This window comes from Lemur catta, chromosome 6 (assembly GCF_020740605.2).
Source record: "Lemur catta isolate mLemCat1 chromosome 6, mLemCat1.pri, whole genome shotgun sequence".
Classification (NCBI taxonomy): domain Eukaryota; kingdom Metazoa; phylum Chordata; class Mammalia; order Primates; family Lemuridae; genus Lemur; species Lemur catta.
The window spans coordinates 109,266,041-109,338,129 of NC_059133.1; positions in this window are offsets into that span (position 1 = coordinate 109,266,041).

Here is a 72,089-nt window from a genome sequence, read left to right on the forward strand (position 1 = left end):
GGATAGGGGTTGTTGTTATGGTAAGTTTTATGCATTAATGTTAGGTTAAGGGGTTAGGGTTAGGGTGATGGTTCAGTTTAAGTTTTAAGGTGAGCAATAGGTTTAGGGTTAGGTGTTACATTTAGAGTTAGGATTATGAGCTAGGGGTAGTGTTTATGCTTAGGGCACGGGCCCTGTCTACACTAGGTTGCTGAGTTAGAGGGCTGGGATTGTCGCCGGGAACCCCTTCTATCGTACGCTGAGTATGGGCCCATAGGTTTCATGAAGTACACAGTGGCAGGGCCTCCTTTCATGCATGACATGGGAGGATTGTAGGCTTGCTTAACTCTCAGAATGGAAGAACTGTGAGAAATGGGGTATCGTTTGGGTTAGGGGTTTGGGGTTAGGGAATAGGGTTAGTGTTAGTGTTAGGAGTTAGGGGATAAGGATTAAGGTTAGTGTTAGGGTTAGTGGGCTAGGTGTTAGGGTTAGGGTTAATGGTTAGGGTTATTTTTAGGATTAAGGGATAGCGTTAGGGTTAGGGGTTAGAGTTAGAGTTAGTGTTAAGTGTTCAGGTTAGGGTTAGTGTTAAAGTTAAGAATTATGGTTAGAGTTAGGGGTTAGGGTCAGGATCAGGGTTCAGTGTTAGTGTTAGAGTAAGTGGTTAGGGTTAGGGTTAGGTGTTAGGGTTAGGTTTAGGGTTATGTCTAGGCTTTATGGTAAGTGTTAGGGTTTAATTTTTACGCTTATGGTTCAGATGTATGGTTAGAATTATGGGATAGGGGTTTTTGTCAGTGTAAGTGTTATGCATTAACATTCATTTAAGGGGTTACAGTTAGGGTTATGGCTAGGTTTACATGTTACAGTGAGGAACAGATTTATGGTTAGGTGTTATGTTTAGGTTTAGGGATACGGCTTAGGGGTAGTGTTTATGCTTAGGACACGGGCTCTGTCTGCACTAAGGGGGCACGTTAGGAGGCTGTAATTGTCGCCGGGAACCCACTCTATCCTACGCTGGGTATGGGTCCCTCAGTTTAATGGAGGACACATTGGCAGAGCCTTCTTTCACGGATGGCATGGGGGGATTGTAGGCTTTCTTAACTCAGAGAAAGAAAAAAGGCTGAGAATTAGATTTAGGGTTAGGATTATGGTTGGCGTTAGGGATTAAGATTAGTGTTGGGGTGAATGCTTAGTATTAGGGGTTACAGTTACGACTAGGGTTAAGTTTTGGGTTCATGGTTACTGTTACTGATACGGGTTAGGGTTAGGGTTAGTGGTTAGGTTTAGGGTCAGGGATAGGTCTAGGCATTAGGGTAAGTGTTAGGGTTAGGGTTAAGGGTTATGGATTGGGTTATGTGTTAAGGTTAGTGTTAAGGATTAGGGTTAGGCTTAGGTTTTAGGATTATGGTTTAGGGTTAGCTTTAGGCTTGTTTGTAGGGTTAAGGTTAGGGTTAGTGGTTTAGGGTTGAAGTTAGGCTTTAGGTGTTACGGTTATGGCTAGGAGGTAGGGTTAGGGTTATGGGATAGGGGATGTTGATAGGGTAAGGGTCATGCATTAAGGTTAGGTTAAGGGGTAGGTTTAGGGTTATGGTTAGGTTTATGTGTTAAGGTGTGCAATAGGGTTAGGGTTAGGTGTTAAGTTTAGGGTTAGGGTTATGGGTTAAATGTAGTGTCTATGCTTAGGGCACGGGCCCTGTCTGCACTAGGGGCATGGGTTAAGGTGCTGGGATTGTCGCCAGGAACCCACTCTATCGTATGTTTGGTATGGGCCTTTGGGTTTCATGTAGGACACAGTGGCAGAGCATCCTTTCACGCATGGCACGGGAGGACTGTAGGCTTTCTGAACTCTAAGAATAGAAGAAGTTTGAGAATTAGATTTAGGTTTAGGATTATGGTTAGGCTTAGGGATTAATGTTAGTGTTAGCATGAGGGTGTATGTTTAGGGGTTAGGGTTAGGGTTAGGGTGGTTGTTTGGTTAGGGTTAGGGTTAGAGATGTTATAAGTGGTAGGATTAGGCTTAGGGTTATAATTAAGGTTAGTGTTAGGGTTGGTGTTTTGCAGTTAGTGTTATGATTTAGGTCCTACCATTATGGTTACAGGTAAGGGTTAGAGTTAGGGGTTAGAGGTCGGGTTCAGTGTTAGGGTTAAGGTTAGTAACAGGGTAAGGGTTACAAGTTATTGTTAGGGTAAAGGTTGGGCTTAGGGATTAGGGTTAACGCATGGGTCCTATCTGCTCTATGTGGGGTCGGGAATAGGGAGCATCACCGAGACCCCACTCCATTGTACCCAGGGCATGGGACCTTGCCTCTCACCTGGGATACTGGGACGGAGCCTCATCTCACACATGGCTCGGGTTGGTTGTAGACTTGCTTATCTCTGTGAATGGAAGTAGTGTGAGAATTACATTTAGGATAATGGTAAGGGGTTAGGAATATGGTTTGGGTTAGGGATTAGGAGTACGTTTAGGGCTCAGTGTTAGGCTCAAGGGTTAGGGTTAAGGTAAGGGTTTAGAGTTAGTGTTGGGGGTTAGGCATAGGGGTTATGTTTAGGGTTAAGTGTTAAGGATAATGTTAAGGCTTAGATTTAGTGGTTAGTTTAAGGGCACAGGACCTGTCTATCTATGGTGAGAGGGGGGCAGGCAGGGTCACTGCAACACCACTCCATCGTACCCTGGACCTAAAGCCCTGACTGTCATGCAGCCCTCAGGTGGATCCTCATCTCATGCATGGCATGCCTGGATTGTAGGTTTGCTTAACTTTGAGAATGGAAGAAGTGTGAGAATTAGACTTAGGATTAGGTTTAAGGTTAGTGTTAAGTGTAGGGTTAGGGTTAGGGTTTAGGGTTTCGGTAGGGGTAGGTTCAAGGTTTAGGGTTAGCATTAGGTGTTAGGGGTAGTGGATTCAGGTTAGGACATAAGCCCTATCTGATCTATCAGAGGTGGGGAAATGGGAAGATCGCCAGGGCCCCACTCCATTGTATCCAGGGCATGGACCCCTGAGTTTCATGTAGGACACAGGGGCAGAGCCTCCTCTCACACATGGCATGGGTGGATTGTAGGCTTCCTTAACTTTTCAAACTGAAGAAGTCTGAGAATTACATTTGGGGTTAGGGTAAGGGGTTAGGATTAAGGTTAGCATTAGATGTTAGGGACTAGAATTAGATTTAGGGGTTACAGTTAGAAGTTACAACTAGGGATAGGGTTACTGTTAGGGTTAGAGATTAGGACTATGTTTAGTAGTTAGGTTTAGGTTTACAGTGGGGGGTTATTGTTAGGGTTAGGGATTAAGCTTACTTTTAGGAGTTCGCCTCCTGGGTTACGGTTTGGGCTAGGGATTCAGGTTAGTGTTAGCTTAGGTTTAATGATTTGGTTAATGATTAGGGTTAGGATTTAGGGTTAGGTTTAGGGTATTCTGCAGAGTTAAGGTTCAGGTTACCGGTTTAGGGGTAGGGTTAGGCTTTAGGTGTTATGGTTATGTCTAGGAAGTAGGGTTAAAGTTATGGGATAGGGATTTTTGTTAGGGTAAGGGTTAGGGATTAAAGTTAAGGTGTTAGAATTAGGGTTACGGTTAGGTTTACGTGTTAAGGTGAGCAATAGGGTTAGGGTTAGGTGTTATGTTTAGAGTTAGGGTTATGGGTTAGGGGTAGTGTTTATGCTTACAGCACAGGCCCTGTCTACAGTAGGTTGTTGGGTTAGGGGGCTGGGATTGTGGCTGGGAAGCACTTCTATCATATGCTGAGTATGGGCCCGTGGGTTTCACGCAGGATACAGTGGCAGAGCCTCCTTTCACGCATGGCATGGGAGGACTGTTGGCTTGCTTAACTCTGAGAATGGAAGAAGTGTGAGAATTCGATTTAGGGTTAAGGTTAAGGTTAGGGTTAAGGGTAGGGTAAGGGTTAGGGTTTAAGGTTTGGGTTAGGGTTAGGGTCAGGGGTTATAGTTAGCATTAGTTGTTAGGGTTATCATTAGGGTTAGGGTTAGGTGTTATATTTAGGGTTAGAGTCAGCGGTTAGGGTTCCGGATTTGGGTTAGGACATGGGCCCTATCTGATCTATCAGGGATGGGGAAAAGGGAAGATACCTGGGGCCCCACTCCATCATACCCAGGGCATGGGCCCCTGCCTTTCATGTAGGACACAGGGGCAGAGCCTACTCTCATGCATGGCATGGGTGGATTGTAGGCTTCCTTAACTTTGCAAACTGAAGAAGTCTGAGAATTACATTTGGGGTTAGGGTAAGTGGTTAGGATGAAGGTTAGCTTTAGGTGTTAGGAACTGGGATTAGGTTTAGGGGTTACGATTAGAGGTTAGAATTAGGGTTAGATTTACTGTTATCGTTAGAGATTCGGATTATGTTTAGTCTTTAGGTTTATGTTTAGGGTGAGGGGTTATGTTTAGGTTTCAGCATTAGAGTTACTGTTAGGAGTTAGGTTCCTGGGTTACTGTTAGGGATAGCTGTTTGGGTTAGTATTAGCTTAGGTTTAATTATTAGTGTCAAGGCACATGCCCTGTCTAATTTATGGGGCACCAGGGGTGTGGAGTGTGGTTGCGTCCCCACTCCATCATACACTAGGCCTTGGCTCTTACTGTCACGCAGGACTCAGGCACAGCCTCCTCTCACGCATGGCATGGATAGATTGTAGGCTTGCTTAACTCCTAGAATGGAAGAAGTGTGAGAATTATATTTTGGGTTAGGATTAGGGTTATGGTTTAGGTTTAGGTTTAGGGTAAAGTGTTAGGGTTAAGGATATCATTAGGGTTAGGGGCTAACCTTTAGTGGTAGGGCTAGGTTTTATGGTTAGGGTCGTTGTTTGATTAGGGTTATGGCCAGGTTCATTGTAAGGGGTAGGGTTAGGGTTAAGGTTGTGGTTAGGGTAAGGGTTAAGGATAGGGTCCTGGGGTTACTGTTAGTGGTTAAGTATTATGGTTTTGGTTATGGGTTCATGTTAGAGTTAGAGGTTGTGGTTAGGGTTAGGGTTAGGGATGAGGGTTAGTTTGAGAGGTTAGGGTTAAGCTCCCAGTTTTTAGTTGATAGGTTTCACATTAGGGTTAAGGTTAGGGGTTAGAGTTAGGCATTAGGGTTAAGATATGGGCCCTATCTGCTCTATTCAGGGTTGGGACTGGGAGCATTGCCGAGTTCCCATTCCATTGTACCCAGGTCATGGGACCCTGGCTCTCATGTGGGACACAGGGGTGGAGCGTCATCTGACACATGGCATGGGTTGGTTGTAGGCTTGCTTATTTCTGCGAATGGAAGAAGTGTGAGAATTACATTTAGGGTTCTGATAATGGGTTAGGATTTTGGTTAGGGATAGGGTCTGTGGTTAGTGTTAAGGTTAGGGTTCAGAGTTAGTGTTGGTGGTTAGGGTCAGGTGTTCGGTTTAGGTTTAGGGGTTAGGGATAGTGTTATGACTTACATTTAGTGGTTAGTTTAAGGGCACAGGACCAGTCTAATCTATGGTGAAAGGGCTGTGGAGAGGGTCGCCATGACAGCACACCATTGTACCCTTGCCTTGGGCCCAGACCTCAGGGCTGGTGGATCCTCATCTCATGCATGGCATGACTGGATTTTAAGGTTGCTTAACTCTGAGATTGGAAGAAGGGTGAGAATTAGGGTTAGGGTTAAGGTTAGGTGTTGGGGTTGGGGTTGAGGTTGGGATTGGGGTTAGGCTTCGGGTTAGGGGTTATGGTTAGTGTTAGGGGTTAGGGTTAGGGTCAGGAGTTAGTGTTAGTGTTAGGGTTAGGGTTCACTGCTAGGGGTAGGGGTTATGGTTAGTGGTAGGGTTAAGGTTAGGGTTATGGTTTAGGGTTAGTGTTAGGGTCGTTGTTAGGGTTAGGGTTGTTAGGGTTAGGGATATGGTTAGGGTTTTCAATAGTGTTAGGCTTAGGGTGAGAGTTTTTCAGTTAGTGTTAGGGTTTAGGTGTTACGGTTATATATAGGGGTTATTGTTAGTGTTAAGGGGTAGGGTTTCTGATTAAAGTTATGGTTATTTTTAGGATTAGGATTAGGATTTGATGTTAGCATTAGGGTTAGGATTAGGTGGTATGGGTAGGATTAGAGTGATGGGTTTGAGCTAGGGTTTAGGGTTAAGGAATGGATGCTATGTGCTCTAAGGGGGGGTCAGGAACTGGAAGCATTTCCAGGACCCAACTCCATCTTATGGAGGGCAGGGTTCCCTGCCTTTCACGTGGGACACAAGGGTGCAGCTTCTTCTCACGCTTGGCATGGGTGTATTGTAGGCTTGCTTAACTCTGATAATTGAAGAAGTATGAGATTTAGATTTAGGGTTAGGGTTAGGGTTAGGGGTTAGTATTTGGGTTAGGAATAGAGTTAGGGGATAGGGTTAGTGTTAGGAATTAGGATTAGTTTTAGGAGTTAGGGTTAGGGTGAGCAATTACTGTTAAGATTAGTGCTTAGGTTTAGTGTTAGGGATTAGGGTCAACGGTTTGGTGAGGATTAGGTTTAGGGTTAGTGCTTAGGGTTAATGGTTAGGTTTAGGCTTGGGCCCTGTCTACTCTATGAGGGCTCGGGGACAGAGAGCATCACAGGGACCCCACTCCATCGTACCCTGTGCATGAGGCCTTGACTCTCACACAGGAGATGGGTGGAGCTTCTTGTCACAAATAGCATGACTGGATGTAGTCTTGCTTAACTCTGAGAGTGGAAGAAGTATGACAGCTTCTGTCAAACACAATTAAGAAAGAGTCATTTCATAGAAAGAGGGTATCACTTAGCCAGAGAGGAGTCATGAACAGGAGTGCTTACATTCACAGAGAGAAAGCCACTATAAAGGGGTGGATTGTAGAATTGACCTAATGCCTAACACTAACTGTAACCCCTGATTTGAACCTTAACCCCAATCCCAACCTACACCTGAACCCCAATCCCCAATCCTAACCCTAATCCTAACCCCAAGCCTAAACCTAACCCCAACCACAACCCTAACTTTAACCCTGACCCTTAACCTTAAACCCAACCCTAACCCTAACGTTAAACCTAACCCTAACCCCTAACACTAATCCTAACCATAACCCTACCTCCTAGCCATAAACCTGACACCTAAATCCTAACCCTAATCCTAAACCACTAACTCTAACCATAACCCTACAAACAACCCTAACCCTAACCCCTAACCCTAACCCTAACCCTTAACCCTACACCTAAACCCTACCCTAACCCTCACCCTAACACTAACCCTAACACAAAACCCTAACCCTAACACTAGCCCAAAACCCTACCCCTAACCATAACCCCTAAACCTGACCCTAATCCTAACCATAACCTTAAATGTAAACCTAGCCCTAGCCCTAGCCGTAACTCTATCCCTAACACTAACACTCCACTATCCCTAACACTAACCCTGACACTATGCCTAACCCTAACCATACTCTAACCACCCTAAACCCTAACACTAACACTAACATTAACCCTAACCATAACCTTAACCCTAAAGGCCCTAACACCTAACCCTAACACTAACCCTAACTCCAAATCCTAACCCTAAGCCTAACCCTAACACTAACCAGAAGCACTAACCCTAAGCCTAACGCTAACCTTAACCCTAAACACTAACACTAACCCTACCACTAATCCCTAACACTTACTCTAATTCTAACCTTAACCCTAAATGTAAACCTAACCCTAACCCCTAATTGAAACCCTAAACCACAATCCTAATTCTAAACCTAATGCTAAATCTAACACTAAACCCTAATCTTAACCCTAACTGGAATCCTTAACCCTAATGCGTAACCCTAACCCCAAACCGTAACTCTAACCATAACACTAACCCTACTGTCGAAACCAAACTGTAACTCTAATGATCAGACTACCAATAACTCTAACGCCTAATCCCTAACCGTCACCCTAAGGCTAACTCTAACTGTAACCCTAACCCCTAACCATAACCCTAACCCCTATCCCTAACACTAATTCTATACCTAAGCCTAAACCTAAACCTAACCCTAATCCTTAACCCTAAGCATAACCCCTATCTCTAACCCTAACCCTAACACTAACCCTTAACCCTAACCCTAACACTAGCCCCTACCCCTAACCTGAACCCTAACCCTAACCCTTAACCGTAATCTTAACCATAAACCTCACCCTAACCCCTAACCCTAACACTAACCCCTAACCTTAAACCTTATCCTGTCCCTTACCCCTAAACCTAACACTAAATCCCTAACTCTAACACTAACACCAAATCCTAACCCCTAATCCCTAACCTTAACAATAATCCTAACTCCTAAATCCAAACCTCAAATCCTAACCATAACAGTTAAAAATAAGACTAAACATTAAACCTTACACTAAATTTAGACCTAGCTCTAAACCCTAACCCTAACCTTAATTCTAACCCTAACCCGTAACCTAAGCCTAACCCTATCCCCTAACACAAACCCCTAATCCTAACCATAACCCTAAGCCCTAACCCTAAACCTAATCCCTAACCTTAACACTAACCCTCACCCTAAACCTTAACACTTCTCCTAATCCTGACCTCTAACCCTAACCCTAAGCTTAACCTTAACTATGAACCCTAACTCTAACACTAGCCCTAAATCTAACCCTAGCTCTGAACCTAGCCATAGCCCTAGAGCTAGCCCTAGACCTAACCATAGCCCTAGCCCTAGCCCTGACTGTAAACCTAATCCTAAACCTCACCCTAGCCCTAGCCCTAGTCCTAGCCCTATCCTTAACCATAGCCCTAACCCTAACCCTAACACTATCCCTAACCCTGACCCTAACACTAAAAACCCTAAGCCTTTACATTAACCCTAACACTAACCATAACTATAACTCTAACCCTACCAGCCATAACCACTAACCCTAACCCCAAACCATAACATTAACAATAACCTTAACCCTAACACCTAACCCTAACAGTAACGTTAACCCCAACCCTAACACTAACCCTAACCCCTAAGCCTAACCGTAACCCAAACCCTACCCACTAACTAAAACCATAATTCTAAAACTAACACTAAATGTAAACAACCCTGACCCCTAACTGTAACCCTAACTGCTAATCCTAAGCCTGACACGAATGCTAACCCTAAACGTAAAACCTAAACCTATCACTAACTGTAACCCTAACACTTAACCCTAACCCTAACTCTAACCCCTAAACCTAACACTAACCCTGACCCCTAACAGTAATTCCAACACCTAAACCTAACCCTAACCAATAAACCTAACCCTAGCCCCTAACCCTAATTCTAACACCTAACCCTAGCCCTAACCCTAAACCTAACTCCAAACGCTAACCCTAACCATAAAACCAACCCTAAAAACGCTAACCCCTAATCTCTAACCCTAACCCTAACCCGAACACTAACCCCTAACCCTAACCCTAACCCTAACACCTATCCCTAACCCTACTTCTAACCCTAACCCTAACATAAAACTAACCCTTACCCTTAACCTTAACCCTTACCCATAACCCTAACCCTAACCCTAACCCTAATACCTAAATCTAAACATAACCCTATCCCTTAACCCTAAGCCTAAAACTAAACTCCTAACCCTAACACCAACACCAAACAGTAACCCCAAATATCTAATCCTAACACAATTCCTAATCCCGAACCACAAACCGCTAACCCTAACCCTAACAGTTAACCCTAAGACTAACCGTTAAATCTTACCCTAGACATTAACCTTAAATGCTACCCTAACGATCAACCCTAAACCTAACTTGAACACTAATCCTAACCCTAACTCTAACACTAAACCTAAACCTAACACCTAAACTTAACCCTAAACCTAACCCTATCCCTAACCATAACACTAACCAGAACACTAACCCTAACACTAACCCTAACCCTAACCCTAAACTAAAACTACCATAACCCGAAATCTTAAACTAACCCTAACCCTGAATCCTAACCCTAACACTAACCCTAGCCCTATCCCTAAACCCAAACCTTAAACCTAACCCTAAACCCTAACCCTAACCGTAACTGTAACCTCTAACCCTAAAACTAATCCCTAACACTAACCCTAAAACTATCCATAACTTCTAAGCCTAACCGTTACCCTAACTCTAACCCCTGACACTGACCCTAACACTAACCCCTAAACCTAATCCTAACCCTAACCCTAACGTCTAACCGTAACCCTAACCCTACTTCTAACACTACACTTAGACTTAAACTTAGCCCTAGCGATAGCCCTAGCCATAGCCCTAATCATAACCTGGGACCTAGCCTTAACACTAACCCTAACCCTAAACCTAACCCTAGTTCAAGCCCTAGCCCTAGCCCTAGCGCTAACCCTAGGATGAACACTATCCCTAACCCTAACCATAACCCTAACAACCCTAACCTACACCTAACCCTAACAGCTCTAAACCCTAACTCTAACAGTAACCTAACCCCAAGCCCTAACCCTAACACTACCCCTAACCCTAACTGCTAATCCTAACCGTAATGCTAACCCTAACCCTAACCCCTAACCCTAACCCTAATTTTAACTGTAACCCTAAACATAAACCTAACCCTAACCCCTAATACAAACTCTAATCCCTAATCCTAATCCTAACCCTAAAGCTAAACCTAACCCTAAAACCTAACACTAACCCTAACCCTAAACCCTAACACTAACCCTAACCCCTAACACTAACCTTAACCCTAAGAATAACACTAAACTCTAAACCTAACCCTAACCCTAATGCTAAGAATAACTCTAACACTAACTCTAACCCCTAACCGTAACTGAATGCTAACTCTAACCCTAACCCTAACTGCTAACCATAACCCTAAGACTAACCACTATACATAACCCTAACTCTAAACCTAAGCCTAAACCTAAACCAAACCCTAACCCTTAAACTTAACCCTAACCCCAATTCCTAACACTAACCATAACCCTAACCACTAACCCTAACCCTAACACTAACTTTAGCCCCTAACCCTAATACGAACCCTAACCCTAACCTTTAACCCCAATTTTACGATAAACCTAACCCTAACCCCTCACCCTAACAATAACACCTAACCTAAAGCTAACCCTATCCCTTACCCCTAAACCTAACACTAAACCCCTAACCCTAACAGTAACACCAAACACTAACCCCTAACCTTAACACTAATCCTATGCCGTAAACCCAAACCTCACATCCTAATGCTAACAGTTAACCCTAAGACTAACTGGTAAACCTTACTCTAACCATAATTCTATCCCTAAAACCTAACCCTAACCTTAATTCTAAACTTCAGCCTAAACCTAAACCTAACACTATCCTCTACCACTAATCCTAAACCCTAACACTAACACTCACCCTAACCATAAACCGTAACACTAACACTAAACCCTATCCCTACCGCTAACCCCTAACCCTAAAACTAACCTGTAACACTAACCCTAATCCTAACCTCAAACCCTAACCCTTACCCTAACCCTAACCCATTACCCTAACCCTAACACTAAACCAAGCCCTAAGTTCAACCCTAGCTCTAACCCTAGCTCTAGCCCTAGCCTTAGATGTAGACCTAACCCTAGCCCTAGTCCTAGCCCTAGCCCTGACACTACCCCAACCCTAAACCTAAACCTAGCCCTAGACCTAGCCCTAGCCGTAGCCCTATTCCTAACCCTAGCCCTAGCCCTAACCCTTAAATGTAACCTTAACTCTAACACTAAATCCTAACCCTAACTCTAACACTAACCCTAAACCCTAACACTAACCCTAACCCTAACCCTATCCATAACCCCTAACGCTCACCCTTACCATAATCCTAACCCCTAACACTAACCCTAACACTAACCCCTAACCCTAACCCTAACCCTAAATCCTAACCCGAGCCCTAACAGCTAATCCTAACCCTAACCCTAACGCTAAATCTAAACCTAAAACTTAACCATATCACTAACCCTGACCCTAATGCCTAACCCTAACACTAACAATAAACCCTAACACTAACCCTAACTCTAACCCCTAACCATAACTCTAATGCCTAACCGAAACCCGAACACTAACCACCATAACCCCTAACCCTAACCCTAACCTGAACACTGGCCCCTAACCCTAACCCTAAACCTAACACCTAACCCTAACCCTACTTCTAACCCTAACCCTAAACATAAACCTCACCCTTACCCTTAACCTTAACCCTAAGCCATAGCCCTAAGCCTAAACCTAACCATAACACTAACACCTAACACTAAACCTAACTCTATCCCTTACCACAACCTAAAACTAAACCCCTAACCCTAACACTAACCCCAAACCCTAACCCCTAACCCCTAATCTTAACACTATCCCTAACCCAGAACCCCAAACCACTAACCCTAACCCTAATAGTTAACCATAAGACTAATCATTAATCCTTACCCTAACGCTTAACCCTAAACTCTACACTAACAATTAACCCTAAACCTAACACTTAACACTAAACATAACCCTAACTCTCAGCCTAAACCTAACCCTATACCTAATCATAACCTTAACCGCTAACCCTAAACCTAACGCTAAAGCTGACTGTAACCCTAACGCCTAAACCTAACCCTAACCCTAACCCGAACACTAACCCTTAGCCCTAACCCTAAACCTAACACCTATCCCTAACCTTAATTCTAAACCTAACCCTAAACATAAACCTAACACTTACCCTTAAGCTTAACCCTAACCCAAACCCTAACCCTAACATTAACCCCTAACCCTAAATCTAACCCTATCCCTTACCCCTAAACCTAATACTATACCCCTAATCCTAACACTAACCACAAACCCTAACCCTGAACTGGGTTAGGGTTTTTGTTAGGGGTAGGTGTTAGAGGTTAGGCTTTGGGGTTAGTGTTAGGTTTACAGGTTATTTGTTAGGTTTATGGGTGAGTGCTCAGGTTAGGTGTTAGGGTTAGGGTTAAGGGTTAATATTCTGGATAAGGGTTAGGGTTGGGGTTAGGGTTAAAGTTTAGTGTTAGGGTTGAAGTTTACGGTTAGGTTTAGGGTTAAGGGTGAGTTTTAGGGTTAAGGTTAGAGGTTATGTTTAGGTTTCGGGTTAATTGTTAGGGTTAGGATTAGGGTTAGGATTAAAGCTTATGGTGAGGGTTAATGGTTAGGACTAGGGTTAAGGGTTAGGTTTGGAGTTTAGGGTTAGTGTTAAGGTTTCGGGTTAGCGTTAGATTTGGCATTAAGGGTTATTTTTAGGGTTAGATATTAGGATTAGGTTTAGGGTTCATGGTTAGGGTTAGGGTTAGGGGTTAGGGTTAGGGTTCAGGGTCAGGGTTAGGTATAATGGTTTGTGTTACGATTAGGGCTAAGGGTTAGACTGAGGTTTAATGGTTAGTCTTAGGGTTAAGTGTTAAGGTTAGGGTTAGGGGTTGGGGTTAGGAGTTAGGGTTAGTGTGAGCGTTAGGGTTTAGGTGTTGTTAGGGTTTAGGTGTTAGGGTTAGGGTTATGGCTTAGGGTTCGGTTTAGCGTTCTCGGTTAGTGTTAGGGTTAGGACTAGGGGTTAATGTTCGGGATAGGTCTTAGAGTTAGGATTAGGGTTAAGAGTTAGTGTTAGGGTTATGGTTAAATGTTACTGTTAGGGTTAAGGTTTAGGGTTAGGATCAGGGGGTAAGCGTTAGTGTTAGTTTTAGGGGTTAGGGTTCAGGGTTAGAATTAGGGTTCAAGGTTAAGGCTAGGATTAGGATTAAGGGTTAGTATTAGGGTTAAGTATTTGTGTTAGGGTTAGGTTCTATGTTAGAGTTAGGGTTATCGGCTATGGTTAGCTTTAGGTTTAAGAGTTAGGGTTAGGGTTAGGGTTTGTGGTTTAGTTTTAGGGTTAGCTTTAAGGTTTCAGGTTATGCTTAGTGTTAGAGTTAAGTGTTATGGTTAGGCTTAGTGGCTAAGATTAGGATCAGGGTTCACGGTTAGTGTTAGGGTAAGAGGTTAAGGTTAGGTTTAGGATTTAGGGTTAGGGTTACAGTTAGGTCTAGGCTTTAGGGTAAGGTTTAGGGTTTAGTTGTTACGGTTATAACTTGGAGTTAGGGTTAGAATCATGGGATACGCGTTGTTGTCAATGTAATTGTTATGCATTACGGTTAGGTTAAGGGGTTAAAGTTAGTGTTATTGTTAGGTTTACGTGTTAAGGTGACAAATAGGGTTAGATTAGGTGTTATATTTAGGGTTAGGGTATGGGTTAGGGGTACTGATTATGCTTAGGGCATGGGCTCTGTCTGCACTGGGGGTGGTTAGGGTGCTGGGATTGTCGCCGGGAACCCAGTCTATCATACCCTGGGTATGAGTCCCTGGGTTTCCTGCAGGTCACACTGACAGAGCCTCCTTTCACGCATGGCATGTGAGGATTGTAGGCTTTCTTAACTCTGAGAAAGCAAGAAGTCTGAGAATTAGATTTAGGGTTAGAATTATGGTTAGGACTAGGGATTAACGTTAGTGTTAGGGTGAGGGCTTAGGTTAGTGGTTAGGGTTAGGGTTAGGGTACTTGTTTGGTTAGGGTTAGGGCTAGAGATGTTGTAAGTGGTAGTGTTAGGCTTACAGCTGTCATTAGGGTTAGGGTTAGGGTTAGTGTTTTACAGTTAGTGTTATGGTTTAGGTACTACTGTTATGCTTATGAGTTACAGTTAGATTTAGGGGTTAGAGATTGGGTTTAGTGTTAGGGTTAGGGTTAAGGTTAGGGTTAGCAATAGGGTTAGACTTAGGTGTTAAGGTTAGGTTTAGGGGTAGCGGTTAATATTAGGGATTAGGGTTAATGCATGGGCCGTATCTGCTCTATGACGGGTTGGGAACAGGAAGCATCACCGGGACCCCACTCCATTGTACCCAGGGCATGGGACCCTGCCTCTCACTTGGGATACTGAGGCAGAGCCTCATCTCATGCATGGCTTGGGTTGGTTGTAGGATTCCTTATCTCTGAGAATGGAAGTGTGAGAATTACATTTAGGATAAGAATAAGGGGTTAGGATTACCGTTAGGGTTAGGGATTAGGACTAGGTTTAGGGGTTAATGTAAGATTTAGGGGTTAGGGTTAAGGTTAGGGTTTAGAGTTAGGGTTGGGGTTTATGGTCCAGGGATAGCTTTAGGGTTAGGTGTTAGGGTTAGTGTTATGGCTTAGATTAAGAGGTTAGTTTAAGGGCACAGGACCTGTCTATCTATAGTGAGAGGAGGGCGGGCAGGGTCGCTGCAACAACACTCCATCGTACCCTGGGCCTAGGGCCCTGATTGTCATGCAGCACTCAGGCAGAGCCTCATCTCACGCATGGCATGGCTGGATTGTAGGCTTGCTTAATTCTGAGAATGGAAGAAGTGTGAGAAACAGGGTTACGGTTAGGGTTAGGGGTTAGGAGTTAAGGGTTAGGGTTAGTATGAGGGTTAGGGGTTAGGTTTAGGGTTAGTGGTTAGTGTTTGGGTTAGGACTAGGGCTTAGGGTTATGGTTAGGTGTAAGGGTTAGGATTAGGGTTAAGAGTTAGGGTTAGAGTTACGGCTAAGTGTTAGCGTTAAGGTTTAGGGTTAGGGTCAGGGTTAACGGTTAGGGTCAGTGTTAATGGTTAGGTTTGGGGTAAGCATTAGGGTTAAAGGTTAGGATTAGGATTAAGGGTTAAGGTTAGGGTTAAGGGTTAGTATTAGTGTTAAGGGTTTGTGTTAGTGTTAGGTTTGAGGGTTAAGTTTAGGGTTAATGGTTAGGGTTAGGTTTAGGGTTAAGGGTTAGGATTAGGGTTTGTGGTTTAGTTTTAGGGTTAGGTTTAAGGGTTCAGGTTAGGGTTAGTGTTATAGTTAAGGATTATGGTTAAGGCTTAGCAGTTAGGGTTAGGATCAGGGTTCAGGGTTAGTGTAAGAGGTTAGGGTTAGGATTAGGGGTTAGGGTTAGGTTTACGTTTAGGTCTAGGCCTTAGGGTAAGGTTTAGAGATTAGGTGTTACGTTTATGGGTAGGAGTTAGTGTTAGAGTTATGGGATAGGGGTAGATTTCAGGGTAAGTCTTATGCATTAAGTTTAGTTTACGGGATTAATGTTAGGGTTAGGGTTACGTTTATATGTTATGGTGAGCTTTAGAGTTAGGTGTTATGTTTAGGGGTAGGGTTATGGGTTAGGGGTAGTGTTTATACTTAGGGCATGAGCCCTAGCTGAACTAGGGTGGTGAGTTGGGGGGCCGGGATTGTCGTCAGGAACGTACTGCATCATACACTGGATACAGGCCCGTGGGTTTCATGCAGGACACAGTGACAGAGCCTCCATTCACGCCTGACATGGGAGGATTGTAGGCTTGCTTAACTCTTAGAATGGAAGAAGTCTGAGAATTATATTTAGGGTTACGATTATGTTTAGGGTTAGGGATTAACGTTAGTGTTAGGGTGAGAGCTTAGTGTTAGGGGTTAGTGTTAGGGTTAGGGTGGTTGTTTGGTTAGGGTTAGGGCTAGAGATGTTGTAAGTGGTAGTGTTAGGCTTAGGGTTGTCATTAGGGTTAGGGTTGTGGTTAGTGTTTTACAGTTAGTGTTATGGTTTAGGTACTATGGTTATGGTTACAGGTTAGGGTTAGGGTAAGAGATTAGAGGTTTGGTTTAGTGTTAGGGTTATAATTAGTGTTAGCAGTAGGGTCAGGTTATATATTATGGTTAGGGTTAGGGGTAGTGGTTAGGCTTAGGGATTAGGGTTAATGCATGTGCCCTATCTGCTCTATGCTGGGTTGGGAACAGGGAGTATCACCGGGACCCCACTCCATTGTACCCAGGGCATGGGACCCTGACTGACTCTTGGATACTGGGGTGGATATCATCTCACGCATGGCTTGGGTTGGTTGTAGGCTTGCTTATCTCTGCGAATGGAAGAAGTGTGAGAATTACGTTTAGGATAAGTGTAAGGGATTAAGAATATGGCTAGGGTTAGGGATTAGGAGTAGGTTTAGGTGTTAGGGTTAAGGTTAGAGGTTAGTGTTAAGGTAGGGTTTAGAGTTAGTGTTGGGGGTTAGGCACAGGGGTTAGGTTTAGGGTTAGGTGTTAGGGTTAATGTTAGGGCTTAGATTTATCGGTTAGTTTAAGGACACAGGACCTGTCTATCTATGGTGAGAGGGGGGCAGGCAGAGTCTCTGTGACACCACTCCATCGTACACTGGGCCAAAGACCCTGACTGTCATGCAGCACTCAGGCATATCCTAGTCTCATGCATGGCATGGCTAGATTGCAGGCTTGTCTAACTCTGAGAATGGAAGAAGTGTGAGAATTAGATTTAGGGTTAGGGTTAAGGTTAGGGTTAGGGTTAGGGCTTCGGGTTTGGGTCAGGGTCAGGTGTTAGGGGTAGCATTAGGTGTTAGTGTTAGCATTAGGATTATGGTTAGGTGTTATGTTTAGGGTTAGGGTCAGGGTTTAGGGTTATGGATTCAGGTTAGGACATGGGCCCTATCTGATCTACCAGTGGTGGGCAACTGGGAAGATCGCCTGGGCCCCACTCCATTGTACACAGGGCATGGGCCCCTGCCTTTCATGTAGGCTACAGGGTCAGAGCTTCTTCTCACGCATGGCATGGGTGGATTGTAGGCTTCCTTAACTTTTCAAATTGAAGAAGTTTGAGAGTTACATTTGGGGTTAGGGTAATGGGTTAAGGATTAAGGTTAGGGTTAGGTGTTCAGGACTAGGATTAGATTTAGGGGTTATGGTTAGAGGTTAGAATTAGGGTTAAGGTTACAGTTACAGTCAAGGATTAGAATTATGTTTAGTAGTTAGGCTTAGGTTTAGGGTGAGGGGTTATGGTTAGGGTTAAGGATTAGGGTTACTTTTAGGATTTAGGTTCATGGGTTACTGTTAGGGCTAGGGATTCGTGTTAGTGTTAGGTTAGGTTTAATGATTAGTGACAGTGCACAGGCCCTGTCTAATCTATGGGGCGCTGGGGGTGTGCAGCGTGGATGCGTCTCCCCTTCATCATACCATGGGTCTTGTGTCTGATTGTCATGCAGGACTCAGGCAGAGCCTCATCTCACGCATGGCATGGCTAGATTGTAGGCTTGCTTAAATTCTAGAATGGGAGAAGTGTGAGAGTTATATTTTGGGTTAGGATTAGGGTTAGGGTTTAGGTTTAGGTTTAGGGTAAAGGGTTAGGGTTAGGAATATCATTAGGGTTAGGGGCTAAAGTTAGTGTTAGTGCTAGGGTTTAGGGTTAGGGGTTAGAGTGAGGGTCGTTGTTCGGTTAGGGTTAGGGCTAGGTTCATTGTAAGGGGTAGGGGTAGGGTTAGGGATGTGGTTAGGGTAAGAGTTAGGGATAGCGTTTTACGGTTAGTGTTATTGTTTATGTATTACAGTTTTGGCTATGGCTTCGTGTCAGTGTTAGGGGTTAGGGGTTGGGGTTAGGGTTAGGGATGAGGTTTAGTTTGAGAGGTTAGGGTTAAGCTGAGGGTTAGGTTTAGTTCTTAGGTTTAGCTTTAGGCTTAGGGTTAGGGGTTAGAGTGACGAATTAGGATGAAGGCATGGGCCCTATATGCTCTATGTGGGGTCGGGACTGGGATCATCGCCGGGACCTCACTTGGTTGTGCCCAGTTCATGGGACCTTGGCTCTCATGTGCGATACAGGGGTGGAGCGTCATCTCACACATTGCATGTGTTGGTGGTAGGCTTGTTTACCTCTGCGAATGGAAGAAGTGTGAGAATTAAATTTAGGGTTAGGGTAACCGGTTAGGATTATGGTTAGGGATAGGGTCTGTCGTTAGGGTTAAGGTTAGGGTTTAGAGCTAGTGTTGGGGTTAGGGTCAGGGGTTAAGTTCAGGGTTATGGGTTAAGGTTAGTGTTAGGGCTCAGATTTAGTGGTTAGTTTAAGAGCACAGGACCTGTCTAATCTATGGTGAGAGGGGTATGGAGAGGATCACCACGACACCACCCCATTTTACCCCTACATTGGGCCCAGACCTACATGCAAGACTCAGGTGCAGCCTCATCTCATGCATGGTATGGCTGGATTTTAGACTTGCTTAATTCTTAGAATGGAAGAAGTGTGAGAATTAGGGTTAGGGTTAGGGTTAGGGTTAGGGGATTGGGATTAGGGATTAGGGTTAGTGGTAGGGTTAGGGGTTAGGGATTAATGGTTAGGGTTAATGTTAGGGTTAGGAATAGTGTTAGGGTGAGGGTTAGGGTTGGGTTTAGGTTTAGGGTTTAGGGGTTAGTGTTAGGGCTAGGGGTGAGAGTTAGGGTTAGGGTTGTTTGTAGGGTTGTGGTTAGGGTTAATGGTTTAGGGTTAGGGTTTAGGTGTTACGGTTATGGCTAGGAAGTAGGGTTACAGTTAGGATTAGTGTTAGGGGTTACAGTTAAGTTTAGCATTAGGATGGGTTTTGGGGTTAGGGTAAGGGTTAGGGTTAAAGTTAGAGTTGTGGTTGGGGATCAGGTTGGGGTTTGGGTTAGGGTTAGGGTTAGGGGTTGGAGTCCGGGTGTAGGTTGGGATTGGGGTTAGGGTTCAAATTAGGGGTTGGGGTTAGGGTTAGTGTTAGGCATTAGGTCAATCCTACAATCCACCTCTTTATAGTGGCTTTCTCTCCGTGAATGTAAGGGTTCTGGTTCATGACTCCTCTCAAGCTAAGAGTTACCCTCTTCCTATGAAATGACTCTTTCTTCATTGTGTTTGACAGAACCTCTCACACTTCTTCCACTCTCAGAGTTAAGCAAGACTACAATCCAGCCATGCTATTTGTGAGATGAAGCTCTGCCCATGTCCTGCGTGACAGTCAGGGCCTCATAGCTGGGGTACGCTGGAGTGGGACCCCTGTGACGCTCTCTGCCCCCGAGCCCTCATAGAGTAGACAGGGCTCGAGCCTAAACATAAACGTTAAACCTAAGCACTAACCCTAAACATAATCCTCACCAAACCACTGACTCTAACCCCTAACACTAAACTTAAGCACTAATCCTAACAGTAATTGGTCACCCTAACCCTAACTCCTAAAACTAATCCTAATTCCTAACCCTAACCCTAACACCTAACTCTATTCTTAACCCAAATCCTAACCCCTAACCCTAACCCTAAATCTAAATCTCATACTTCTTCCATTATCAGAGTTAAGCAAGCCTACAATACCCTCATGCCAAACGTGAAATGAAACTGCACCCTTATGTTCACATGAAAGGCAGGGACCCTTGCCCTCCGTACGATGTAGTCGGGTACCAGAAATGCTCCCAGTTCCTGACTCCCCCCCCATAGAGCAGATAGTGTCCATTCCCTAACCCTAAACCCTAGCTCTCACCCATCACTCTAATCCTACCCATACCACCTATTCCTAACCCTAATGCTAACACCAAACCCTAAACCTAACCCTAAAAGTAACCCTAACCTTAAGCCCAAACCCTACCCCTTAACACTAACACTAACCCCTATTTATAACCGTAACACCTAAGCTCTAACACTAACTCAAAAACTCTCACCCTAACACTATCAAAACCACTAACCTTATCCTTAACCCATTAGGATTAACCCTAACCCTAACAATGACCCTAACAGTAAAACTAAACAATAACCCTAACCTTACCCTACCCCTACCCCTAAACTCTACCCCTAACTATTAACCCTAACCTTAACCCTAACACTAAACCCTAACCCTAACCCTAACCCCTAACACTAAACCTAACCCCTAACCCGAACCCTAAGAACAATCCTAAACTCAACCTCAACCCCAACCCCTAACATTAACCGTAACCGTAATTATCACACTTCTTCCATTCTCAGAGTTAAGCAACCTTAAAATCCAGCCATGCCATGCGTGAGATGAGGCTCCACCTGAGCCTTGATAGTAGGTCTGGGCCCAAGGCAAGGGTACAAACATGTGGTGTCACGGTGACCCTCTTCACACCCCTCTCACCATAGATTAGACTGGTCCTGTGCCCTTAAACTAACCACTAAATCCAAGCCATAACACTAACCCTAACCCCTAAACCTAAACCTAACCCCTGAACCTAACCACCAACACGAACTTTGAACCCTAACCTTAACAGTAACCACAGACCCTATCCCTAACCATAATCCTAACCCATTCTCCTAACCCTAAATGTAATTCTCACACTTCTTCCATTCGCAGAAATAAGCAAGCCTACAACCAACCCATGCCATGTGTCAGATGATGCTCTGCCCCTGTGTCCCACATGAGATCCAGGGTCCCATGACCTGGGTACAGCGGAGTGGGGACTCAGTGATGCTCCCAGTGTCAACCCCGAATAGAGCAGATAGGGCCCATGCCTTAACGCTAATCCCTGACTCTAACCCATAACCCAAGCCTAATGCTAAACCAACCCCCTAAACCGAACCATAAGCTTAACCCTAACGTCTCAAACTAACCTTCAACCCTAACCCTAACCCTAACCACAACCTCTAACTCTAACATGAACCCATAACAAAAACCATAATACCTAACCACTAACACTAACCCCAACGCTATCCTTAACCCTTACCCTAACCATAACCCTAACCCTAACCCAATCTCGTACGATGAACCTAGCCCTAACTTTAATCAAACAATGACCCTAACCCTAAACCCAGCCCTAACACGAACGTTAGCCCCTAACCCTGATATTTCTAACCATAACCTTTTACCCTAAACCTAAACCATAACCCTAATCCTAACCCTAAATCTAATTCTCGCACTTCTTCCATTCTAGGAGTTAAGCAAGCCTACAATCTAGCCATGCCATATGTGAGATGAGGCTCTGTCTGAGTCCTGCGTGACAGTCAGAGCCAAGGCCCAGGGTATGGTGCAGTGGGGATGCAACCACTCTTCACACCCCTGGTGCCCCATTGATTAGACATGCCTGTGCCCTGACACTAATAATTAAACCTAAGCTAATAATAACCCGAACACCTAGCCCTAATAGTAACCCAGGAACCTAACTCCTAACAGTAACACTAATCCCGAAACCTAAACATAGCCCTCACCCTAAACATAAACATAACTACTAAACATAATCTGAATCTCTAACCATAAGTGTAAATCTATCCCTATTTCTAACCTCTAACCGTAACCCCTAAGACTAATCCTAGTCCCTAACATCCAGTGCTAACCTTAATCCTAACCCTTACGCTAACGCCAAATGTAAATCACAGACTTCTTCAGTTTGCAGAGTTAAGGAAGCCTATAATCCACCCATGCCATGCGTGAGATGAGGCTCTGCCCCTGTGTCCTACATGAAAGGCAGGGGCCCATGCCCTGAGTACAATGGAGTGGGGCCCCAGCTATCTTCCCTTTTCCCCATCGCTGATAGATCAGAAAGGGCCTATGTCCTAACCCAAATCTGTAACCCTAACCGCTGACTCTAACCCTAAATATAACACCTAACCCTAACCCTAATGCTAACCCTAACACATAATGCCAACACTAAACCCTGACCCTAACCCTAACCCAAACTTTAAACCCTAACCTTAACCCTACCCTTCACCCTAACCCTAAATCTAATTCTCACACTTCTTCCATTCTCAGAATTAAGCAAGCCTACAATCTTCCCATGCCATGCGTGAAAGGAGGCTCTGCCACTGTGTCCTGCATGAAACCCATGGGCCCATACTCAGCATATGATAGAGAGGCTTCCCGGCGACAATCCCAGCCCCCTAACCCACACTTCTACTGCAGACTGGGCCGGTGCCGTAAGCATCAACACTACCCCTAACCCATAACCCTAACCCTAAAAATAAAACCTCACCCTAACCCTACTGCTCACCTTAACACGTAAACCTAAATGTTACCCTAATCCTAACCCCTTAACCTTCATCCATAAACCTTACCCTAACAAAAATACCTATCCCATATCTTTAACCTTACCTCCTAGCCATAACCATAACACCTAAAGCCTAACCTTAACCCTAAACCAGTAACCTGAACGTTAACCCAATGAAAAACCCTAAACCTAACCCTAAGCCCTAACGCTAATCATTAAGCTAATCATTAAACCTAAGCTAACACTAACCTAAACCCCTAGCCCAAACCGTAACCCAGGAACCTAACTCCTAACAGTAACCCCTAATCCTGAAACCTAAACATAACCACTCACCCTAAACCTAAACCTAACTACTAAACATAGTCCTAATCCCTAACCCTAAAAGTAACCCTAACCCTAATTGTAATCTCTAACCATAACCCCTAAACCTAATCCTAGTCCCTAACACCCAATGCTAACCTTAATCCTAACCCCTTACCCTAACCCCAAATGTAATTCTCAAACTTCTTCAGTTTGAAAGGTTAAGGAAGACTGCAATCCACCCATGCCATGCGTGAGATGAGGCTCTGCCTCTGTGTCCTACATGAAACTCAGGGGCCCATGCCTTGGGTATGGTGGAGTAGGGCACTGGTGATCTTCCCATTTCCTCATCTCCTGATAGATCAGATAGTGCCCATGTCCTAACCTGAATCCCCTAACTCTAACACGTCATGCTAACCCTAACCCCTGACCCTAACCCTAACCCAAACCCTAAACCCTAAACCTTAACCCTAACCTTAACCCTAATCTTAAGTCTAATTCTCACACTTCCTTAACCCTAACACTAACACACTAGCCTTAACCCTAATCTTAAGTCTAATTCTCACACTTCTTCCATTCTCAGAGTTAAACAAACCTACAATCAAGCCGTGCTATGCGTGAGATGAGGCTCCACCTGAAGGTTGCATGACAGTCAGGGCCTTAGATCCAGGGTACGATGGATTGGTGTCACAGTGACCCTGTCTGCCCGCCTCTCACAATACATAGACAGGTCCTGTGCCCTTAAACTAACCGCTAAATCTAAGCCTTAACACTAACTTTGACAGCTCACCTTAAACCTAACCCAGGACCCTAACCCCCAACACTAACTCTAAACCCCAACCTTAACCCTAACCCCTTATCCTAACACTAACCCCTAAACGTACTCCTAATCCTTAACCAAAACCATAATCTTAAACCCTTATCATTATCCTAAATGTAATTCTCACACTTCTTCCATTCGCAGAGATAAGCAAGCCTACAACCAACCCGAGCCATGCGTGAGATGAGGCTCTGCCCCAGTATCCCAAGTGAGAGGCAGGGTCCCTTGCCCTGGGTACAATGGAGTGGGATCCCGGTGATGCTCCCTGTTCCCGACCCCGCATAGAGCAGATAGGACCCATGCGTTAACCCTAATCCCTAAGCCTAACCGCTATCCCTAACCCTAAGAATAACACCTAACCCTAACCCTATTACTAACCCTAACCCTAACACTGAACTCGACCTCTAAACCCTAACTCTAACCCTTACCCGTAACCATAACCTAATCCATAACACTAACTGTAAAACACTAACCCTAACCCTAACCCTAATGATAACCCTAAGCTTAACCCTACCACTTATAACATCTCTAGCCCTAACCCTAACCAACCACCCTAACCGTAACCCTAACCTCTATACCTACACCCTCACGCTAACACTAACATTAATCCATAACCCTATCCATAATCCTAAACCTAAATCTAATTCTCAGACTTCTTCCATTCTTAGAGTTAAGAAAGCCTACAATCATCCCATGCCATGCGTGAAAGGATGCTCTGCCACTGTGTCCTAAATGAAACCCAAGGGCCCATATCCAGCATACGATAGAGTGGGTTCCTGGCATCAATCCAAGCACCCTAACCCATGCCCCTAGTGCAGACAGGGCCAGTGTCCTAAGCATAGACACTACATTTAACCCATAACCCAAACCATAAACATAACATCTAACCCTAACCCTATTGCTCACCTTAACACATAAACCTAACCATAACCCTAACCCTAACCCAACCCTTAACCTAACCTTAATGCATAACCCTTACCCTAAAAACTGCCACTATTCCATAACTCTAACCCTACCTCCTAGCCATAGCCGTAACACCTAAACCCTAACCCTAACCCTAAACCTCTAACCCTAACCTTAACCCTACAAACAACTCTTAACCTAACCCTAAACCATAACCCTAAAACCTAAGCCTAACCCTAACCCTTAGCAATAATCCTAATACCTAACGGTATCCATAAACCTTAACCCTAACCCTCACCCTAAACCTTACCCCAATGCCTAGACCTATACCTGACCCTAACCCTAACCACTAACTGTAACCCTAACCCTTGTCCCTAACCATAACCATGAACCCAAAACTTAACCCTAGTCCTAACTGTAACCCCTAACACTAAGCATTCACCCCAACACTAATCTTAATCCCTAACCCCAACCATAATCCTAACCCTAAATCTAATTCTCAGACTTCTTGCTTTCTCAGAATTAAGAAAGCTTACCCTTAACCTCCCATGCCATGTGAGAAAGAAAGTTCTGCCACTGTGCCCTGCATGGAACCCAGGGGCCCATACCCAGCGTAGGATACAGGGGCTTCCCAGCGACAAACCCAGCCTCCTAACGTGCCCCCCTAGTGCAGACAAAGCCCATGTCCTAAGCATAAACACTACCCCTAACCCGTATCCCTAACCCTAAACATAACACCTCACCCTAAATCTGTTGCTCACTGTAACATGTAAACCTAACTGTAACCCTAACTTTAACCCCTTAAACTGACCTTAATGCATAACACTTACCCTGAGAAGAACCCCTATCCCATAATTCTAACCCTACCTCCTAGCCATAACCATAAAACCTATTTCCTAAACCTTACTCTAAAGCCTAGACCTAACCATAAACCTAACCCTAACCCCTAAACCCAAACCTAAACCCTTACCCTAACACTAACACTGAACCCTGATCCTAACCCTAACCGCTAACCCTAACCATAAATCTTAACTCTAACGTAACCTGAACACTTAACACTAACCCTAACCCTAACCCCTAACCCTATTCCTTAAACTTAAAACTAACCCTAACCATTAACCCTAAACCTAACCCTTAACCCTAACCCTAACACCTAACCCCCTAACCCTTAACCCTAACCCTAACACCTAACCCCCTAACCCTAACACTAACCTTAACCCTTAACCCCTAACACTAACACTAATCCTAACCCCTAATCCCAAACCCCTAACCCAAACCATAGCCATAATTCTCACAGTTCTTCCATTCTGAGAGTTAAGCAAGACTACAATCCTCCCATGCCATGCATGAAAGGAGGCCCTGCCACTGTGTGCTGCATGAAACCTATGGGCCCATACACAGCATACAATAGAAGGGGTTCCCAGCGATAATCCCAGCTCCCTAACCCACCAACCTAGTGTAGACAGGGCCCGTGCCCTAAGCATAAACACTACCCCTAACTCATAACCCTAACTCTAAACGTACCACCTAACTGTAACCCTCTGGGTCACCTTAAAACATAACCCTAACCATAACCCTAACCCTAACCCCTTAACCTAACGTTAGTGTATAACCCTTACGCTAACAACAAACCCTATCTCATAACACTAACCTTACATTCTAGCCATAACTGTAACTGCTAAACCCTAAATCTAACCGAAACTGATTACCCTAAACATAACCCTAAGAAAAACCCTAAACTTAACCCTAACTTTAACCTTAATGCTAACCCTAAACCCTAACCCTAACTCTAACCCTTAACCCTTAACCCTAACCCTAAACCCTAAACCCTAACTGTAACACTAACACTTAAACCTAATCCTAACCCTAACCCTTAAACCTAACCCAAACACTTAACCCTAAACCTAACCCTTACCTTAAAACCTAGACCTAACACTGCCTCTAAACCTAACACTAACCCCTAACCCTAACCTTAACTATGAACCCTAAACCTAACTCTAACCCCCTAATCCTAACTATAACCCTTAACTCTAACCCTAATGCTAACCTGAACCCTTAACCCTAACCATAAAACCTAACCCTAACAGGTATCCTTAACCCTTACGGTTAACCCTCACCATAACACTTAACCCTAACCCTAATCCTAACCTTTAACCCTAATCCTAACCCTTAACTCTAACGTTAACCCCAACCCTAACCCTAACACTAACCACTAACCTTAAACCTAACCCTAACACCTAACCTTAACCCTAACACTAACCCCAACCCTTAACCCCTAACCCTAACCCTGACCCTAATTCTCACACTTCTTCCATTCTCAGAGTTAAGCAAGCTTACAATCCACCCATGCCATGCGTGGAATTAGACTCCGCCTGAGTCCAGCATGAAGGTCAGGGCCCAAGACCCAGTGTATGATGGTGTGCTGTCACGGTGACCCTTTCCGCACCCCTCTCACCATAGATTAGACAGGTCCTCTGCCCTTAAACTAACTGCTAAATCTAAGCGCTAACACTAACCCTAACACCTAACCCTCAACCTAACCCCTCAACCTAACCCCCAACACTAACTCTAAACCCTAACCTTAACCCTAACCACAGACTCTATCCCTAACGATAATTCTAACCCACTACCCTAAACCTAAATGTAATTCTCACACTTCTTTCATTCACTGGAATAACCAAACCTACAAACAGCAAATGCCATGCGTGACACGACGCTCTGCCCTTGTGTCCCACATGACAGCCAGGATCGCATGACCTGGGTACAATGGAGTGGGGTCCCAGTGACGCTCCCAGTCCCGACGCCGCATAGAGCAGACAGGGCCCATGCCTTAATCCTAATCCCTAACTCTAACCCCTAACCCTAAACGTACTGCTAAACCTACTCCTAAACCTAACACTAAGCTTAACATTAACCTCTCAAACTAACCCTCATCCCTAACAGTAACCCTAACCCCAAACACTAACTCGTAACCCTAACACAAACGCATAACCAAAACGTAACACCTAAACACTAACACTAACCCTGAAAAGCTAAACCTCACCATAACCCTAACCACAACCCTACTCCTAACCCTACCTATTACAATGAACCTAGCCCTAACCCTAACCAAACACCGACCCTAACCCTAATCCCTAACCCTAAACCCTAGCCCTAACACTAACCTTATCCCCAAACCCTAACCATATTCCTAACCCTAACCCTTTACACTAACCTTATAACTAATCCTAAACTCTAATCCTAATCTTAACCATAAATCAAATTCTCACACCTCTTTCATAATAGTAGTCAAACAAGCCTACAATCTAGCCATGCCATGTGTAAGACGAGGCTCTGCTTGAGTCCTGTGAGACAGTCAGAGACCAAGGCCCAGGGTACAATGGAGTAGGGATGAAATCAAGCTCCACACACCCAGTGCCCCATAGATTAGACAGGGCCTGTGCCCTGACACTAATCAGTAAATCTAAGCTAACACTAACCGGAACTCCAAACCCTGACTGACACCCATCAACCTAATTCCAAACAGTAACCCTAATTCCTATATCTAACCATCACCCCTCACCCTAAATGTAAACCTAACTAGAAAACATAATCCTAATCCCTAACCGTAACTATAATGCTAACACTAATTTTAACCTCTAACCGTAACCCCTAAACCTAATCCTAGTCCTGAAAACCTAACCCTAACCTTAATCCTAACCCCTTACTCTAACCCCTAATCCAATTCTCAGACTTCCTCAGTTTGAAAAGATAAGAATGCCTACAATCCACCCGTACCATGTGTGAGATGAGGCTCTGCCCCTGTGTCCTACATGAAAGGCAGGGGCCCATGACCTGGCTACAATGGAGTGGGGCCCTGGCGATCTTCCCAGTTCCCCACCACTGATAAATCAGATAGGGCCCATGTCCTAACCCGAATTCGTAACACTAAACCCTGACTCTGACTCTAAACATAACACCTAACCATAACCCTAATGCTACCCTTAACCCCTGACACTAACCCTAACCCGAACCCTAAACCCTAACCCTAACCCAACCCCTAACCCTAACTATAACCCTAAATCTAATTCTCACACTTCTTCCATTCTCAGAGTTAGAGAAGCCTGCAATCCAGACATGCCATGCATGAGATGAGGATCTGTCTGAGTGCTGCATGACAGTCAGGGCCTTAGGCCCAGTGTACGATGGAGTGGTGTCACAGCATCCCTGCCCGCCCCCCTGTCACCATAGATAAACAGGTCCTGTGCCTTTAAACTAACCGCTAAATCTAAGTCCTAACACTAACACCTAACCCAAATCCTAACCCCTGACCGTAACCCCAAACAGTATCTCTAAACACTAATGTTAACCCTAACCCCTAACCCTTACCCTAACCCCTAAACCTCTTCCTAATCCTTCATCTTAACCATAATCCCAACCCCTTACCCTTACCTTAAATGTAAGCTTAACACTTTTTCCATTCGCAGAGATAAACAAGCCTACAACCAACCCAAGCCATGTGTGAGATGAGGCTCTGCCCTAGTATCCCAAGTCAGTCAGGGTCCCATGCCCTGGGTACAATGGAATGGGGTCCCGGTGATGCTCCCTGTTCCCAACCCAGTATAGAGCAGATACGGCACTTGCGTTAACCCTAATCTCTAACCCTAACCGCTACCCCTAACCCTAACCATAACACCTAAACCTAACCCTATTGCTAACACTAACACTAACGCTAACACTAAACTAAACCTCTAATTCCTAACTCTAACCCTAATCCATAACCATATCTGTAGTACCGAAACCATAACACTAACTATAAAACACTAACCCTAACCGTAACCCTAATGACAACCTTAAGCCTAACCCTACCACTTATAACATCTCTAGCCCTAACCCTAACCAAACAACCACCCTTACCCTAACACTAACCCCAATCCCTAACCCCTAACCCCTAACCCTAACCCCGAACCTCAAACCCCTAACCCTAATTCTCACACTTCTTTCATTCTCAGAGTTAAGCAAACCTACAGCCCAGCAATGCTATGCATGAGATTAGATTCCACCTGAGTCATGCATGAGGGTCAGGGCCAAAAGCTCAGGGTACTATTGTGTGGTGTCGTGGTGATCCTGTCCTCATCCCTCTCACTTAGATTAGACAAGTCCTGTGCCCTTAAACTAACCACTAAATCTAAGCCCTAACACTAACCCTAAACCCTAACCCTAAATTTAACCTCTGACCCTAACACCCAACACTAACCCTAAACCTTAACCTTAACCCTAACCGGAGACCCTATCGCTAACCATAATCCCAGTTACCCTAACCCTAAATGTAATTCTCACACTTCTTCCATTCAAAGAAATAAGCAAGCTTGCATCCAACACATCACATGCCTGAGATGATGCTCTGCCCCTGTATCCCACGTGAGAGCCAGGGTCCCATGACCTGGGTACAAAGGAGTCTGTTCCCAGCCATGCTCCAAATCCCGACACCGCATAGAGCAGATAGGGCCCATGCTTTAACCCTAATCTATAACTCTAACCCTAACTCAAACCCTAAGGCTAAACCAAACCCCTATACCTAACCCTAAGCTTAAGCCTAAGCTCTCAAACTAACACTTAACCCTATCCCTAACACTAATCCCAACCCCAAACCCTTAACTCTAACACAAACCTGTAACCAAAAGCATAACCACTACCACTAACACTAAAACGCTAACCCTCACCCTAACCCTAAACACTACCCTAACCTGAACCCTACCCCTTACAATGAACCTAGCCCTAACCCTAACCAAACAATGACCCTAACCCTGACCCATAACCCAAAACCCTAGCCCTAACCTAATGTTAGCCCCAAACCCTAACCATATTCCTAACACTATCCCTTTACCCTAACACTAAACATAATCCTAAACCCTAACCCTAATCCTAACCATAAACCTAATGCTCACACTTCTTCCATTCTAGGAGTTAAGCAAACCTACAATCTAGCCATGCCACGCGTGAGATGAGGCTCTGCCTGAGTCTTACGTGACAGTCAGAGCCTAAGTCCCAGGGTACAATGGAGTGTGGACGCAGCCACACCGCCAATGCCTTATAGATTAGACAGGGCACTTGCCATAACACTAATCAGTAGAACTAAGCCCTAACCCCAACACTAATCCGAACCCCTAGCCCCGACCATAACCCATGAGCCTAACTCCTAACAGTAACCCTAAGACCTAACCCTCACTATAGACCCTCATCCTAAACCTAAACCTAACCACTAAACATAGTCCTAATTCCTAAGCTTAACAGTAACACTAACCCTAATTCTAACTTCTAACCATAACCCCTAAACCTAATCCTAGTCCCTAACACCTAACCCTAACCTTAATCCTAACATCTTACCCTAACCCCAAATCTAATTCTCAGACTTCTTCAATTGGAAAAGTTAAGGAAGACTACAATCCACCCATGCCATGCATGAGATGAGGCTCTGCCCCTGTGTCCTATATGAAAGGCTGGGGCCCATGCCCTGTGTGCAATGGAGTGGGACCTAGACGATCTTCCCAGTTCCCCATCCCAGATAATTCATATAGGGCCCATGTCTTAACCTGAATCTGAAACCCTAATCCCTCACCCTAACCCTAAAAATAACACCTAATCCTAACTCTAACGCTAACCAAAAAACCTAATGCTAACCCTAACACCTTACCCTAACACTAACCCAAACCCTAAACGCTAACCCTAACCCTACCTGTAAACCTGACCCTAAACCTAAACCCTAATCCTAATGCGAAACATAAACCCTAACCCCTAACCCTAACACTAACCCTAACCCCTAACCCCTAACCCTAACCCTATTTCTCACACTTATTCCGTTCTCAGAATTAAGCATGCCTAGAATCCAGCCATGCCATGTGTGAGATGAGGCTCCATGTATTCTTGCATGTAGGTCTGAGCCCAAGGCCCAGGATATGATGAAGTGGGGCCCCAGCTATCTTCTAAACCTAACAGTAACCATCAACCCTAACACTAACGTTTAAACTTAATGCTAACCTTAACTCTAAACCCTAATCCTAACCCTTAACCCTAACCCTAACTTTAAGCCCTAAACCTAACCCTAACACTAACTCCTTAACCTGACCCTAACCATACCCCTAAAACTAAAACCTAACCCCCAACCCGAACACTTACCCCAATCCCTAACCCCTAACCACTAACCCTAACGCCAACCCTGACCCCTAACCTCAAACCCCTAATCATAACCCTAACCCTAATTCTCTCACTTCTTCCCTTCTCAGAGTTAAGGAAGCCTACAATACAGCCATGCCATGCGTGAGATGAGGCTCCATGTATTGCATGTAGGTCTGGGCCCAAGGTCTAGGGTACAATGGAGTGGAACCCCAGCGATCTTCCCATTTCAACACCCCTGATAGGTCATATAGGGCCCATATCCTAAGCCGAATCCGTAAACCTAATCTCTGACCCTAGCCCTAAACATAACACCCAACCCTAACCCTAATGCTAAACCTAACATCTAATGCTAACCCTAACCAATGACCCTAATCCTAACCCTACCTCTAAAACTAACCCTACCCCTAAACCCTAACCTTAATGCAAACCACGACCCCTAACCCCTAACACTAACACTAACCCTAACCCCTAATTCCTAACCCTTAACCCTAACCCTAACCCTGTTTCTCACACTTCTTCCATTCTCAGAGCTAAGCAAGCCTGCAATCCAGCCATGCCATGCATGAGATGAGGCTCCACCTGAGTGCTGCATGACAGTCAGGGCCCTAGGCCCAGGGTACGATGGAGTGGTGTCGCAGTGACCCTGCCCACCCCCCTCTCACCGTAGATAGACAGGTCCTGTGCCCTTAAACTAACTGCTAAATCAAAGCCCTAACACTAACCCTAACACCTAACCCTAAACCTAAACCCTGACTCTAACAGCCAACCCTAACTCTAATCCCTAACCTTAACTCTAACCCCTAACCTTAACTGTAACCCCTAACCCTAACCTTAACCCCTAAACCTACTCCTAATCCCTAATCCTAACCATAATCTTAACCCCTTACCATTATCCTAAATGTAATTCTCACACTTCTTCCATTCGCAGACATTAGCAAGCCTACAACCAACCCAAGCCGTGCATGAGATGAGGCTTCACCCCAGTATCCCAAGTGAGAGGCAGGGTCCCATGCCCTGGGTACAATGGACTGGGGTCCCTTTGATCCTCCCTGTTCCCGACCCTGCATAGAGCAGATAAGACCCATGTGTTAACCCTTATCCCTAAACTTAACCGCTACCCCTAACCCTAACCATAACACCTAACCCTAACCCTATTGCTAACCCTAACCCTAACCCTAATGCTAAACCCAACCACTAACCCCCAAATCTAACCCTAACCCATAACCATAACGGTACCTAAACCATAACACTAATTGTAAAACACTAACCCTAAGCCTAATGACAACCCTAAGCCTAACACTACCACTTACAACATCTCTAGCCTTAACCCTAAAGAAACAAGTACCCTAATCCTAACCCTAACCACTAACCTCAGACCCTCACCCTAACACTAAACTTAATCCTTAACCCTAACCATAATCCTAACCCTAAATCTAATTCTCAGACTTCTTGATTCTCAGAGTTAAGAAAGCCTACAATCCTCCCATGCCATGCATGAAAGGAGGCTGTGCTACTGTGTTCTGCATGAGACCCAGGAGCTCATACCCAGAGTATGGTAGAGTGGATTCCTGGTGACAATCCCAGCACCCTAACCACCCCTAGTGCAGACAGAGCCCATGCCCTAAGCATAATCACTACCCCTAACCCATAACTCTAACCCTAAACATAACACCTTACCCTAACCCTATTTCTCACCTTAACAAGTAAACCTAACAGTAAGCGTAACTTTAACTGCTTAACCTAACTATAATGCATAACACTTACAATGACAACAACCCTTAGCGCATAATTCTAACCAGAACTCCAGCTATAATTGTAACAACTAAACCCTAAACCTTGCCCTAAAGCCTAGACCTAACCCTAACCTTAACCATAAACCCCACCTGTAATGCTAAGCTCTTACCCTAACACTAACCCTGAACCCTGATCTTAACCCTAACCGCTAAGCCTAACAACTACACTTAACTCTAACACTAAGCCTAAACTGAATGCTTAAACCTAACCCTAAAACTAAACCACAAATCCTAATCCTAACCCTTAATCCTAAAGCTAACCATAACCATTAACCCTAACACTAACCCTTAACTCTAACCCTAACGCAAAACCTTTACCTTAATACTAACTCTTATCCCTAAACCTAACCTTAACCCTTAACACTAATCCTAATCCTTAACCCTAACCACTAATCCTAACCCTAACACTTACCTCTAACCCTAACCGCTAACACTCACCCTAAACCATAACCCTGACCCTAACCCTAAACCTTAACCATAACCCTAACACTAAACCGTTACCCTAACACTAACTCTTAACTCTAATCCTAACTCTTACACCTAAACCTAACATTAACCCCTAGTCCTAACCCTAACACTAACCGCTAACCCTAAACCTAACCCTAACCCTAACACATAACATCTAATCCTCACACTAATCCTAACTCCTAACCTCAAACCGCTAACCCTAACCCAAACACTTACTTAAGACTAACCATTAAATGTCACACTAAATCTTAACCCTAACCCCAACCCAAACCATTATATCTAACCCTGACCCTTAACGCTAACCCTAATCCTAACCCCTAACCCTAACCCTAACCCGAACCCTAAACTTAACCCTAATATCTAACCCTAAAAATAACACTTAACACCAACCCTAACGATAAATCAAAACCTTAACCCCAACCCTAAATGTTAAGCCTCACCCTAAGCCTTAAACCTAACCCTAATCCTAACCAGAACAATTAACCCAAAACCTAACCTTACCCTCTAACCTTAACCCTAAACCTCACCCTTAACCCTAAACCTAACCCTAAACTTTAAACATAACCCCAACTCTAACCCTTAAGCGGAACATTAACCCTTAACCCTAACACTAACACCTAACCACTAACACTAACACTAACCACTAAACCTAAACCTAACCCTAACCATAACTCGTAAACCTAACACAACCCCTAAACAAAACACTAACCCTGAACCTTAACCTCTAACTGCAAACCCTAACAATAACACTAACCCCTAACCCCAAACCACTAAATCTAAACCTAACACTTAACCCTAACTGTTAAACCAAACCCTAACCCTAAACTTTGACCCTAAACTAACCATAACCGTTAACCCTAACTCTAACCCTATGCCCAAAACCTTAACCCTAAACTGAACACTAACCGTTAACCCTAAGCCTAACCCTTAATCCTAACCCTAAAGCTAAGCCTTAACTCTAATACTAACGCTTAACCCTAATGCTAACCGTAACCCTTAAACCTAATTCTCATCCTTAACCGTAACAACTAACCCTAACCTTAACTTTTAAACCTAACCTTAACTGTTAACACTCACCCTAACCCTTTACCCTAACCGTATCCCTAACACTTAACCCTAAAACTATCCATAACTGTTAACCCTAACCCTAAGTTTTAAACCTAACCTTATCCCTAACCTTTACCCCTAATCCTAACCCTTAACACTAACCCTAACCCTAACACTAACCCCCTAACCCTAACCCCCAAACCTAACACCTAACTCCTAACCCTGACACTAACCCCAACCCCTAACCCCTGTCCCCTAACTCTAACACTAACTCTAACCCCAACCCCAAAACCTTAACCCTAACCCTAATTCTCACACTTCTTCCATTCTCAGAATTAAGCAAGCCTACAACCCAGCCATGCCATGCATGAGATTAGATTCTGCCTGAGTCATGCATGAGGGTCAGGGCCAAAGGCTCAGTGTATGATGGTGTGGTGTCTCGGTGATCCTGTCCGCATCCGTTACACCATAGATTATACAGGTCCTCTGCTCTTAAACTAACCACTATATCTAAGCCCTAACACTAACGCCAAACCCTAACCCTAAACTTAACCCCTGACCTTAACCCCTAACACTAACTCTAAACCCTAACCTTAACCCTAACCACAGAACCTATCCCTAACCATAATTTTAACCCATTACCCTAACCCTAAATGTAATTCTCACACTTCTTTCATTCGCAAAGATAAACAAGAATACAACCAACACATGCCATGCGTGAGATGATGCTCCACCCCCGTATCACACATGAGAGCCAGCGTCTCATGACCTGGGTTCAAAGTAGTGGGTTACAGGCCATGTTCCCTGTCCCAACTCTGCATAGAGCATATAGGTCCCATGCCTTAACCCTAAGGCCTAACTCTAACGCCTAACTCTAACCGTAAGGCTAAACCTAACACTAAGCTTAACCCTAACCTCTCAAACTAACACTCATCCCTAACTCTAACACTATTCCTAACCACAAACCCCTAACTCTGACACAACCCCATAACCAAAAGTGTAATACTTAACCACTAACACTAACCCTAAAATGCTAATGCTTACCCTAACCCTAACTACAACCCTAACCTGAACCTTGCCCCTTACAATGAACCTAACCTTAACTCTAACCAAATAACGACCCTAACCCTAACCCCTAACCCAAAACCCTAGCCGTAACACTGACGTTAGCCCCAAACCCTAACCATATTCCTAACTTTATCCCTTTACCCTAACACTAAACCTAATCCTAAACCCTAACCTTAATCTTAACCCAAAATCTATTGCTCACACTTCTTCCATTCTAGGAGTTAAGCAAACCTACAATGTAGCCATGCCATATGTGAGATGAGGCTCTGCCTGATTCCTGCGTGACAGTCAGAGCCTAAGGCCTAGGGTACAATGGAGTGGGGACGCAGCCATGCTCCACACCGCCAGTGCCCCATAGATTAGACAGGGCCCTTGCCCTAACACTAATCAGTAAACATAGGCGCTAATCATAACACTAACCCAAATCCCTAGCCCTAAAAATAACCCATGAGTCTAACTGCTAACATTAAACCTAATCCCTAACCCTAACCATAACCCCTCACCCTAAACCTAAACCTAACCACTAAACATAGTCCTAATCCTTAAGCTTAACAGTAACACTAACCCTAATTCTAACCTCTAACTGTAACCCCTAAACCTAATCCTAGTCCCTAACACCTAACCCTAACCTTAATCCTAACCCCTTACCCTAACCCTAAATCTAATTCTCAGACTTCTTCAATTTCAAAAGTTAAGGAAGCCTACAATCCACCCATGCCATACATGAGATGAGGCTCTGTCCCTGAGTCCTACAGGAAAGGCTGAGGCTCATGCCCATGTGTACAATGGAGTGGGGCCCAGGCGATCTTCCCAGTTCCCCACCACTGATAGATCATATAGGGCCCATGTCTTAACCTGAATCTGAAAGCCTAATCCCTCACCCTAACCCTAAAAATAACACCTAGACCTAACCCTAATGATAACCCTAACACCTAACCCTAACCCTAAACCCTAACCCTAACTCTAACCCTATCCCTAAACCTAACACCAACCCTAAACTCTAACCCTAATGCTAAACATAAACCCTAACCCTAACCCTAAACCTAACCCGTAACCCCTCCCCTAACTCTAACCCTATTTATTTATTCCATTCTCAGAGTTAAGCATGCCTAGAATCCATCCATGCCATGCGTGAGATCAGGATCCACCTGAGTGCTACATGGCAGTTAGGGTCCAAGGCCCAGTGTATGATGGTGTGGTGTCACAGTGACCCTGTCTGGACCCCTCTCAACATAGATTATACAGGTCCTGGGCCCTCCAACTAACTGCTAAATCTAAGCCCTAACACTAACTTTAAACCCAAATCCTAAACCTAACCCCTGAAGCCAACCTCCAACACTAACTCTAAACACTAAACTTAACCCTAAAAGCTAACGCTAACCCTGATGCTTAGACCTAAACCTAACCCTTAACCATTAACCCTAACACTACACCCTACCCTAACACAAACATTAAACCCTGATCCTAAGCCTAACACTTAAAACTAACCCTAATACTTAACCCTAACCCTAACCCTTACCCTAATGCCTAGCCCTAAACCTAAGCCTAACCCTAACCCTGAACACTAACACTAAGCTCTAACCATAATGCTAAACCTAAATACTAACGCTAACCCTAACCTTAACCCCTAAACCTAACACTAACCCTGAAACCTAAACCTAACCTTAAACCCCTATCCAGAACCATCACACTTAACTCTAAACCTAATCCTAACCTGAAAACATAATCCTCACCAAAACCCCTAACGCTAAAACTTAACCATAACATTAACCGTTAAACCTCACCGTAACCTTTAATCCTAACCCTTATCTTAACCTTGAACCCTAACACTAACCCCTATCCCTAACTGTAACCCTATCCCCAAACCCTAATCCTAACTGTAACGCCTAAACTTAACCATAATACTAACCCCTAACCCTCATCCTAACCCTAACCTAACCCTAACACTAACCCCAACCAGAACCCATAACCCCTAACCTAACCCTAAGACTAAACCTTAACCCTAACCCTAACGCTAACCCCAAACCGTAAACCTAACTGCTAACTCTAACCCTAACCCTAACACCTAACCCTAACCCTAAAACTATCACTAACACATAACCCTAACCCTAACCCTAATTGTAACACCTAACCCTAGCTCTAACCATAACCATAACCCCTAACCCCAACCCTTAACACTTAACCCTAAAGCTAACACTAAGCTTTACCCTAACTCTAAACCTTATTGCAAAGTTGTAACACTAATGCGTAACCATAACCTTAACTATACCCTAAACTTAACCCCAAACATAACCCCGAACCCTAACCCCACCCTTAATCCTAAACTTTAACCCTAATGATAATCCCAAACCCTAACCTTAACCCTAACCCCAAACCCTAACGCTAACCCTAACACTTAAACCTAACCCTAATCCTAACCCCTAACCCTAAACGTAACCCTGAACTTACCTCTAACCCTAACCCTAACCAGAACCCCTAACCCTAACACTAACACCTAACACTAACTCTAACACTAAGAACTAACCCTAACACTAAACCTAAAACCAAACCCTAACCCCAACCCTAATCGTAACCCTAACCCCTAAATCTAATACTAAACCTAACCCTAAACCCTGACCCTGACCCTGACCCTAAACCTGACCCTGACCCTGACCCTGACCCTAACCTTGACCCTGACCCTGACACTGACCCTAACCCTGACCCTGACACTGACCCTGACCCTGACCCTGACACTGACCCTGACCCTGACCCAACCCTGACCCTAACCCTGACACTGACCCTAACCCTGACCCTAACCCTAACCCTGACCCTGACCCTGACCCTAACCCTAACCCTGACCCTGACCCTGACCCTGACCCTAACACTAACCCTAACCCTAACCCTTAACCCTAACCCTAACCCTAACACCTAACCCTTAACCCTAACCCTAACCCTCACCCTAACCCTTAACCCTTAACCCTAACCCTAACCCTAACCCCTAACCCTAAACCTAACCCTGACCCTAACACTTAACCCTAACCGTAATCCTAAACCCTAACCTTAAACCTAAACCTTACCCTTAACCCTAAACCTAACCGTAAACATTAACCTTAACACCAACCTTTAAACCTAGCAGTAACACTAACTCTTAACCCTAATCTTAAACCTTAACACTAACCCTAAATCCCAATGCTAACATTAACCTCTAGCCCTAAACATAACCCTAACCTAACCAGTAAACCTAACACTTAACACATAACACTAACACTAATACCAAACCATAGGCCTAACACATAACCATAACCCTAACCCTAACGTAACCCTATCCCTAACCTAACCCTAACCCTAATCCTAACCGCTAATGCTAACCCTAACCCCTAGTCTTAATCCAAACCCTAACCCTAACCACTAACTCTAACACTTAAACCTAACCCTAACCCTAAACCTAAGCCTAACATTAAACCTAGCCCTAACCCTAGCCCTAACCTTAACACTAACCCTAAACCTAGCACTAACCCTAACCATAGACCTAGCCCTAATCCTACCACTAGACCTAGCCCTAGCCCTAAACCTTACACCTATTCCTAACCCTACTTCTAACCTTAATCATAAACATAAACCTAACAGTTGCCCTTAAACTTAACCCTAATCCATAACCCTAACCCACACCTGAACACTAACATTTACCCCTAACACTAAACGAAACCCTATCCTATACCCCTAAACCTAAAACTAAACCCTTAACCCTAACACTAACCCCAAACTTTAACCCCTAACACCTAACCTTACGCTATCCTTAACCCTGAACCCCAAACCGCTAACCATAACAGTTAACCCTAAGACTAAAGTTTAAACCTTATGCTAACCCATAAACCAAAATGCTACCCTAACCATTAATCCTAAACCTAACACTTAACACTAACCCTAAACCTAACCCTAACACCTAACCCTAACCCTATCCTTAACCAGAACACTAACCCTAACCTTAACCCCTAACCCGAACCATAACACTAATCCTCTGACAATAAACATACCCATAATCCCTAACCCTAATCCTAACCCTAAACCTAACACAACTCTTACACTAACCCTAACCCTAACCCTAACCTAAATCTACCATAACTCTAAGACCTAACCCTAACCCAAACCCGAACACTACCCCTAAACCCAATCCTAATTCTAACCCTAACCCTGAATATAAACCTAACACTAAACTTTAACCCTAACCCGTAATCCTAACCCTAACACTAACCTTAGCCCTAACACTAAACCCTAACCCTAACACTAACACTAACCCCTAACCGTAACCCTAAACCCAACCCTAACCTCTAACCCTAATCCTAATCCCTAACACTAACCTAACCCTATCCATAAGGCCTAACCCTAACCCTTAACCTAACCCTAACCCCTTACCCTAAACATAACACTAACCTCAACCTTACCCATAACCCTAATGCCTAATCCTAGCCCTAACCCCAGGCCTAAGCCTAACCCTAGATCTAACCCAAACCTGGACCTAACACTTGCCCTAGCCATAGCATTAGCCCTAGCCCTTATCATAGCCCTATCCCTAGCCCTAACACTAACTCTAAATATAACCCTGACACCTAACCCTAATGCTAAACCTAACCAAACCCTAACCATAACACTAAGCAGAACACTAAACTTAACCCTAACCCCTAACCCCAAACATAAGCCTAACTCCCTAACATTAAACCTACACCTAATCCCTAACCATAACCCTAACCCTAAACCTAACACAACCCTTACACTAACCCTAACCCTAACCCTAAACTAAACTTACCATAACCCCAAACCCTAACCCTAACCCCTAAACCTAATCATAATTCTAACCCTAACCATAAATATAAACCTAACACTAAACCCTAACCCTAACCCCTATTCCTAAACCTAAACCTAATCCTAGTCCTAACATTAAACCCTAACCCTAAAACTACCACTAACCCCTAACCCTAACCCTCACCCTAACCCTAACCCCAGCCCTAACCCTAACCCTAGCCCTAACCCTAGACCTAGACCTAACCATAGCCCTAGCTATAGCCCTAGCCCTAACCCTAGCCCTAACACTAAACCTAACACTATCCCTAACCATAACCTTAACCCTAACAGCCGGAACCCCTAACCCTAACAATAAACCTAACCCCAAACCATAACCCTAACTCTAACTCTAACTGCTAACCCTAACCCTAATCCCTAATCCCAAACATTAACCCTAACCCTAATGCCTAACCTTAATCCTAACCCTAACCCGTAACCTTAACCTTAACCCTAACACTAAAACAACACCCTAAACCTAATCCTAACCGTAATGCTAAGACTAACCCTAACACTAACTGCTAACACCTAATGCTAACTCTAAGCTTAACCCTAACCCCTAACCATAACCCTAACCCTAACCACTATCCTTAACACTAATTTTAACCCTAATCCTAAACATAAACAAAATCCTAACCCTTAACCCTAACTCTAACCCCTATTTCTACCCTAACCCTAATCCTAACCCTTAACCCTCACCCTAACAACTAACATTTGCCCCTAAGCCTAACCCGAACCCTAACCCTAACCTTTAACACTAATCTTAACCAAAAACCTAACCCTAACCACTAAACCCCACACTAACCACTAACCCTAAACTTAACCCAATCCCTTATCCCTGAAACTAACACTAAACCCCTAACCCTAACAGTAACACCAAATCCTAACCCCTAACCTTAGCGCTAACCCTTACCCCTATCCCCAAACCTCACATCCTAACCCTAACAGTTAACCCTAAGACTAACTGTTAAGCCTTACCCTAACACTAACCCTAGCCATAACACCTAACCCCAACCTTAATTTTAACCCTAAGCCTAAACCTAAACCCAACCCTATCCCCTAAACCTAAGCCTACCCCCTAATCCTAACCCTTACCCTAACGCTCACCCTAACCCAAAACCCTTAACCTAACCCCTAACCCTAAACCTAACCCCTAACCCTAACCCTAACCCTATCCCCAAATGGTAACACTTACCCTAAGCCTAAAACCTAACCCTAACCCTAAACCTAACCCTAACACCTAAAACTAACCATAACCCTAGCACTAACTCTAACCCTACCTCTAACCCTAGCCCTTGCCATAGCCCTACACCTAGACATAACTCTAGCCCTAGCCCTACACCTAGACCTAACCATAACCCTAGCCCTAGCTCTGACACTAAAACTAACCTGAAATCTAATACTAGCTCTGCCCGTATTGCTTGCCCTAGCACTAACTCTAACACTAAACCTAACTCTAACCCCTAACCCTAACCCTAACCCCTAACCCTAACCCTAACCCCAACCTCTAAACCTAAACCTACGCCTGGCCCTAGCCCTAATCCTAACCCAACCCTAGCCATAACCCTCACTCTAACCCTACCCATAGCTCTAGCACTAGTCCTAGCCCTAACACTAAACCTAAACCTAACCCTAGCCCTAAACCTAACCCTAACCCTAACACTAAGCCTAATACTAACCCTAAACTTAAACCTAGCCCTACCCCAAACCCTAGCCCTAGCCCTAGATCTAACCCTAACCCTAGCCCTAGCCCTAGCAATAGCCCGACAATAACCTTTGTCCTAACCCTAGCCCTAGCCCTAGCTCTAGCCCTAAACCTAACTCTAACCCTACCTCTAACCCTAACCCTAACCCTAACATTTAAACCTATCCCTAATCCTTAACCCTAATCTAAACCGTTTACCCTAACCCTAACCCCTAACCCTAACACTAACCCCTACCCCTAAACCTAACCCGAACTCTAACCCTTAAACCTAACTAACCCAAAACTGTAACCCCTAACCCCTACCCTTAACACTAACCCTATGCCCTATCAACAAACCGCTAACCATAACCTTAAAAATTAACACTAAGACTAACTGTTAAACCTCACCCTAATCCTTAAACATAACACTTAACCCTAACCATTAACCCTAACTGTAAACTTAACCCTAACCCTTAACCCTAAACCCTACCCTAACCGTTAAACCTAACCCTAACCCTTAACCCTAAATCTAACCCTAAACCTTAACCCTAATACTAACCCTTAACCCTAAACATAACCCTTAACCCTAACCCTAACCCTTAACCCTAATCCTCACCCTTAACCATAACCACAAATCCTAACCCTGACACTTAACCATAAAGCTATCCCTAACCGTTAAGCCTAGCCCTAACACAAACCCTTAATGTTAAAACAAACACTTAAAACTAACCCTAACCTTACCCTTAAGCCTAATCCTAAACCTTAACCCCTAACCCTAACCGTTAACCTTACCTCTGACCCTAACCCTCAACATTCACCCTAGCCATTAACACTCACCCTAACCCTAACACTTCAACCTACCCTTAACACTTAACTGTAACCCTAACACTAACCTTTAATCCTAATTCTAACCCTTACCCCTAACCCTAACACTAACCTAGTCCTATCCCTAACACTAGTCCTATCCCTAACACTAATCCCTAGCCATAAACCTAACCCTAAATGCTAACCCTAATCCTAACACTTAGCCCCTAATCCTCACACTAAACTTAACACGTAATCGCAAACACCAACCCTAAACCTAACACTTAACCCTAAGACTAACCATTAACCCTCACACTAACCCTTAACCCTAAACCTAGTCCTAACCCTAACACTTTATCCTACCCCTAAACCAAACCCCTAATATTAATCCTAGACCTCACCCTTAACCCTAAACCTAACGGCAAATGGTAACCCTAACACTAACCTTTAAACCTAATGTTAACCATACCCCATAAATCTTATCTTCACCCTTAATCCTAACCCTAACCACTAACACTAACACTAAACCCTAAACCTAATCCTAACCCTAACACTATGTCCTAAACCTAACACTTAACCACCAACCCTAACACTAACCTCAAACACTAACCCTTAACCCTAACAGTAACCCAACCCCTCACCCTAATCCTAACTGTTAACACTCACCCTTACACTTAAGCCTAACCCTAACACTTAACCCTAAGTCTAAGTTTTAACCCTAACCCTAACCCTTAAGCCTAACCCTAACCCTTCACCTTAACCGTTAACCTTAATCCTAACCCTAACACTTAATGCTAAACCTAACCCTAACCAATAACCCTAACCCTAAACCTTAACCCTAACCAATAACCCTAAACCTTAACCCTAGCACTAACCCTAACACTTAACCCTAATACTATCCTTTAACTCTAACCTTACTCTTTCAAGCTAATCCAAATCTTAACACTAACAATTAGCTCTAACCCCAACCCTTAACCCTAACCCTAACCATTAACACTCACCCTAAACCTTAACCCTAATACTAAACCTATCACTTAACCCTAATCCTTAACCCTAACCCTAACACCTACCGCCTTAACCTAACACTAACTCTAACCCTTAACCACTAACCCCTAACACTAACACTGACCCTAACCCCTAACCACAAACACCTAACCCTAACCATAACCATAATTATCACACTTCTTCCATTCTCAGAGTTAAGTAAACCTGCAATCATCCCATGCCATGAGTGAAGGGAGGCTCTACCGCTGTGTCCTGCATGAAACCCACTGGCCCATACCCAGTGTACAGTAGAGGGGGTTCCCAGTGACAATCCCAGCCACATAAACCATCACCCTAGTGCAGGCAGGACACATGTCCTAAGCATAAACACTACCCCTAACCCATAACCCTACCCCTAAACATAACAACTAACCCCAAATCTATTGCTCACCATAACACACAAACATAACCCTAACTTTAAATTTACCTTAATGCATAACTTACCCTGACAACAGCCCCTATCCCACAATTGTAACCCTAACTCCTACTCATAAATGTAACACCTAAACCCTAACCCTTATCCTAAAGCCTAGACGTAAGCCTAAACCTAAACCTAACCCATAACCCTAACCCTAACCCCTTACCCTAACAATAACCTGGAACCCTCATCCTAACCCTAACCCCCAACACTAACCATAACCCTTAGCTCTACACTAACCCTAAACCGAACTCTTAGCCGTAACCCTAAAACTAAACCACAAACCCTAACCCTATCCCTTAACCCTAAACCTAACCCTAACCGTTAATCCTAAACCTACCACTAACCCTTAAAACTAATGCTAACTCTTAACCCTCACCCTAACGGTTAACCCTCACCCTAACCTTTAACCTTGACCCTAACCCTAACCCTAAACCGTAACCCTAACTTTTAAGCCTAATCCTAACTCTTAACCCTAACCCTAACACTAACCCAAACCCTAAACGCAACCTTAACACCTAACCCCTAACCCTCACACTAACCCTAACCCTATACCAAACCCGACCCCTAACCCTATCCCTAATTCTCACTCTTCTTCCATTCTCAGAGTTAAGGAAGCCTACACTGCAGCCATGCCATGTGTGAGATGACGCTCTGCCTGAGTCCTGCGTGACAGGCCCATGCCCATAGTACGATGGAGTGGGGTCCGCGGGTACGTAGGCTTGCTAAACTCCAGTTTGGAAGACTTGCAATAGTCATATATAGGGTTGCTTACATTTACTTATAGGAAGCAACTATTGGGGTGTGCTTTGTAGGCTTGCCTTACTCTAGTTTGGATGAAGTGGGTGAGTCCTATACAGGAACGTTAGCATTGAGTTAGAGGGAGCATCTATGGGGGCTGCTTTTTGGCTTGCTAAACTCTAGTTTGGAAGAAGTTCGAGAGTCATATATAGGAACGATTTCATTCATTCAGAGAAAGCAATTATAGCGAGTTTATTTGTACGCTTGCTAAGCTCTACTTTGGAGGAAGTCAAGAGTCATATATAGGAAGGCTTACATTCACATAAAGCACTTATGAGGAGTGGTTTCTTGGCTTCCTAAACTCTAGTTTGGAAAAAGGGGAAAGTCATGTATAGGAACGCTTACATTCACTTAGAGGAAGGAAGTATCTGCGGGGATTTGCAGTATTGCTAAAATCTTAGATTGGAAAAATCGTGGGAGTGATATGTAGGCATGTTAACATTCACTTAATGAAAGCAACTATCAGGAGGTGGTTTCCAGGTCTGCTATATTCTAGTTTGGAAGAAGTGCGACAGTCATATATAGGAAGGCTTACATTCACTGAGAGAATGCAATTATGGGTGGGTGCATTGTAGGCATGCTAAACTGTAGTTGCGAAAAATTTTGAGAGCCATGTATAGTAAAGCTTACAGTCACATAGAGAAAGCAACAACCGGGGGTGGTGTGTAGGCTTGCTAAACTCTAGTTTGGAAGAAAGGCCATAGTCATACAGAAATGCTTAAATTCATTCAGAGAAAGAAGCTGTCAGGGATTGGTTTGTAGGCTTACTCAACTCTAGTGTGGAAGAACTGCGAGAGTCATACATAGGAAGGTTTACATTCACTCAGAGAAAGCAACTATGGGGGTGATTTGTAAGCATGCGAAACTCAAGGTTGTAATGCGTGCGTCAGTCATACATAGGAATGCTTAAATTCACTCAGAAAAAGCAACCTATGGGCAGGATGTTTGTAGGCAGGCTAATCTCTACTTTGGAAGAAATTCGAGTCACATATAGGAAGGCTTATATTCACTCAAAGACAGTAACTATGGGGGGTGTAATTTTGGCATGGTAAATTCTAGTTTGGAAGGAGAACGAGAGTCATATATAGGAACGCTTACATTCACGCAGAGAAAGCAACTATGGGGTGTTGGTTGGTAGGTATGCTAAACTCTTTCTTGGAGAAGTTGCAGAGTCCTATTTAGGAAAAGTAACAGGCACTTAGGAAAAGCAAGTGTCGGCGGGTGCTTTGTAGGCCTGCGAAACTCTATTTTCAATGAAGTGTATGTGTCATTTACGGGAACGATTATATTCACTCAGAGAAAGCAACTTTGGGGTCGTGGTTTGTAGGCATACTAAACTCTAGTTTGGAAAAAAGTACGAGTCGTATATAGAAACGCCTACATTCACACAGAGAAATCAACAATGGGGTAGTGTTTTTACGCATGTTAAACAATAGTTTGGAGGAATTTCGGGAGTCGTGTCTAGGGAAGCCTACAGTGACAGAGAAACCAACTCTCGGGGTGGTTTGTAGGCCTGCTAAACTCTGTTTTCAATGAAGTTTAAGAGTTATATAGGGGAATGCTTACATTCACTCAGATAAAGCAACAATGGGGCGGTGGTTTGTAGGCATTCTAAACTGTAGTTTGGAAAATGTAGAAGAATCATATATAGGAAGGCTTACTTTCACGCAGAGAATTCAACTATGGGGTGGTGCTTTGTAGGCATGCTAAAGGGTAGTTTGGACAAAGTTCGAGAGTCTTATATAGGAATTATTACGGTCACCTAGAGAAAGCAAGCCTCTGGAGGTGGTTTGTAGGCCTGCTAATCTCTAATTTGGATGAAGTGTGAGAGTCATACATGGGACGGCTTATATTCACTCGGAGAAAGCAAAGTCGGGGTGGTGGTTAGTAGGTGTACTAAAGTCTAGTTCAGATGAATTGTCGCAGCCATACAAGGGAAGGCTTACATTCAGTCAGAGAAAGCAACTATGGGGTGGTGTTTGGTAGGCATGCAAATCTCTAGTTTGGAAGAAATTCAAGAGTAATATATAGGAAAGCTTGAGTCACTTAGAGAAAGCAACTCTCGGGGTTCCTTGGTAGGTCTTCTGAATTCTGTCTTTGGAATAAGTATGAGAGTCATGTATGGGAACGCTTACATTCACGCAGAGAAAGCAACTGTGGGGTGGTGTTTTCTAGGTATTCTAAACTCTAGTTTGGAAGTTCAAGAGGCATATGTAGGAAAACTTACAGTCACTTAGAAAAAGCAACTCTTGGGGGATGGTTTCTAGGCCTGGTAAACTCTATTTTGGAGGAAGTGAGAGAATCATATATGGGAATGCTTACATTCACTCAGAGAAAGCAAAGTTCAGGTGGTGGTTTGAAGGCATACTGGATTGTTGTTTGGAGGAAGTACGAGTGTCATATGTAGGAACCCTTACATTCACGCAGAGAAAGCAGTTATGGGATGTTGTATTGTAGGCATGCTAATCTCTAGTTTGGAAGAATTTCAAGAGTAATATATAGGAAAGCTTACAGTCACTTAGAGAAAGCAACTCTCGGGCGGTGGTTTGTAGGCCTGCTAAACTCTATATTCAATGAAGTGTAGGACTCATATATGACAACTGGTATATTCACTCAGAGAAAGTTGCTTTTTCTCCATGAATGTAAGCATTCCTATATACGACTCGTACTTCTTCCAAGCTAGAGTTTAGGATGCCTACCAACCAACACCCCATCGTTGATTTCTCTGAGTGAATGTAAGCGTTTCCATATATGACTCTCGCACTTCTTCCAAAGTAGAGTTTAACAAGCCTACAAACCACTCCCTGAGAGTTGCTTTCTCTAAGTGACTGTAAGCGTTCCTATATATTACTATTGAACCTCTTCCAAACTAGAGATTAGGACGCTTACTAAACATCACGGGACCGTTGCTTTCTCTGCATTAATATGAGTTCCCGTATACGATGCTCACACTTCTTCCAAAATAGAATTGAGACCTACTAAGTGCCCCCTGTGAGTTCCTTAATCTACGTGACTCAAGCTTTCCTATCTATTACTCTTGAACGTCTTCCAAACTAGCGATTTGCCTGCCTATTGAACACCACCCCATAGCTGCTTTCTCAGAGTGAATGTAAGCGTTCCCCTATATGAATCTTACATTTCATTGAAAATTCAGTTTAGCTGGCCTAGAAAACACTCTCCGAGAGGTCCTTTCTCTATGTCACTTGAAGCTTTCTTAGATATGACTGTCGAAATTTCTCCAAGCTACAGTTTCGCATGCATACAAACACTACCACATAGTTGCTTTCTCTGCGTGAATGTAAACTTTCCTACATATGACGCTCGTACTTCCTGCAAACTGCAGTTCAGTAAGCCTACAAAAACACCACCCCATCATTGCTTTCTCTGAGAATGTAAGCGTTCCCACATATGATGCACACTTGTACCAAAATAGAGTTTTGCAGGCCTACAAACGACCCGCCGTAACTTCCATTTTCATAGTGGCTGATATCTCTCCTGAATACCACCACGCGATCATTGCTTTCTCTAAGTGAATGTAAGCGTTCCCATATATGAGTCGCACACTTAGAACAAAATAGAGTTCAGTAGGCTTGCATTCCACACCCTGAGAGTTGCTTTCTCTAAGTAACTCTAAGGTTTCTTATATATGACCCACACACTTCATCCAAACTGGAGTTTAGAGTGCCTAGAAAACACCACCGCACCGTTGCTTTCTCTGCCTGAATGTATGCTTTCCTATGTATGACACTTGTACTTCTTCCGATCTGCAGGTTAGTGTGCCTGCAAACCACCACCCCATCGTTGCTTTCTCTGAGTGAATGTAAGCATTCCTATATATGACTCTCTCACTTTTTCCAAAGTAGAGTTTAGAAAACTACAAACCACCCCCCGAGAGTTGCTTTCTCTAAGTGACCGTAAGCTTTTCTATATATTATTCTTGAACTTCTTCCAAACTGGAGATTAGCATGCTTAAAAAACATCACCCCTTAGTTGCTACAGACCTCTCTCCGAGAGTTTCTTTCTCTACGTCCCTGTAAGCAGCCTTAGATATGACTTTCGAAATTTCTCCAAACTATAGTTTAGCATGTGTACAAACACTACCACATAGTTCCTTTCTATGTGTGAATATAAGCGTTCCTGTATATGACTCTCTTACTTCTTGCAAATTACAGTTCACTATGTCTACAAACCACCACCTCATCATTGCTTTCTCTAAGTGAATGTAAGCGTTACCATATGTGAGTCACACTTAAACCAAAATAGAGTATAGAAGGCCTGCCTTCCAGACTCCGGGAGTTGCTTTCTATAACACCAAGTTTTCTTATATATGACTCTAACCCTTCATCCAAACTAGAGTTTAGAATGCCTAGAAAACACCACTAAGTATTGCTTTCTCTGTGTGAATGTAAGCATTCGCATATATGACTTTCGCACTTCTTCCAAAGAAGAGTTTAGCAGGCCTGCAAATCACCCCAAGAGTTGCTTTCTCTAAGTGACTGTAAGCCTTCCTATATATTACTCTTGAACGTCTTTCACACTATAGATTAGGATGCTAGAAAAACCCCACCCCATAGATGAATTCTCTGCGTAAATGTTAGCATTCCTAATGTTAGCATTTGGAAGACTCGTACGTCTTCCAAACTAGAGTTTAGTATGCCTACAAAAAAACCACTGCATCGTTGCTTTCTCTGAGTGAATGTTAGTGTTCCCATATATGACTCTCACACTTCATCCAAAGTGGAGTTTAGCAGGCCTGCAAACCACCTCCAGAGAGTTGCTTTCTCTAGGTGACTGTAATCTTTCCTATATAAGACTCTCGAACTTCTTCCAAACTACATTTTAGCATGCCTGCAAAACACCACCCCATAGTTGAATTCTCTCCATGAATATAAGCGTTCCTATATATTATTCTCCTACTTTTACCAAACTACTGTTCAATATGCCTAAAAAGCACCATCCAACCTTGCTTTAACTGAGTGAATGTAAGTATTCCCATGTATGACTCTTGCATTTCATTGAAAGAGTTTCGTGGGACTAGAAACCACTCTCCAAAAGTTTCTTTCTCTAAGTCACTGTAAGCAGCCCTGGATATGACTTTCGAAATTTCTCCAAACTATAGTATATCATGTGTACAAACACTACCCCATAGTTGCTTTCTCTGCGTGAATAAAGGGCTCCTACAGAGCAGTATGCCTACAAACCACCACCCCTCATTGCTTTCTCTACGGTGAATGCAGGCTTTCCCATAGATGAGTCCTCACACTTAATCCAAAATAGAGTTTAGCAGGCCTGCATTCCTGCCACCAGGAGTTGCTTTCTCTAAGTAACTCTAAGCTTTCTTATACATGACTCTGACACTTCATCCAAACTAGAGTTTGGATGCCTAGAAAACACCACTACAAATTTGCTTTCTCTGCGTGAATGTAAGCGTTGGCATATATGACTCATACGTCTTCCAAACTAGAATTTAGTATGCCTACAAACCACCGCCGCATCGTTGCTTTCTCTGAGTGAATGTAAGCATTCCCATACATGACTCTCGCACTTCTTCTAAAGAAGAGTTTAGCAGACCTGCAAACCACCCTGAGAGTTGCTTTCTCTATGTTGCTGTAATCTATCCTATATGAGACTCTAGAACTTCTTCCAAACTACACTTTAACATACCTATAAACGCCACCCCATAGTTGAATACTCTGCATAAATGTAAGCGTTCCTATAGATGACTAGTACGTCTTCCAAACTGGAGTTTAGTATTCCTACAAAAGACCACTCCATCGTTGCTTCCTGTGGGTGAATGTAAGCATTCCTTTATATGACTCCCACTACAACCAAAATAGAGTTTTGCAGGCGTACAAACCACCCGCCGACACTTCCTTTCTCTAACTGCCTGTTATCTTTCCTAAATAACACCACCCCTTCATTGCATTCTCTAAGTGAATGTAAGTGTTCCCATACATGAGACTCACACTTAAACCAGAAAGAGTTTAGCAGGCCTGCATTCCACACCCCTAGAGCTAATTTCTCTAAGTAACTCTACACTTTCCTATATATTACTCTCACACTTCATCCAAACAAGAGTTTAGAATGCCTAGAAAACACCACCCCACAGTTGCTTTCTCAGCGTGAATGTAAGGGTTCCAATATATGACTCACATACTTCTTCAGAACAACTGTTTACTGAGCCTACGAACCACCACCCCATCATTGCTTTCTCTGAGTGAATGTAAGCACTATATGACCCTCGCACTTCTTCCAAGGTAGACTTTATCAGGATTACAAGCCACCCCATGAGAGTTGCTTTCTCTAAGTGACTGTAAGCTTTCCTGTATATTACTCTTGACCTTCTTCCAAACTAGAGATTAGCACGCTTACTAAACACCACCGCATAGTTGCTTTCTCTGAATGAATGTAAGAGTTCCCATATAAGATTCTCACACTTCTTCCAAAATAGAAGTGAGAAGAGCTACCAAGGACCCACTGTGAGTTCCTTAATCTAAGTGACTGAAATTTTCCTATATATTACTCTTGAACTTCTTCCAAACTAGCAGTTTGCCTGCTTACCTAACTCCACCCCATGGTTGCTTTGTCAGAGTGAATGTAAGCGTTCCCATATATGACTCTCACATTTCATCCAAACTAGACTTTAGCATGGCCACACACCACCCCCGGACGTTCCTTTCTCTGAGTGAATATAAGCGTTTCCATGTATGACTCTCAAACTTTATCCAAATTAGAGTTTAGCAGGCCTGCAAACCACCTCCAGAGTGTTGTTTTCTCTAGGTGACTGTAATCTTTCCTATATAAGACTCTCGAACTTCTTCCAAACTACAGTTTAGCATGCCTACAAAACACCACCGCATAGTTGAATTCTCTGCGTTAATGTAAGCATTGCTACATAAGATTCTCCTACCTTTTCCAAACTACAGATCAGTGTGCCTAAAAACCACCACTCCTACGTTGCTTTATATGGGTGAATGTAAGCATTCCCATATATGATTCTTACATTTCATGGAAAATAGCTTAGCAGGACTAGAAACCCCTCCGCGAGAGTTCCTTTTTCGAAGTCACTGTAAGCTTCCCTAGATATGACTCTCGAAATTTCTCAAAGCTGTAATTAACATGCGTGCAAACAATACCATATAGTTGCTTTCTCTGCGTCAATGTAAGAATTCCTACCTATGACTCGCATACGTCTTCCAAATTACAGTTCAGTATGCCTACAAACCACCACCTCATCTTTGTTTTCACTGAGTGAATGTAAGCTTTCCCATTTATGACTCTCACACTTAAACCAAAATAGAGTTTAGCAGGCCTGCATTCCACACCCCGACAGTTGCTTTCTCTAAGTAACTCTAAGCTTTCCTATATATGACTCTCACACTTCATCCAAACTAGAGTTTAGAATACCTAGAAAACACCACCGCACAGTTGCTTTCTCTGCGTGAATGTAACCGTCCCTATACATGACTTTCGTACTTCTTCTAAACTACAGTTTATTGTGCCTACAAACCTCCACCCCATCATTGCTTTTCTGAGTGAATGTAAGCGTTCCATATATGACTCTGGCATTTATTCCAAAGCAGAGTTTAGCTGGCCTACAAATCACCCCCTGAGAGTTGCTTTCTCTAAATGAGTGTAAGCTTTCCTATATATTACTCTTGAACATCTTCCAAACTAGAAATTAGCATTCTTACAAAAAAACCACCCCATAGATGCCTTCTCTCCGTGAATGTAAGTGTGTCTATGTATCACTCCCGTACTTCTTCCCAACTACAATTTAGTCTGCCTACAAGCGACGACCCCAACATTGCTTTCTGTGAGTGAAACCAAGCGGTCCCATATATGACACATACACTTCATTGAAAATAGAGTTTAGCAGGCTTGCAAACCACCCACCCACACTGGCTTTTTCTAAGTGGCTGTTAACTTTCCTACATAGGACTCTGGAACTTCTCCCAAACTAGAATTTAACATGCCTACCTAACACCACCCTGTAGTTTCTTTCTCTGCGTGAATGTAAGCGTTCCTATATATGACTCTCGTTCTCCTTCCAAACTAGACTTTCGCATTCCAAAATAACACCCCCCATAGTTGCTTTCTCTGAGTGAATATAAGCCTTCATGCATGTGACTCTCGAACTTCTTCCAAAGTAGAGATTAGCATGCCTACAAACATCCTTCCAGTACTTGCTTTTTCTGAGTGAATTTAAGCATTTCTATGTATGACTGTCACACGCTTTACCAAGCTAGTGTTTTGCATGTTTACAAAGCACCGCCATAGTAGCCTTCTCTGAGTCAATGCAAACCTTCCTATATATGACTCTCGCACTTCTTCCAAACTAGAGTTCGGGAAGGCTACAAACCAATCCCCGACAGCTTCTTTCTCTGAATAAATTTAAGCCTCTCTGTATATGACTATGACCTTTCTTCCAAACTAGAGTTTAGCAAGCCTACACTCCACCCCCGGTAGTTGCTTTCTCTACGTGACTGTAAGCTTTCCTATACATGGGTCTCAAAATTTTTCGAAACTAGAGTTCAGCATGTCTACAATGCACCCACCCATATTTGCTTTCTCTTAGTGAATGTAAGCCTTCCTATATAAGACTGTCGCACTTCTTACAAACTAGAGTATAGCAAACCTGGAAACCACCCCCTGATAGTTACTTTCATTAAGTGAATGTTAACATTCCTATATATGACTCCCACAATTTTTCCAATCTAAGATTTTAGCAATACTGCAAATCCCCGCAGATACTTCCTTCCTCTAAGTGAATGTAAGCGTTCCTATACATGACTTTCCCCTTTTTCCAAACTAGAGTTTAGGAAGCTTAGAAATCACCCTCGCATAGATGCTTTCTGTGAATGTAAGCATTCCTATATATGACTCTCGACTTCCTCCAAAGCAAAGCTTAGCAAGCCTAGAAATAAACTCCCTGTAATTGCTTTCTCTGAATGAATGAAATCGTTCCTATATATGACTCTCAAACTTCTTCCAAACTACAGTTTAGAAAAAGCTACGTTATTGGAGTTAGGGTTTAGGAGTTACGGTGAGCAACAGATTTAGGGTTACATGTTAGGTTTGGGGGTAGGGTTATGGGTTAGGCGTAGTGTTTATGCTTAAGGCACAGGTCCTGGCTGCACTAGGGTGTTGGGTTACGGGACTGGGATTGTCGCCAGGAACCCCCTCTATTCTACGCTGGATATGGCCCTGTGGGTTTCATGCAGGACACAGTGACAGAGCCTCCTTTCACGCATGGCATGGAATGATTGTAGGTTTGCTTAACTCTGAGAATAGAAGAAGTGTGAGAATTATGGTTTATGGTTACTGTTAGGGGTTTGCTGTTAGGGGGTTAGGGTTAGCGTTAGCATTAGGGTTTAGAGGTTAAGGGTTAGGATTAGTGTTAGGTTAAGGCAGTAGGTGTTAGGGTTAGGGTTAAGGCTTAGGGTTAAGTGATAGGGTTAGGGTTAGAATTACGGTTTAGGGTGAGTGTTAACGGTTAGGGTAAGTGTTAAGGGTTAGAGTTAGTGTTAGTGGTTAGGGTTAAGGGTTACGATTAGGATAAAGGGTTAGGTTTAAAGGATAGTATTAGGGTTTAGTGTTAGGGTTAGTGTTAGGGTTAAGGTTTAGGGTTAAGGTTAATGGTTAGGGTTAGGTTTAAGGTTAAGCATTAGTGTTAGGGTTAACGGTTAGGGTTAAGATTAGGGTTAAGTGTTAGAGTTAGGCTTCAGGGTCAGGGTTAGGGTTAACAGTTAGTCTTAGGTTTAAGTGTTAGGGTTAGGGTTAGCGTTAAGGGTAAGGGTGAGTGTTAACATTTAGGGTTAGGATTAAGGGTTTGGGATTAGGGGTTAGGGTTATTGTTAGGGTAAGGGGTTAGTGGTTAAGGTTTGGGGTTTATGTCAGGGTTAGGGTTTAAGTGTTAGTGTAGGGCATAGGGTTAGGGTTAGGATTAGGTTTAGTGTTTAGTGTTAGTGTTAGGGTTTAGGGTTAAGATTAGATTTAAGGGTTAGGATTAACGTTAGGCTTAAAGTTTAGTGTTAGGGTTAAAGTTTACAGTTAAATTTAGGGTTAAGGGTAAGGTTTACGGTTAAGGTTAGGAGTTTGGTTTAGGGGTAGGGTAAAGTGTTAGGGTTAGGACTAGGGTTAGGATTAAGGGTTAGGGTTAGGGTTAAGTGTTAGGGTTAGAGTTTAGTGTAAGGGATAATTTTTTGGGTTAGCATTAGGGTTAGGGTTAAGGGTTATTTGTAGGTTTAGGTGTTAGAGTTAGGTTTAGGGTTCATGGTTAGGATTATGATTAGGGCTTATGGTTAGGGTTAGGGGTTTGGGTTAGGGTTAGGGTTAAGGGGCAAGGTTAGCTTTAATGTTTAAGGTTAGGGTTAGGATTAGGGTTAAGTGTTAGGATAAGGTTTAATGATTAGCCTTAGGGTTAAGTGTTAGGGTTAGGGTTAGGGGTTTGTGGTTAGGTTTAGGGCTAGAGGTTAATGTTAGGGTTAGGACTAGGGGTTAGGTTAGGGTTAGGGGTAAGGGTTAGGATTAGGGTTAAGGGTTAGAGTTACAGTTATGGTTAATTATTCGGGTTAGGTTTAAGTGTTATGGTTAGGGTGAGTGTTAAGGGCTACGGTGAGTGTTGGTTAGAGTTAGGGGTAAGGTTTACTGTTAGGGTTAGGTGTGAAGATTTAGAATTAGGGTTAAGGGTAAGGTTAGGGTTATGGTTGAGGGTTAGTATTACAGTTAAGTGTTTTTGTTAAGGTTAGGCTTAACGGTTAAGGATAGGTTTATGGTTAAGCGTTAGGGTTAGGGTTTGTGGTCAGGGTTAAGGGTGAGTATTAGGGTTAAGGGTTAGGGTTAGGGTTAAGGTTAGATTTAACGGTTAGGGCAGGGTTTAGGGTTAAGGGTTAGGGTTAAGGTTACAGTTAGGGTTAAGGGTTAGGGATAAGTTTAGGGTTAAGTGTTAGGTTTAAGTGTTAAGGTGAGGTTTAATGGTTAGGCTTAGGGTTAATTGTTAGGGTTAGGGTTAGGGGTTTGGTGATAGGGGATACTGTTAATGTTAAGGGTAGGTGAGAGGTTAGAGTTTTGGGTTAGTTTTAGGGTTAAGGGGTTAAGTGTTAGATTTAGCAGTTAGGGTTAGGGTTAGGTTTACGGTTAGGGGTTAGTGTTACGGTTAGAAGTTGGGGTTAGGGTAAAGGGTTAAGATTAGGGTTAATGGTTAGGCTTAGGATTAGGTTTCAATGTTAGGGTTAGAGTTAGAGGTAGGGTTAGAGTTAGGGTTAGGGCTAGGGCTAGGATTAGGGCTAGGGTTAGGGTTAGTGCTAGGGCTAGAATTAAAGTTAGAGTAAGGGCTAGGGCTAGGTCTAGATCTAGGGTTAGGGTTAGGGTTAGGATTACGGATTAGGCGTCAAAGATAATGTTAGGGTTAGTCTCAGCTTTAGGGTTAGGGTTAGGGTTAAGAGATAGTGTTAGTGTTAGGGTTATGGTTAGTGTTACAATTTAGGGGTTAGGGTGTATGGGTTAGGGTTAGGATTAAGGTTAGAGGTTAGGTTTAGGGTTAGAATTAGAATTTGGTTTAGGGGTTAGGTTTAGGATTAGTGTTAGGGTTGGGGTTAGGGATAGGGTTAGTGGTAGTGTTGGGGCTAGGTCTAGGGCTAGGTTTAGGGCTATGGTTAGGGTTAGGGTTAGGTTTACTGTTATGGATTAGGGGTTAAGGATAGTGTTAGGGTTATTCTTAGCTTTAGGGTTAGTGTTAGGGTTAGGGGTTAGGGTTAGTGTTAGGGTCTACGGGTTAAGGTTAGGATTAAGGTTAGAGGTTAGGTTTAGGGTTAGGGTTAGGTTTTAGGGTTACAGTTAGGATTAGGGTTTAGGGTTATGGTTAGGGGATAGGTTTAGGTTTAGGGTTAGATTTAGAATTTGGTTTAGGGGTTAGGTTTAGGATTAGTGTTAGGGTTAGGTGTTAGGGTTAGGGTTAGTGTTAGAGTTAAGGTTAGGGGTTAGGGTTACTGTTAGTGTTAGGGTTTGTGGTTAGGGTTAGGGTTATGGGATAGGGTTAGGGTTAGATTTAGTTGTTAGGGCTGTTAGGGTTATGGTTAGGATTAGCGTTAGGTTTAGTGTTAGCAGCTAGGGTTGTTAGGGTTAGGGTTAGGGGATCGTGTTAGGCTTAGGGCTAGGGTTAGGGTTAGGGCTAGGGCTAGAGCTAGGGCTAGGGTTAGGGCTAGGTATAGGGCTAGGGTTAGTGTTTGGTTTGGGTTTAGGTTTAAAGCTAGCGCAAGGGCTAGGACTATTGCTAGTGCTATGGCTACTGTTAGGTTTAGGGTTAGGGATAGAGTTAGTGTTAGGGCTAGGGCTAGGGTTATGGCTAGGCCTAGATTTAGGTTTAGGAATGTGGTTAAATTTAGGGCTAGGCTTAGAGTTAGGTTTAGGGTTAGGTCTAGGTTTAGATTTAAGTTTAAGGTTAGGGCTCGGGCTAGGGCTACAGGTACAACTAGGGTTAGGTTGAGGGTTAGGGCTAGGGTTAGTGTTAAGTTTAGGGCAAGGGCCAGGGTTATGGTTATAGTTAGGTTTAGAGGTTAGGGTTAGGGTTAGGGTTAGGGGTTAGGTGCTAGCATTAGGTTTAAGGTTAGGGGTTAGGGATATGATTAGGGTTAGTGTTAGAGGTTAGCTTTACAATTAAGGTTAGGGTTATGGTTTAGGGTTAGGGTTAGCATTAGTGTTAGGGTTAGGATTAGGGGTTAGGACTCGTGTTAGGCATTAGCGTTAGGTTTCGTTTAGTGTTAGGGTTAGAATTAGTGTTAGGGTTTGGTGTTACAGTTAGGGTTAATGTTAGGGGTAAGGGTTAGGGTTATCAGTAGGGTTAGGGTAAGCGGTTAGGTATAGGGTTAGTTTTAGAATTTGGAGTTACGGTTAGGGTTAGGGTTAGGGTTATGGTTAGGATTCGAGTTAGTGTAAGTTAGGGTTTTTAGGGTTAGGGTTAGGGATAAGGATAGTGTTAAGGTTTGGGCTAGGTCTAGGGTTGTGCTAGGGCTATGGCTAGGGCTAGCTCTGGGGATAGATTTAGGGTTAGGGTTACTGTCAGGGCTACCACTAGGGCTATGGTTAGGGCTAGGGCTAGGGCAGGGTGAGGTCTAGGGCTAGTACTAGGGATAGGGATAGGGTTAGAGCTAGGGTTAGTGTTAGGGCTTCGGTTATGGTTAGAGTTAGTGGTTAGGGTTAGGTTTAGGGTAGGGGTTAGGTTGAGGGTTAGGGTTAGGGGCCACGGTTAGGGTAAGGGTTAGGTTTCTGGGGTTAGGTTCATGTTTATGGTTAAGGTTAGGGTTAGTGGCTAGGGTTAGGGTTAGGATTTGGATTTAGTGTTAGGGTTAGGGGTTAGGGTTAGGTTTAGGGTTAAGGTTAGTGTTAGAATTAGGGTTAGGGTTAGTGGTTAGAGTTAGGGTTAGGGTTAGGGTAAGATTTAATGGTTAGACTTAGGGTTAACTGTTAGGGTTAGAGTTAGAGGTTTTTGGGTTAGGAGATAGGGTTTTTATTAAGGTTAGGTGTTTGGGGTTAGTGTTCGGGTAGGGGTTTCATGTTAGGTTTAGGGGTAAGGGATAGGGTTAGGTTTAGGATTAGGGTTTAGTGTGAGGGTTAGATTAGGTCTAGGGATAGGGTTACGGGTAGGGCTAGGGTTAGGGCTAATTGTTAGGGTTAGGGTCAGCGGTTAGGGTTTGGGTTAGTGGTTAGAGGTAGAGTTAGGGTTAGGGTTAGGGGTTAGGGCTAGTGTTAGGGTTAGGGGATAGGGTTAGAGTTAGTGGTTAGGGGTACATTAAGGTTTAGGGATAGGGGTTAGGGTTAGGGTTAGGATTAGGGGTTAGGGTTAGGGATAGGGGTAGGGTTAGCATTACGATTAGTTTTAGGGTTAGGATTAGGGTTTAGAGTTAGGGCTTGGGTGCAGGTTAAGGTTAGACGCAGGGGTTACTGTTAGCATTATTGTTAATTTAGGGTTAGGGTTTAGAGTTAGGGTTATGGTGAGGGTTAGGGTTTAGTGTTAGATTTAGGGAGTACGGTTATGGTTAGGGTTTAGTGCTAGGATTAGGGTTTGGGTTTAGGTTTATGGTTAGTGTTAGGTGTTAGGGTTAGGGTTATTGTAAGGTTTCAGGGTGTGTTAGGGTTCAGGTTAGTGTTAGGGTAGTGGTGAGCATTAGGGGTAGTGTTAGGTGGTTAGGTTCAGAGTTAAGGGTTACTTTTAGGGTTATAGTTATGGTTAGTGTTTAGGGTTAGGGTTAGGTTAATTTTATGTTTACTGTATAGTGTTAGGTTTAGGGTTAAGTTTAGGGTTAGTGTTAGGGTTTAGGGTTAGGATTACAGTTAGGGTTGGTGTTAAGGATAGACTTAGGCATCTGCTTAGGGTTAAGGTTAGGGTTAGGGTTGGGTTTAGGAGGTAGCATTAGGGTTAGGGTTAGGTTTTAGAGTTATAGGGTTAGGTTAGGGTTAGGGTTAGGGTTAGTGTTAGTGTTGTATTAGGTTTAGGGTTACGGTTAGGTTTAGGGATTAGGTTTACGGTTAGTGTTAGTAGGTTAAGGTTCGGGTTAGGGTTGGATTTAGGATTAGGTTTAGTGTTCTTGTTAGGGTTATGGTTAGGGATCTGGTTAGGTTTAGGGTTAGTGTCAGGTGTTAGGGTTCGGTTAAGTGTTAGGGTTAGGGTTGGTGTTACATGTTAGGTTTAGGGTTAATGGGCAGGATAGCATTTAGGGTTTAGCATTAGGGTAATGTTTAATGTTACTCTTAGGGTTAACTGTTAGGGTTAGGGTTAGTGGTTTGTTGTTCAGGGTAAGGGATAGTGTTAAGGTTAGGGGTTAGGGTTTGAGGTTAGTGTTAGGGTTGGGGATTTAGTTTTGGGTTTAGGAGTAAGGGATAAGATTTAGGTTTAGGATTAGGTATTAGGTTTAGGGTTAGGGTTAAGGTTAAGGGTAAGGATTAGGTTTAGGTTTAGGGTTAGGGTTAGAGGTAGGGTTAGGGATAGGTGCTAGGTTTAGGGTTAGGGTTAGGGGTTAGTGTTCGGGTTAGGCTAGGGTTAGGGTTAGGGGTTAGGGTTGTTAGGTTTCGGGTTAGGATTTGGGGTTAGGTTTATGTTTACAGTTAGTGTTAGGTTTAGGGTTAGAGGTTAGGATTAGGGTTAGGGATAGGGTTGGTGTTAAGGTTAGTGTTAGGGTTTGGGTTAGGCGTTAGGGTTACGCTTAGGGGGGTTAGGGTTAGGGTTAGGAGTTAGAGTTAGTGTTAGGGTTAGGGTTAGGCATTAGGGTTCGGGTTAGCGATATGGTTAGGATTTAGGTTTAGGCTTAGCCTGATGGTTAGGATTAGGAGTTATGTTTAGGGTTAGGGGTTAGGGTTAGTTTTAGGTTTAGGGCTAGTGTTAGAGTTATGGTTAGGGATAGGGGTTAGGGTTAGAGTTATGGTTAGGGTTAGGAATTAGGTTTAGGGTTTGTGTTAGCGTTAGGGTTAGGCTTAGGTTTAGCAATAGTGTTAGGGTTTTTGGTTAGGGTTAGGGGTTATGGCTGTTAGGATTAGGGTTATGTTTATGGTTAGTGTTAGGGTTAGTGTAAGGACTTAGTGTTGATAGTGTTAGGGTCAGGGTTAGGGATAGTGTTAGTGTTAGGGTAGGGCTAGGGTTAGTGATAAGGCAAGGGCTAGGGCTAGGGCTAGGGCTAGGGTTAAGTTTAGGGTTAGGGTTAGTGCCAGGGCTAGGACTAGAACTATGGTTAGGGCTAGGCCTAGGGCTAGGGCTAAGGTGAGGTCTAGATCTAGGTTTAGGGCTAGGGCTAGGTTAGAGCTAGGCTTAGAGTTAGGGCTAGGGTATGGATTAGGGTGAGTTAGGGTTAGGGTTAGGGTTTGGGCTTAGGGTTAGGGTTAGGGCTAGGGTTTAAGGTTAGGGTTAGGTTTTATGGGTAGGGTGAGCGTTAGGTATAGGGTTAGGGATAGGGGTTTGGGTTAGCGTTAGGGGATAGGGTTAGGTTTAGGTTTCAGTTTTGGTTTAGAATTAAGGTTAGGGTTAGAGCTTAGGCCTAGTGTCAGGGTTAGGGTAAGGTTTATTAGTTAATCTTAGGGTTAACTGTTAGGGTTAGGATTTGAGGTTTGGGTTAGGGGTTAGTGTTACTGTTAATGTTATAGGTTAGGGGTTAGTGTTTGGGGTAGTTTTAGGGTTAGGGGTTTAGTGTTAGATTTAGGGGTAAGAGATAGTGTTAGGTTTAGGGTTAGGTGTTAGTGTTAGTGTTAGTGTTAGGGGTTAGGGTTAGGTTTATGGTTAAGATTGTGGTTAAAGGTTAGGTTTAGGGTCCTGATTAGCGTTAGGGTTAGGTTTAGGGTTTATTGTTAGGGTTAGGGTTAAGGTTAGGGTTAGTTTTAGGGTTTTAGGGTTAGGGTTACTCTTTGGGTTAACGTTAAGGTTAGGGATAGGATTAGGGGTTAGGGTTAGGGTTAGTGGTTAGCATTAGTTTTAAGTTTAGGGTTAGTGTTAGAATTAGGTTTAGGGTTAGGTTTAGGTTTAGGGGTAAGGTTTAGTCTTAGCGTTCGGGTTAGCAGTTAAGGTTAGGGTTAGTTTTAGAGTTTGGGGTTAGGGTTAGGGTTGGGGGTTAGCCTTTGGGTTTGCAGTTAGCGCTGTTAGCGTTAGGGTTATGGTTATGGTTAGGGCTAGGGTTAGTATAAGAGGTTAGGGATTTAGGGTTAGGGTTAAGGTTAGGGATAGTGTTAGGTTTTGGGTTAGGGCTAGGGTTAGGGATACGGCTATGCTGAGGTTTAGGCTTAGAGTTAGTGTCAGGGCTAGGTCTAGGCCTAGGGTGAGGTGTAGGGCTAGGGCTAGGGCTAGGGCTACGGCTAGCATTAGAGCTAGATTTAGAGTTAGGGCTTAGGTTAGGGTTAGGATTAGGGGTTAGCGTTAGGGTTAGGGTTAGGGGATAGGGTTAACGTTAATGTTAGGGGACACAGGGTAAGGGTTAGATTTTGGGGTAAGGGTTAATGTTAGGGTTAGGGTTAGGTGTTAGGGTTAAGGTTTGGGTTAGCGATTACGGTTAGGGCTAGGTTTTATGGTTAGGTTTCACATTACGGTTAAAGTTAGGATTGAGGTTAGGGTTAGGGTTAGTGATCAGGATTAAGGTTAGGAGTTAGAGCTAGGTTTATGTTTAGGTTTAGGGTTAGAATTCAGATTAAGGTTAGTGATTAGGGTTAGAGTTAGTGTTAGGTGGTAGGGTTAGGGTTAGGGTTAGTGTTGGGTTAGGGGTAGGGTTAGGGTTATAGATGAGGACTTTTAGGGATAAGGTAAAGGTTAGGGTTAGTGTCATGGCTAGTATTAAGGCTTAGGGTTGTTAAGGTTAAGGTTAGGTTTAGGGATAATGTTAGGGTTAGGGCTAGGGCTAGGGTTAGGGCTAGGGCAAGGGCTATGGTTAGGGTTAGGGCTAGGGCTAGGGCTAGGGTTAGGATTTGGGTTAGGGCTAGTGTTAGTGTGAGGGTTAGTGTTAGGTCTAGGGTTAGGGTTAGGGTTTAGGGCTAGGGTTAAGGTTAGATGTTAGGGTTAGAGTTAGTGGTTAGGGTTATGGTAATGGTTAGGGACAGGTGTTAGGGTTAGGGTTAGAGGTTACTGTTAGGGTTTAGGGTTAGGGTTAGGTTTAGGGTTAAGGTTTAGTGTTCTGGTATTGTTAGGGTTAGGGTTAGGGGTTACGGTTTTGTGTTATGTTTAGGGTTAGAGTTAGCCGTTAGGGCTTAGGCTTAGCATTAGGCTTATGGATTATGGTTAGCATTACGGTTAGGTTTAAGTTTAGGGTTATGGTTTAGAGTTAGGGTTAGGGTTAGGGTTAAGGTTTAGGGTTAGGGTAGGGTTAGGGATTAGGGTTATGGTTAGGGTTTAGGGTATGGTTAGGGTTAGGGTTATTGTTTAGGATTAGGCTTAGGGTTAGGGGTTGGGTTCGGTTTACTTTTAGGTTTGCAGTTAGTGTTAATTGTTAGGTTTAGGGTAAATGGACGGGGTATCATTTAGGGTGTAGTGTTAGGGTAATGTTTTACGGTTAGTCTTAGGGTTAACTGTTAGGGTCAAGGTTAGCCATTTGGGGTTCAGGGTTAGGGATAGTGTTAAGGTTAGGGGTTACAGGTTAGGGATTGGGATTACTGTTAGGGTTAGGCAGTTAGTTTTAGGTTTAGGGTTAAAGGATAAGGTTAGGATTAGGGTTAGGGGTAAGTGTCAGTGTTAGGGTTATGGTTAGGGTTATGAGTTAGGGTTAAATTTAAGTGTAAGTGTTAGGTTTATGTTTAGGGTTAGGGTTAGAAGTAGGGTTAGGGATAGGTGTTAGTTTTAGGTTTAGGGTTAGGGATTAGTGTTCAGGTTAGGGTTAGGGTTAGGGATTAGGGGTTAGGGTTTTTAGGGTTCAGGTTAGTGTTAGGGTTAGGGTTTGGGTCAGATTTGGGTTTATGGTTAGTGTTAGGTTTATGCTTAGGGGATAGCGTTAGGGTTAGGTATAGGGTTAGGGTTAGTGTTAGGAGATAGGGTTTGTGTAGGGTTGGAGACACTGTTAGGGTAAGGGTTAGCTTTTGGTGTTAGGGTTAGGGTTAAGTTTAGAGTTAGGGCTTAGGTTTAGGGTTAGGGGTTAGGGTTAGCATTAGGTTTTATTTTTGGGTTACCGTTATGGTTAGGTTTAGGTTTAGGAGTTAAGGTTAGGGTTAAGGTTTAGTTATAGGTTTAGGTTTAGGGTTAAGATTAGACTTATGATTAGGGTTAGTGGTTAGGTTTAGGGTTAGGGTTAGGGTAAGGTTTAATGGTTAGTCTTAGGATTAACTATTTGGGTTTAAGGTATAGGTTTGCAGTTAGGGGATAGGGGTTGTGTTGAGTTTAGCTGTTTGGGGTTAGTGTTTGGCGATAGTGTTAGGGTTTGGGGTTTAGGATTAGGTTTAGGGTTAGGGTTCAGTGTTAGGGTTATGGGTTAGTGTTAGTGTTGTGGATAAGATTAAAGTTAAGGGTTAGGTTTAGGGTTCCAGTTAGGGTTTGGATTAGGGTTAGTATTTGGGGTTTAGTTTTAGTGTTACGGTTAGGGTTAGCATTAGCTTTAGGGGTTAGGTTTAGAGATAGTTTTAAGGTAGGGCTGGTGTTTGGGTTAGGGTTTGGCGTTAGGTTTAGTGTTAGGGTTAGGGATAGGGGTTAGGGTTAGAGTTAGGCTTAGGGGTTAGTGTTAGGGTAGGGGTTAGTGTTAGTGGTTAGGGTTAGGTTTTGTGTTAGTGTTAGGGGTTAGTGTTAGCGTTAGGGGTTAGGGTTAGGGTAAGGGTACGGTGAGGGATTATGGTTAGGGATAAGTGTAGTATTAGGGGTTAGGTTTAGAGTTAGGGTTAGTGTTAGGGTTAGGGGTTAGGTCTAGGTTTATGTTTAGGGTTAAGGTTAGAATTAGGATTAAGGTTTGGTGTTAGGGTTAGGGTTAAGGTTAGGGGTTAGGATTAGGGTTAGTGGTTAGCGTTAGGTTTAGGGGTAGGGGTTATGGCTTTTACAGTTAAGGTAATGTTTAGGGTTAGTGTCATTGTTGGTATTATGTGTTAGGGTTGTTAGTGTTAGGGTTAGGGTTAGGGATAATGTTAGGGTTAGGGCTAGGGTTAGGGTTAGGGTTTGGGCTAGGGCTAGGGTTAGTGTGAGGGTTAGTGTAAGGTCTAGTGTTAGGGTTAGGGGTTAGGGTTAGCATTAGTGGTTAGGGTTACGGTAAGGTTTAGGGTTAGGGGTTAGGATTAGGGTTAGGTTTATTGGTTAGGTTAGGGATAGGGGTTGGGGTTAGCGTTACGATTAGGTTTAGGGTTAAGATTAGTGTTTAGAGTTAGGGTTAGAGTGGGGTTAGTGTTAGGCTTAGGGGTTAGGGTTAGCATTATGGTTAGGTTTAAGGTTAGCGTTTAGAGTTAGGGTTATGATGAGGGTTACGGTTTAGTGTTAGGGTTAGGGATTAGATTTATGGTTAGGGTTTAGGGTTAGGGTTAGGGTTTAGGATTAGGGTTAGTGTTAGGCGTTAGAATTAGGGTTATTATTAGGTTTCAGGTTGTGTTAGGGGTAGGGTTAGTATTAGGGTTAGTGTTGAGCTTTAGGTTTAGCGTTAGCGGGTTAGGTTTAAAGTTAACCGTTACTTTTAGGATAAGGGTTACAGTTAGTGTTTAGGGTTAGGGTTAGGTTAATTTTATGTTTAGGGTTTATTGTTAGGGTTAGGGTTAAGATTAGGGTTAGTGTTAGGGTTTAGGGTTAGGGTTATGGTTATGGTTAGTGTTAAGGATAGGCTTAGTCTTCTGCTTAGGGTTAGTTGTAGTGTTAGGGTTGTGTTATGGGATTAGGTTTAGGGTTTGCGTTAGGGTTTAGGGTTATGATAGGGTTAGTTTAGGGTTAGGGTTAGGGTTACGGTTAGGGTTAGTATTAGGGTTAGGCTTAGGGTTAGCGTTAGGGTTAGGGTTAGTGGGTTAAGCTTAGGTTTAGGGTTTGAGTTAGGGTTAGGGTTAGTGTTCTTGTTAGGGTTATGGTTAGGGATAGGGTTAGGTTTAGTGTTAGTGTTAGGTGTTAGGGTTCGGTTTAGTGTTAGGGTTAATGTTGGTGTTAAGTGTTAGGTTTTGGGTTAATGGTCAGGGTAGCGTTTAGGGTTTAGCATTAGGGTAATGTTTAATGGTTAGTCTTAGGGTTAACTGTTAGGGTTAGGGTTAGAGGTTTGTTGTTCAGCGTTAGGGATAGTGTTAAAGTTAAGGGTTATGGGTTAGGGTTTAGGGTTAGTGTTTGACTTAGAAATTTAGTTTTAGGTTTAGTGGTAAGGTATTAGATTAGGTTTAGGGTTAGGTGTTAGTGTTAGTGTTAGTGTTAGGGTTAGGGTTATGGGTTAGGGTTAAGGTTAAGGGTAAGGGTTAGGTTTAGGTTTAGGGTTAGGGTTAGAAGTAGGGATAGGGGTAGGTGTTATGTTTAGGGTTAGGGTTAGGGGTTAGTGTTTGGGTTAGTATTAGGGTTAGGGGTTAGGGTTGTTAGGTTTCGGGTAAGGGTTAGGGTTAGGATTTGGGTTTAGGGTTAGGTTCATGGTTAGTGTTAGGTTTAGGGTTACAGGTTAGGATTAGGGTTAGTGTTAGGTGTTAGGGTTAGTGTTATAGGGTTACAGTTAGGGGGCTTGGGTTATGGTTAGAGATTAGAATTAGCATTAGGGTTAGGGACAGGAGTAATAGTTCAGGTTAGTGATATAGTTAGGAGTTAGGTTTAGGCTTAGGATTTGGTTTAGAGTTAGGATTAGGGGTCATGTTTAGGGTTAGGGTTTAGGGTTAGGTTTAGATTTACGGTTAGTGTTAGAATTATGGTTAGGGATAGGGGTTAGTGTTATTGTTACTGTTAGGGTTAGCAATTAGGTTTAGGTTTTGTGTTAACGTAGGGTTAGGCTTATCGGTTAGGGTTAGGTTTAGTGTTAGTGTTAGGGTTTTCAGTTGGGGTTAGGGGTTAGAGCTGTTAGGGTTATGGTTATGTTTATGGTTAGGGTTAAGGTTAGTGTAAGGGCTTAGTGTTGTTAGTGTTATGGTCAGGGTTAGGCATAGTGTTAGTGTTAGGGTGGGGCTAGGGTTAGTGATAGGGCAAGGTACTGGGCTAGGCCTAGGGCTAGGGTTAGGTTTAGGATTCGGGTTAGTGCCAGGGCTAGGGCTAGGACTATGGTTAGGGCTAGACCTAGGGCTAGGGCTAGGTTGAGGTCTAGGGCTAGGGTTAGGGCTAGGGCTAGTTTAGAGCTAGGGTTAGAGTTATGGCTAGGGTACGGATTAGGGTGAGTTAGGGTTAGGATTAATGTTTGGGCTTAGGGTTAGGGTTAGGTTTAGGGTTTAGGGTTATGGTTAGGGTTTATGGGTAGAGTGAACGTTAGGGATAGTGTTAGGAATAGGGGTTATAGTTAGGGTTAGGGTGAGGGGCAAGGGTTAGGTTTAGATTTCAGGTTAGGTTTAGAAGTAAGGTTAGGGTTAGTGGTTAGGCCTAGGATCAGGGTTACATAAGGTTTGTCAGTTAGTCTTAGGTTTAAATGTTAAGGTGAGTGTTTGAAGTTTGTCGTTAGGGGTTAGTGTTACTGTTAACGTTAGGGCTTAGGTGTTACTGTTTGGGGTTAGTGTTAGGTTTAGGAGTAAGGGATAGAGTTAGGTTTAGGGTTTGGTGTTAGTGTTAGTGTTAGGGGTTAGGGTTAGGTTTATGGTTAAGATTATGGTTAAGGGTTAGGTTTAGGATTCAGCTTAGGGTTACGGGGTAGTGTTAGGATTAGGGTTAGGTTTAGGTTAGTGTTAGGGTTAGGGTTAAGGTTAAGGTTAGTGTTAAGGTTTAGGGTTAGGGTCACAGTTTGAGTTAACATTAGGATTAGGGCTTAAGTTTAGGATTAGGGGTTAGCGTTATGTTTAAGTTTAGGGTTAGTGTTAGAATTAGGGTTAGGGTTAGGGGTTAAGTTTAGGGTTAGGGGAAGATTTAAGGTTAGCGTTAGGGTTAGGGTTAGCAGTTAGGGTTAGGGTTAGGGGTAAGGTTTAGGTTTAACATTAGGGTTTGAGTTAGCGGTTAAGGTTAGGGGTAGTTTTAGGGGTCAGGGTTAGGGTTAGGGTCAGGGTTAGCCATTAGAGTTAGGGTTAGTGGTTAGGGCTGTTAGCGTTAGGGTTATGGTTATGGTTAGGGCTAGGGTTAGTATAAGAGGTTAGGGTTTTTAGGGTTAGGTTAGGGATAGTGTTAGGTTTTGGGTTATGACTAGGGTTAGGGCTAGGGCTATGGTTAGGTTTAGGGTTAGGGTGAGTGTCAGGGTTAGGGCTAGGGCTTGGCCTAGTGTGAAGTCTAGGGCTAGGGCTAGGGATAAGGCTATGGCTAGCGTTAGAGCTAGATTTTGAGTTAGGGCTTCGCTTAGGGTTAGGATTAGGGGTTAGCGTTAGGGTTAGGGTTAGGGGATATGGTTAAGTTTAGTGTTAGGGGACACAGTTAGGGTAAGGGTTAGGTTTTGGGGTAAAGGTTAAGGTTAGGGTTAGGGTTAAGGTTATTTGTTAGGGTTATGTGTTAGGGTTAGGGTTAGGGTCAGTGGTTATTGTTAGTGTTAGGGTTTCTGGTTAGGATTAGCGTTAGGGTTAGTGTTAGGATTAGGGGTTATGGTTATGGTTAGGGGTTAGGGTTAGGTTTAGGTTTAAGGTTAGGGTTAGAATTAGGGTTAGGATTAGTGGTTAGGTTAAGAGTTAGGGTTAGTGTAAGGTTTAACAGTTATTCTTAGGGTAAACTGTTTTGTTAGGGTTAGAGGTTTGGGGTTAGGGGATAAGGTTTGTGTTAATGTTAGGGGTTTGGGGTTTGTATTTAAGGTTAGTGTTACGGTTAGGGGTTTAGTGTTCGGTTTAGGGGTAAAGGATAGGCTTAGGTTTAGGGTTAAGGGTTACTGTTAGGTTTAGGGGCTAGGGTTAGGGTTATGGTTAAGATTAAGTTTAAGTGTGAGGTCTAGGGTTCGGGTAAATGTTAGGGACAAGTGTTGGGGTTATCATTAGGGGTTAGGGTTAGGGTAAGTGTTAGGGTTAGGGGTTATGTTTAGGGTAAAAGTTAGTGTTGGGGGTTAGGGTTATGGTTAGAGTTTAGTGTTAGTATTAGGGTTAGGGCTAGAGTTAATGTTAGGGTTAGGTTTAGGGTTAGAGATTAGGGCTAGGTTTATGTTTAGGGTTAGGGTAGGAATTAGGATTATGGTTATCGTTTAGGTTTATGTTTAGGGTTAGGGTTTATGATTAGGGTAGGGTCAGGATTAGGGTTACAGGTTAGGGCTTTTATGGTTATGGTTAGGGTTAGGGTTAGTGTTAGGGTTAGTATTAGGGGTTAGAGTTGTTAGGGTTAAGGTTAGGTTTAGGCATAATGTTAGGGTTAGGGCTAGGGCTTGGGTTAGGGTTAGGGTTATGGTCAGGGTTTGGGTTTGGGATAGGGCTAGGGTTAGTGTAAGGGTTAGAGTTAGGTCTAGGGTTACAGTTAGGGGTTAGGGCTAGTGTTTGGGTTAGGGCTTAGGGTTATTGTTAGTGGTTAGGTTTACGGTAAGTGTTAGGGATAGGTGTTAGTGTTAGGGTTCAGGTTAGGGTTAGGGGTTAGGGTTAGAGTTAGGTTTTGGGTTAGGGGTTAGTGTTACGGTTAGGGTTAGGTGTGATGGTTAGCGGTTAGGGGTTAGGGTTAGGTTTAGGGTTAGTGTTAGGCTTAGGGCTTCGGGTGAGCGTTACATTTAGGTTTAGTGTTAGGGTTAGGGGTTAGAGTTAGGGTTAGGGTTAAGGCTGTGATTTAGGCTTAGGTTTAGGTTTAGGGTTAGGGATTAGGATTAGGGTTAGAGTTAGGGTTATGATTGGGATTAGCGTTAGGTTTAGGGTTAGGATTAGGAATTAGGATTAGGGTTATGGGTTACCATTAGGTTAATGTTTAGGTTTAGCGTTAGAATTAGGGTGAGTGTTAGGGGTTAGGGTTAGGGTTAGGGGTAAGTTTTCGGGTTAGTGTTAGCGGTTAGGTTTAGGGTTAGTTTTAAGGTTTGGGGTTAGTGTTAAGTTGAGGGTGATGGCATAACTTTAGGGTTAGTGGTTAGAGCTGCTAGGGTTAGGGTTTTGGTTAGGGTTGGGGTTAGGGTTAGTGTAAGAAGTTAGCGTTGTTAGGGTTAGGTTTAGGGATATGAATAGTGCTAGGTTTGGGCTAGAGCTAGGTTTAGGGCTAGAGCTAGGGCTAGGGTTAGGTTTAGGGTTAGTGTTAGTGTCAGGGCTAGGGCTATGAATAGGGCTAGGGCTAGTGGTAGGGCTAGCGTCACGTCTTGGGTTAAGGCTAGGGCTAGGGCTAGGTTTAGAAATAGGGGTAGAGTTAGGACTTGGTTTAACTTTAGGGTTACAGGTTAGGGTTAGGATTACAGTCAGGGGATAGTGTTAGGGTTAGGGTTAGGAGACACGGTTAGCGTAAATGTTAGGTTTTGGGGTTAGGGTTAAGGTTAGGGGATAGGTTTAGGCTTAGTGGTTAGGGTTATGGTTAGGCTTAGAGGTTAGTGTTAGGGTTAGGGTTTATGGTTAGGGCTGGCATTAGGTTTAGTGTTAGGATTAGGGTTTAGAGTTAGGGTTAGGGGCTAGGGTTAGGTTTAGGTTTAGGGTTAGGGTTAGAATTACTGTTAGAGTTAGTGGTTAGATTTAGAGTTAGGGTAGGGTAACGCTTAACGTTTAGTCTTAGGGTTAACTGTTAGGGTTAGGGTTAGAAGTTTGGGGTTAGTGGATAGGGTTTGTGTTAAGGTTAGGGATTTGGGTTTAGTGTCCGGGTTATGGGTTTAGTGTTAGGTTTAGGGGTATGGGATAGGGTTAGTTTTAGGGTTAGGGGTAGTGTTAGGGTAATGGGTTAGTGTTAGGGTTATGGTTAAGATTAAGCTTAAGGGTTAGGTTTAGGGTTCCAGTAAGTGATTGAAGTTATGGTTAGTGTTAGCATTAGGGTTTGGGGTTAGGTTTAGGGTTATGGTTAGGGTTAGAATTAGGGTTATGGGCTAAGGTTAGGGGTAGTGTTAGGGGCTAGGGTGAGGGTTAGGGTGAGTGGTTAATGTTAGGGTTAGGTTTAGGGGTATGGGTTAGGGGTTATGGTTGTTAGGATTCGGGTTTGGGTTTGGGTTAGTGTTTGGGGTTAGGGTTAGATTTATGGTTAGTGTTAGGGGTTAGTGTTAGGGTTAGGGGTAAGGTTTAGGGTAAGGGTTAGGGTTAGGGGTTATGGTTAGAGTTAGGGAAAATGTTATGGTTAGGGTTAGGGCTAGGTTTATGTTTAGGGTTAAGGTTAGAATTAAGATTAGGGTTAGTGGTTAGGGTTAGGGGTTAGGGTTAGGGTTAGGGTTAGCATTAGGTTTAGTGTTACAGTTATGTTTAGGGGTAAGGGCTTTTAGGATTAGGATAATGGTTAGGGTTAGTGTCATTGTTAGTATTAGCGGTTAGGGTTATTAGGCTTATGGATAATGTTAGAATTAGGGCTAGGTTTAGGGCTAAGGTTAGAGTTAGGTTTTGGGCTAGGACTAGGGTTAATGTGAGGGTTAATGTTAGGTCTAGTGTTAGGGTTAGGGTTAGGGGTTAGGGCTAGGGTTGGGGTTAGGGTTAGGGGTTAGGGTTAGGGTAAGGGTTAGGAGTTAGTGTTCGTGTTACATTTAGGGTTAGGGTTTAGAGGCTAGTGTTAGGGTTAGGGTTAGGGTTAGCCATTAGGGGTTAGGGTTAGGGTTATGGTTTGGTTTAAGGTTAGGGACTGGGTTTAGAATTAGGGTTAGGGTGAGGGTTAGGGTTTAGGCTTAGGGTTAGGTTTATGGATTAGGGTTATGGTTAGGGTTTAGGGTTAGGGTTAGGGTTTAGGTTTAGGGTTAGGGGTTAGTGTTAAGGTTATGGTTAGGGTTAGGGTTGTGTTAGGGTTAGGGTTAGAGGTGAGGGTTAGGGT